Below are 72,089 nucleotides of genomic sequence, written 5' to 3'. Positions count from 1 at the left end.
GCGTTTCTTTAGTAGAAAACTGACTTGTTTAACTGGAATAGGACTTTTTAGAACGTTCAGTAAGAAATTTAGGAAAGATTAAGATGGAACTCGTGAATGTGCATAAATGGTAGCTTAGGTATCTGGGACTTATCTCGAGAATCTTGGCTGCTCATGTTATTTTAGTTTTTAGTTATGATTCTGATTAGAACAACACACAGGTGCTTTCATAGAGTCAAAGCAAACTGTATCTCTTTGAGCTAATGTGGAAGTTGGTATTACGTTAATATATTGTCTGCTTGAATACTTTTCTTTTTCCTTTATTACCGTTGTTTGATTGTGTTTCTTTGCAAGGCTGCCAAATGAATGAATTCCCATGGAACACTTTTATACAACCTAGCAGTATAATTTTTTTTAGGGAACTTTAGAAGGCACTAGCTCGCGTACCAGGTCAATATGAAAGTGCAGCTAAACATTAAAATAATAAAGTTGAAATGAGTAAATTTGGTGTGTCTGACCTGACTAAACATATGTGACTAAAAAGCCGCCTAAATTGTAACCATGTCCAAGGTGTCTCATTCCTTTATACAACTGTGAAACTTGAGAATGACTTTATGAGATAAATTTGTTAACAATTAATACTAGACTCAATTTGTTCCACAATTATATCTTAAATCTCGTTCTAGTATAATTTGTCATTATTTTAGCGTTGTTGTGGACTGAAAAATGATCTCTTGTGGAACTCATTACACTTCTTTTTTTTTAATGATTCTCATTTTAATCCTTGCTAAATGTGGAATTTGAATCGTTCTCTATTCAGTACTTTTCTACCAAGAGAATATGCATAAGTATATTTTCTTGCTACTGTTTTGACATATTGGGCTTTATCGTTGTAATGTAATATTTTTTATATTATGTTGTCCTTTAAGACATGGCCCTAAGGTATAGTCATGTACAATGTTCACCTTTAAGTGCTCAAACTTTAAGTACAGTTGGTAGTGTGCATCTTGTTCTGTTTTGATACATTAGCTGTTATTGTTGATCATTTCGTTGACTTACGTACAGCCAAGAATTTACGTGGGAAGAGGAATGCATGAAAGTCAGATTCAACTTATCAAGTGAGTCTTAAGATGCACACTTGTAGTCGCATATTTTCGATCTGGCATGAGTTGGATTTATATCATGTTATTTTGGTTCAAATTTACCTGCTGTTTCTTTGAAGGTATACCATTTTCTGGTTGCTACTTCTATCTTCAAAGTTAGCCTTCAGTTACTACATCCAGGTGCGTTTTTGCTAAACGTTTTTAATTTCTTTAAAGTCTTTAGAACAATTTAATGGTCACTAAGAAGTTAGTGTCTTGTTAAAAGTGAACTTTAATTAGGTTTCTTGTTTCATTCATCTATGCCTTTCAGATTAAAAATTTGGTGAAGTCAACAAAAGATATTTTAAATATTCGCCATGTTCAATATGCTTGGCATGAAATTTTTCCTAATGGTATAGTATTTAATTTCTCACAAATTCATGAATACACCTTCGAGTTTTTATTAATGCCTTTCTTATTGGTAAATCATAATCCTTTCTGGTCAATGCAGCTATCCCCAATTTTGGTGCAATTGTCGCTCTTTGGGCTCCAGTTATTTTGGTAATTTTAACTTTATTACTAAGATTTAAAATTCAATACTTTATTTTGATTCAGTTTGCGGCGAATGACTACTCCTTTTTTGTTAGATAGATGTTCTCATAAGCGTGTTCTATGTAGGTTTATTTCATGGATACTCAGATTTGGTATGCCATATTCTCAACTTTGTATGGTGGGTTTGTTGGAGCTTTTGATCGTCTCGGTGAGGTAATAGGTTCCAGCATAAATAAATAATACAATTATTGTTTGAAAGAAATTAAAAGGAATGTCGATTTACACATTGTTGGAGTACTAAAATACCAAGGAATGGATACCATAATATGGGAGACATACATCCTCATCACTTTACACTGTTTGCTATTTCTAAAGGAAATTAGTGTGCCGTCGCACTTTAGTCAGAAAGATCTTATCTTAATAGCTCGATATATGCATTTTCAGTTCTGATTTTTTTTTTTAACCTGCTTTTCATTTTCCTTATCATAGATAAGAACTCTCGGCATGCTAAGATCGCGTTTCCAATCTTTACCTGGAGCTTTCAACGCAAATTTGGTACCCTCAGACATGAGTCGAGAAAGGGGTTTCTCTTTGTCAAAGAAATTTGCTGAGGTTGTATTTCTTGTTTACAAAACTAATTATTCAGCAAACAATATGGTGAATAATGTCCATATCTTTGTTTATGTGGTCAACCTACTTGTTTAGGTTCCAGCAAGCAGGAAAACTGAAGCAGCAAAATTTGCTCAGTTGTGGAATGAAGTCATTGGCAGTTTCAGGGAAGAGGACCTCATAAATGATAGGAAAGAATCCTAACCATGTCAGAGACTCAAAAGTTTCTATGTGTACATATTCAACTCTTTGGTTTTAGTATCAACTTAGACTGATCTGGGTTTTGCTATCGGTTCAGGGAGATGGATATGTTGCTAGTTCCTTATACATCTTACCCCAGCTTAAAAGTAATACAGTGGCCTCCCTTCTTGCTTGCTGGCAAGGTTGTTTCTCTCGCCTGTTGTTTTTTATTTGAAGTCGTCCAGCTGCATGTATTTACTGCTGGTACTTAATTTTGTTGCAGATTCCGATAGCATTGGAATTCGCAGTTAAATTCCAATCCAGAGACTCTGATCTTTGGAAGCGTATATGTGCTGATGAATATATGAAATGTTCTGTGATTGAAGGATACGAGCTTCTTAAGCGTATCCTGGATCTCCTGGTTGTTGGGGCGCATGAAAAAAGGTAACTTTTGTTTCCCTTACCCTTTTGAGACTTCCGGGTGTCTTCTTTATGAATTGTTACCTTAATTAATTACTAGTATAAAAACGAGATCAACCGAGATCTACATTGTTCACTTTGTACTGTTGTCGGCTAGTTTGAGGTAATTCACTGCGGTCAGATGTTTCTGGTTAGCTTATTCTACATGTAACCCTTCTTATTACGGTCCTCTTATTCCTGGATGAGGCGTGGTTGGAGATGCTTTATGGGTCAATATATAAAGAGGAAGTTTCCTTGTCATCTTGATGAAAATCATTCCTCTAAGAACATCTCCATATGAATCCGTCAAGCTGGAGTAGTGGAAGTGTATGCATTGTTTTAGTGGTCGTTAAGGAAAAGTAGCATGTTATCCCACCAATGGATGTAGTTCTTTGATATGGGTGTATGCTCCCGAGTGTGAAGACCATCAAAGCATGTGCATAGGGCTCATATGAATAAGAAATTTCTTTCATTTTCTGTTATTTTCAGTTTCATCCTGAAATTGTACTCTTCAGACATCCAGGTTTATTAGTTGACATTATTTGTTTATCTTGTAGCAGGACTATAGATGGATGTAACTTGTGTTTAGTTTTAGAGTTTTAGATATCTTAGTGTATTTTTGTGGAAGGTGCGACGGAACAGGGATTTAGAAACCAAGAGTAGTAGAACAACTTCAGTATCAGTATACTTGAGGACTAATGATATAAAGATTTCTCTTAAGAGTATAGCAACCATTTATTTGATTATGCGCGTTTATTCAGTGTTTCAGTGTTAAAATCTCTCACACCATTTCTATTAAACAGGATTATAGGTACTATCATAAATGACATTGAAAGTAACATAGAGAAGAATACATTACTTGCAAATTTCAGAATGAATCATTTACCCGCTCTCTGCGAGAAATTTGCTAAGCTTGTGGAGATTTTGGTGAGTCATCTTAGAACGTTTAATTTGGTATATCTTTCCTATTTTGTTTTCCACTTCTGTGAGTTTATACATCTGCATGCTTTCTTTTGTTTGTTTCAGCACGAGGGTGACCAATCAAAACGAGATGTTGTGGTATTATTACTACAGGACATGTTAGAAGTAGTTACCCGTGATATGATGGTTACTGAGATTCTGTAGGTGACTTGTGTTTCTTTCCTTCAGTTGGTTTATAATTACAGATGGTATGCTTTACCAAGCTAACTTTAGGTTGCTTTCTCCGAATTATTTTGCAGTGAATTGGCTGAACTTGGTTACACTAACAGAGTTCAGCTTTTCGCTGTGATTGACCCGATACCCGCTATTGTGTTCCCTCTAGTAGCAACGGCACAATGGCGAGAGCAGGTACAGATGATCTATCTCACTCTCTCTTTTCTACCATCAGTGTCATCTTAATAAAATGACATAGCTCTGATCACTTTGTTTCAGATAAAGCGTCTCGTACTCCTTTTGACAGTGAAGGAATCTGCACTTAATGTTCCAACTAACCTTGAAGCACGTAGAAGGATTGCGTTCTTTACAAATTCTTTGTTTATGGAGATGCCACGAGCTCCCCGAGTTCGTAAAATGCTCTCATTCAGGTTTGAATTGTATTGCTATTGACACAATTAGCTTCAGCCATATTTCTGTACTCACTTTTCCTAGGTTTGAATCGTATTTCTATCGACACAATTAGCTTCGGTCATATTTCTTTAGTCACTTTTCCTTTTCACATCAGAAGATGTGGTATAGCACATCATATTATAGGCTTCATAGAAGGGGCATATCAACTGTTGGTTTTCTTAATTACAATCATCATTTTGAGGGGTTGCGAGTTCTCTAATAATATTCTCATGCTTATTCCTATTTTGAATTTATGGTGTCAGTGTCATGACTCCTTATTATAGCGAGGAGACGGTGTACTCTAAAAGTGACCTTGAGTTGGAGAATGAAGATGGTGTATCCATTATCTTTTACTTGCAAAAAATCTTCCCAGGTATGAAGTGTTATCAGATAACAAGAAAGAATTGACAGTGTGACTTACCTTAACTACTCTTCACAGTTATAGTGTTTGTGATTGGTATCACTAACGTTATCTTGGCTGTTACTTGATTCTTCAGATGAATGGAACAACTTCATGGAAAGGCTCAAATGTAAAAAATCGAGCGAAGTGTGGGAAAATGAAGAGAACATCTTGCATCTTCGACACTGGGCATCTCTGAGAGGACAAACACTGTTCAGAACTGGTAGCTAAACACACTTGATTTTTCTTCTTCTTTTGAATCCTTATAATACCTACCTTCTGAATCTTTTCTTATGAACTATGTTGGTGTTTCAGTTAGAGGCATGATGTACTACCGGCGGGCTTTGAAGCTTCAAGCCTTCCTTGACATGGCTGATGAAAGTGGTAAGCGAACAACCACATCTTCTACAGATTTATATGTTTGACAAAGTTTGAAGTGCCTAATAAGTTGATGTATTTGAACTTCAGAAATTTTGGAAGGCTACAAGGCAGTCTCCATTCCATCAGAGGAAGAGAAAATGAGCCAGAGGTCCCTCTTTGCTCGACTAGAGGCTATTGCTGACATGAAGTTTACGTATGTTGCTACTTGTCAGAATTATGGGAGTCAGAAGCGAAATGGAGATCGCCGTGCCACAGACATTCTGAATCTGATGGTTAAGTATGTTCCGCCGTCAATAAGTCAAACTTCCTCTCTCTTTGTTGTTGCCAACTCCTGTTGAAACTTGAAAGGGCTCTCTTTTTCTTCAGAAGCTAATATTTGGTGCTTTCTCATACAGTAACCCATCTCTCCGCATAGCATATATTGATGAAGTTGAAGTAAGCGAAGGTGGCATTCTACAGAAGGTCTATTATTCCGTGTTAATCAAAGCTGTTGATAACCGTGACCAGGTAATTATCCTTTAATGTCATATTCTCTTCCACTGGCTTGGGAGACTGAACAAAGAAACAAATGTATCCATGATGTCTAGCATCGTCATTTCACCTTTTTTAAGCTACAAATTTCTTAAAGTGATTCCCGTTTACTTGAACAATGAATCAAGTTCAGATGCCTAGTCAGCAAAAGTGAACTCCACCTTAGAGTCTTCAACCAGTGATGAAGAGGTCGTTTTATCCAATGGTGAATAAGTTGTAGTTTTTGGTATCATATATCATGCCATTTTTTAAATATTTTATGGGAATACAAGTTATAGTGTTTGGTACACCATATATTGTGCATGATATCTCATTACATTCATGGTCTCGCGGAATAAGTACCACACTAGTTACATATAATTACAGAGGAGATCTTAACTCATTGTGTGAGACTAATTCGTGGTTTTAAATTTTTTCTGAATTTCCAATCTCTAAAATAGAAATGATTGGTCCGGCTTTTTGTTCAGATCAATCTTGACCCAATTTTGATGGTGAAGGTTCTAGGTTTCTTTTGTTTTGGAATTTACTGATATAAATGGTTATGTAGTACCTTCTCAGATTGTCTTGTCATTATCTAGTTTGTGCATAACATTTTTGGTAGAGATGACATTACAAAACATGGCTTTTCATATCTCCTGTTCTAAATGATTACTCCCAGTGCACCTCTTATCAGTTTCTCATGGTTTTTTTTTTTTTCAAAAAGGAAATTTACCGCATAAGATTGCCGGGGCCAGCAAAGATAGGGGAAGGAAAGCCTGAAAACCAGAATCATGCTATTATTTTTACCAGAGGAGAAGCTCTTCAAACCATTGATATGAACCAGGTAATTCCTGTTGCAAGTAACTTAATGTAGCCGTGCTTTAATGTGTTTTCCGTAGCTACTTTATGTATTAGATCTGTATTCTAGGACAATTATTTAGAAGAGGCTTTTAAAATGCGCAATCTCTTGGAGGAATTCAATGAGGACCATGGAGTGCGTCCGCCTACAATTCTAGGTGTTCGTGAGCACATCTTCACTGGCAGGTTGATTGAGTTGATTAGCTCTTAATATAATGCCATGAAGTTGCTTAAGTCCTTTGATTTGAGTTATCTATAATCGTCTTTATTTGACATGGAATGCAGTGTTTCTTCATTGGCGTGGTTTATGTCCAACCAGGAAACAAGTTTCGTCACTATTGGTCAAAGAGTTCTAGCCAGACCATTAAAGTGAGTTTCATCTGTAATTATTCTTATGAAGCACTATTAGTCTCTCCTGCCACTTTCCATTAAAGTACATTCTTCTTCTTCTTTATTTTTTGACTGAAGGGAATTTTTACTAGATTGATTGCCATCAACCTGAGTTGTGCACTTAAGGAAATCTTTTTCTTCTCTCTCATTGTGCCAAGTATATGTATGCTAATGATGGATTTTGATTTAGCTGTTATCATATTTGTGCTTCCTATTTTGGTGTAATATCCCATGTGATTACAGGCTGGTTGTTTGAACTTTTGTCCTGTCGACATAAAAGCAGGTTCCGCAGTAGGTATTTGCACGAATTACTAATACTTGTGTGTACTTGCGCAGTTGAACTTGGTAGTATAGACTTTATAGCATAGTAATGTAGGATAATATCATCCCTGTACCTTGAAACAATGGCGATCTAAAAATACAAATTAAGGCTGAAAATCTAAAGCATATAATAAAAGAGAGAGTGGACGCAGTATAAACATGATGTCTTTCTGAATTTCTGTGCCTGAGACCTTTATCCTGTTCTGACATCAACACATACACAATATAGGTAATATCTATTCCACAGTTCTCTCTTCTGGTACTGGTATTTTACTCAGTCGTTTTGTTCCCTTGGTCATGCTCAATCTGTAAATGATCTCTTAGTGTGGGTAGCTGATTGGGTGACGAGTAATATTCATCTATTGCTTTGTTAGGACATTTGTAGATCTTTTTCGTTTCTTTCTTTGTGTTCCCTGTTTTAAATATCCTTATTCTGCGGTTGTGACAGGGTTAGGTTCCACTATGGGCATCCCGACGTTTTTGATAGAATTTTTCATATTACTCGAGGGGGAATCAGCAAGGCTTCTCGGGGTATCAATTTGAGTGAAGACATCTTTGCCGGTAATACATTCTGTCCTTTTCATCAGCAAGGCCTCTCTGTAATACTTCTTCTGTTCCAGATGCACTCAAACTATTTTTTTTTTAAAGGTGGCTGTACTCGCCTTTAACTCTGTCCCATTTTCCTTATCAGGATTCAACTCAACTTTAAGACGTGGAAATGTTACCCATCATGAGTACATTCAGGTTGGGAAAGGACGAGATGTTGGGTTTAATCAAATTTCACTCTTCGAAGCGAAAGTTGCATGTGGTAATGGAGAGCAGATTCTTAGCCGGGATATCTATCGGTTGGGACACAGATTTGACGTGTTCCGTATGATGTCCTGTTATTACACAACAGTTGGGTTTTACGTCAGCTCAATGGTAAAAGTATTTTCAGCCTGATTACAGTTAACACAATTCAGTAGTACTTTAAAGCTAAGTTAAACTAATTCTGGAATGGATGAATGACCAAGTTGGTCTTTACAACTGCATCTTTTGATGCCTTGAGCATAAGGAAACTATATAAGCACACAACATAGGGGCGAGGTGTTTTTATGCTTCTTTAAAAAAACTTCACCTTTTAATTGAAATTAGTCAGGGAGTTCTCCACTATAATTTTCTGGTGTAAACACGGAGGCAGAACAAACGAATTCCGTTTCTTAAACCCAAAGTTGTTCTTTGATTGTGTCAAAGCTTCACCAACCATGAGATGAAATTCTAGAAGTTCCCTAATAAACATAAGTTTTTTGTCATGAATGTAAAATGAGCTCATGACACATAGTTCTCTACTCGAGCCTAATTTTTACTGTTACACCATAGTGTACAATATAGGAGCATACTGGATAAGTCACACTAACCAGATCTGACTGTAGTAAATTTGTATCTGTGGACTTCTTGGTAAAATGCCCAATTAAGTTTTAAGCTTTGGCAACTAATATCTTTTGTGGTAATTCATGGTTTAGATGTAAGTAGCAAAAAAGAAGGAAAAAGATGCACAGAAGAAAAGATCAAAATATAAAGACCACTCTCTTTACTTGCAGATTTTTTCCGTCTCTTATGCCAGTATGTTTATCTATTTTGCAGATGGTGGTGATTGTAGTTTATGCTTTCTTGTATGGGAAACTATACTTGTCATTGAGTGGACTAGAGCAGTCGATAATGAACTTTGCTCAAGTCAGGCATGATTATCCTCTAGAGGCTGCCATGGCATCACAGTCCCTTATTCAGATAGGCCTGCTTATGGCGTTGCCCATGGTGATGGAGATTGGACTTGAGAGGGGTTTTAGAACTTCCATGAGTGACTTTATCATCATGCAGCTTCAGCTTGCAGCTGTGTTCTTTACATTTTCCCTTGGGACAAAGACCCATTATTTTGGACGTACTGTACTGCATGGTGGTGCGAAGTACAGGGCCACTGGAAGAGGTTTTGTCGTTCGGCATGAGAAATTTGCTGAGAATTATAGGATGTATTCGAGGAGTCATTTCGTGAAAGGGTTGGAGTTGGTATTGCTGCTGGTTGCATATGGTATATATGGTTCCGCCACTTCCGAGTCCCATGGCCACAGTTACATGTTTTACACGGCCTCGATCTGGTTCTTGGTCATATCTTGGTTGTTCGGACCGTTTCTTTTCAACCCTTCGGGATTTGAGTGGCAAAAGATTGTTGAGGACTGGGATGATTGGTCCAAGTGGATAAAGACTCCAGGAGGTCTTGGTGTTCCAGCAAGCAAGAGCTGGGAATCGTGGTGGGATGAGGAACAAGATCACCTCCATTTCACTGGGTTCTCAGGCAGGTTCTGGGAGGTCGTTCTTTCCCTTCGTTTCTTTCTATTTCAGTATGGGATTGTGTATCAGTTACATGTCTGCAACGGAAATAAAAGCATAATTGTGAGTATTATTTCTGACAACTCCTCTCTTGCGTATTTATTTGCAATGATGAGGACCATGAGATTCTGCTTTTAAAGTAGTAACTACCATGTTTGTATTCCTTTTTCAGGTATTTGGTCTCTCTTGGCTGGTTATCGTTGCTGTGATGATCATCTTGAAGGTGATGTCTGAAGTCTGTATTCTAAAATTGTTCTCAACAACATATTAATTTCTTCTATGAGTGCTGATTGTGTATGTACTTTTCTACTTTCCCGGGCTACGCAAATCAGATGGTGTCAGTGGGTAGGAGAAGGTTCAGCGCAGATTTTCAGCTGATGTTCAGACTGCTAAAGGCGTTGATGTTCGTTGGATTGCTAGTGACGGCTAGCATCCTCTTTATGTTTCTGAATCTTACAGTTGGTGACATCTTCGCGTGCCTTCTTGCTTTCACGCCAACAGGATGGGCCCTATTGCAGGTAATGGCTTTCCCTCCCTCTCCCCCCATCCCTAGTTACAGAATGCTATTAATAAAGACATATAGCTTGACCTCTTACCATATTCAAATCTTGATGCCAGCAAAGCATTATATTTCTGGCATAAAAATAAAATGAATTCGTTATTCTTAAATAGAAATGGAATTATTAGCTTTGCACAGTTGCATACTCTCTGAACACTATTAATAAAGACATGTAGCTTTGCACACTGGGCAAAGCAAGAAAGTCATACTGTGATTTAATAGATACACTTCGTTGGTGCTTATTTTGGAGAGAGGTTATTCACTTCTTACTGGAAAACTAAAGAAAGTAAAAAGAAAAGGCTAAGATACTAAGATACAGAGAAGGGAAGAAAAGAAAAGAACTGCATCAATTTTTCGTTTCTCTTACAAACCTAGTTGCAGTTTTTACCGTTCAACTATATGACAATGCAGAAATTAATTTTGTTAGCTATACGTCTTGCTGATGTTAATTTAATTTTGTTATCTTCACATAGCATTGGACAGTTATAAAAATATTTCTGTGTTGCATTAAGATCGTGTATATTTGCTCTATTCTGTTAGTCTTTGCCTGTTGAATTAAATAATTGTTTGTGTTCTTGGTGAGAGTGGCATCAGATATCACAAGCATGTAAGCCAGTGATGAAGGCACTAGATTTGTGGAGTGCCACAAGGTCTCTAGCCAGGGGATACGAATACGGGATGGGACTCATTATCTTTGCGCCTATGGCTGTTCTGGCTTGGTTCCCATTTGTGTCTGAATTCCAGACACGGCTGCTCTTCAACCATGCTTTCAGTAGAGGCCTTGAGATTTCACGGATTCTGGCTGGTGGAAAGAAGCATAACTGGTAAGTAAACGAATTGTGACTTCAAGTTACGGATATCAGTACTGGCAACATTTTATCATTTTATTACGTCCTCCATAATGTAAACATAGTTGCCACTTCTTACTAATCCTAAACTTTTCAAATCCCAAATATACAGTTTAAAACAACTCACGTCTTAGGTTCTGTAAATTTACCTTTTGTTGCTTGAACGAATGCAGAAGAGGCTACTACTCGTCCCAAGGAGTCTCATCTCATGTATGTCCAGTGAGGGATGAAGCTGTCTAGCTGGGAATGTGAAACAGATGAGCTCTACAGGTCTGTCATGTAATGATTGTACAAGAAGATGTTGGAGGTTGCACACAAAGTTAGAATTCTCCATTGTGTTAATTTTGTTGCTGCTGTTGTTGGTTTACTATCAAGGATGATTCTTGTTGATGATGACGTCAGTTTTTGGGATAATGACGTCAGTTTTAAAAATAAGGATTATTAAGCTATTAATAATGATGATGATGACGTCAATATTTTTGGACCTCTATTTTGGATAATTTTGTTGTGTATGCATGCTGTAAGTTCGGATGCACAGCCAATGTTTGGAAAACGGATTTGGACACAGATTATCGGTGCATAAATTCAGATTGAATTGGTTCGTAAATTATACCAGGCTTGAATCCAAGCAAAGGCATCTCGTTATTTTTGGAATGACCGTTACATCTGAATCACAGTTACTTTTGCATAGTGAATTCAAAAAAATTATAGAATGAGAGCACTATATGGCAATGGATCCAGCAAAACCAATTTATCCAAGTAAATTAAAGCATCATCAAGTTTCTTGATTTTGCCAGATTACTACGTTTGAAGAATGACTGGAGATTACCTTTCTTAGGATACTCATTTTTCTTTCTAGTGTCGGGTCTTTTTTCTTCCCTTTATTTTGCTATACATTTATCATAAACAAAGTAGCTTCAATAAAATGACCAACTAAGCCTTGCCCTTGGCTGTGCTCTGCTCGAGTCTTAGTTAGCTCAAAGTCTTACCTATAGGAATAGGACATGGGGTATCCACCTAGATGCATTAAAAAAATTCCTGTGAGTTGTTTTTGCCAGTTATGTACATTCATTTCTGTACATTCATTTCTGCCGATCGTTGAGTGTTCTCGAAGAATATCAAATGAGTATGGATCGTACTCAGTTTCAGTTTGAAAATGCAGACTGAGTATGGGATTATACTTGTTTTGAGTGTAGTTGCAGGAAAACCTACAATCACACCCCAATGTATCTAGACAATCACTCAAGTAATCATAATAAATTTTTTATTAACTTTCAAATATTATAATTGGATATAATGACCTTACAATGATTTTATTTGCTCTCCAAATAAACTTTCTCTCTTCTAGTTTCTTATCTAATACACATTAAAAGATCTCTGTCTACGTGATGACTTCTCTCCTTTATATAGGATTCCTCATAGTGGATGACAGCTAAGAGATCCACTATTTTCGGACTCATTGTGCGATACATTCGCTCATTTACACTCATTCATTATCGCACAACTTATATTTCGCATAGAACATCACATTTTACTCGTGACTTTGCTGACATCATCCAATACGTCACTTCAACTTTGCCATGTGCGATAGTCCTTGCTTACATCAGATAATTCTTACTTCGCATACTTATTGATATGTGCCTACATTTTGCCTCTTCTCATTTCGCTTACATTATGAAGTGAGCGATATGAGAAATTTCCATCCTATAATATCGCATATGTATACCTTTTCGTATTCTATCTTGCCGACATTGCTTCGAAATTCCAGTTTTTCCTTAATTACACGTGTATTTTTAACCACTTATTATCTGACACGTCCTTTTAACCGCCTGTTTTTATCCGTTCATTTCTCGCATTAATGAAACCTTGAAAAATGGGACTGATTTTTCCTTATATATCTTCCTTCGTCTTCTTTTTTATATCTTCTTTTTACTTCCTACTTTCTTATTTCATTTTCTCTGCTACTGCTTTCACTGATTAAAATTAAATTACTTATTTCATCAAGTAATTTACTTCTTTTATTCACCTTCATTCCCATTCTAAAAATGGCTCCTGCTGGTAAGAAGATGGAGACAGAATTCAACAAGTTGAAGAATGAATTTCATTCGAGAGGTTACTACTTTCTCTTCCCTCATCATCTGACTATTCATCCAAACTTAATCTTGATTTGATCAACTCCGATCAATGGAACAATCAAAAAATTATTGTTTCATTGGGACAACTTTCTATTCTTCCTATTCACTTGTTCAACCCAGAAATACCCCTATTCTACGAAATTCTTGCTGATTCTCGATTCGCACGGGGAATATTCCAACTAAGTGGTGATGCAATCTGAATAGCATATGAATATTCTCGTCGCACAGCTGGTTTAGAGACTTCTTACACTTATGAGGTGCGAAAAGAATCGCATCGTGATAAGGTCATCGATTCTACCGAATACACTCTTGATAACTTCTTCAACAATTACTATGTTGCAATTATGAAGAGTAATTTAACTAAATGGGTTGTTCTCTTAAGAACAAAAGGTGGTATTGCTGAAGATGATAAGATTATGCGAGATGTTGATTGGAATGACAAATCTAACAGTTCTGCTCGCAGATCTAATGATTCAAGCTGGCTTAATTTCCCTGTCATTCTAGAAGGTCCTTATATTTCTGGTAAAGCTGAGGATGGCTCTGATATTCCTCTTCCTGAAATATTTTCTTCTTACCAACCTTGGAAGTTTGTTCTTTCCGAAGCTGAGACAAAGAAAGTGGTATGGGGGCTTCGCATAAATGTTTTTAATCTCGCATAATTTCCTTCCAATTTCTTATAGTCATATAAATGTTCTCAATCTCGCATGATAATTCCACTTTTTGCAGCATGCTAAGAGGACCAAGACTTCACACAATGCATCAGCTTTGCAGAATAATAAAGTAAGAAACATTCTTTTTGATTTTAATAATATTGTTGCCTCTGTTTCTTATCTTGATTATTCGCGTAGGTGAAATCTTTGGGTGATAAGACTTCAATTAAAGGTAAGAATATTCCTAAAAGGCCTACGTCTAAGTCTTCATCAAAAAGGTCATCTTCAATGGATGAACTCTCTAGGAAGCGTAAAAGATATGATTCTTCTTCAAGTTCGGAGTCTAGTGAGGATGACATCCTTGCTTCTGATGATTCATCAGTTCCTTCTTCTTTCAAATAGTTGTCCAATCTTTTTGCTGAAGATTTTCTGAATGCTGTTGAAAATGAAGAATTAAATCGTGCTTTTGGAATGGTTTCTAAAATATACGATGCTCCTACTTTGGATGATTCATATCTTCGTGGAGCTGCCTCTGCGATGAATCCGAACCTCCAATTTACAATCAGCTCTTTGGTAACATTTGCAACTTTACCTTTTTGTCTTCTCTTTAGTGTTGCTTTATTCCTAATCGTAATACTTCCTTTCATTCTCGCAGGGAGCCCGTTTATCTTATGTAATCTCCTTAGACTACCAAATGAGACTTACTAAACTTGAGAAAGAAAATGCCAAGCTTAAAGCTGAGAATTCAACCAATTCTGATTTGATTCGCAGAGCCTGAGAAAGAAATGATGAACTCATTGGTATGTAGCCTTTATTTTCCTTGTTCTTCTATTTTTATGTGATAATTCACATTTCTTATTTTGTTATATTCGCAGACCTGTATAATCTTTCGGATGAGGCTGCCAATCTTCCTGATGGTGAAACCCTTTTAGAACACCTTAATTCTTCCTTAAATAACTATCCCAACCAAAGATTTGAAAATTTGAGTTTGGAAGAATTAAGATTGAAATATGCTGCTCTTAGAAAAAGCCATAGATCTTTATTGACTACATTTAATAATTTTAATCATCGTCTTCATGAGATCCAAAAACAAATTCAAGTTTTGGAAACAAAGAAGAATAAGCTTATTGATGAGAAAGATGAGATTGCTCTTAAGGGTGAAAAAGCACTAGAAAAATTCCAAGAATCCATTGTTGAGGTTCAAAAAGAACGTGATTTAGATTTGAGTGAAAAGAACATACTTGTCGAAGAAAGAAATTTAATTCGCTCTCATCTTCTCATAGAAAGCGAAGCTGAATTTAGTTGGGCTGCTAGGGTTCTGAATGATGCTAGAGAGGGTTTAGCTATTAACGTGAGCCTTCAAGCTGAACATTCCGCATTGGTTAAAGACATTGTTTCCAATTATGAAGGTCAAATATTGCTCTTTTAATACTTGTCTTTTCTTTGGGAATAACTTTTTTTTTATATATATATATCCTAACCTGCTTATTCATATTTCGCAGATAAGGAGAAGAATTATCTTCAGAAGATTGAAGAATTGGAAACTCTCTTAGCTTCTGAAGAAGAGAAGAATTATCCTCAGAAGATTGAAGAATTAGAAACTCGCTTAGCTTCTGAAGAAAAAGATTTATCTGCTCGCAATTCTAAGTATCAACAATTAAAGAAGAACTTCATCATCATGGTTTCAAACAATAACAATGATGCTAATCGTGCTAGCGAAGCTGTTGTTAAGAAAGTCTGCGTTGAGAACAACATCCCTCTTACAAAGTATAAGTTTCCAGAAATCCCTGATAATGAACATATTTCTGATATTTCAGACAGTGAGGGAGAAGATGAAGAATCTGAAGAAGAAATAAGTGGTTCTGAGGCTGAGTGAGATGAAGAAAATGAAAATTAATTATTTTCACTTGTTGTAAATTCTTTGCCTTCTGAATATTTTCATGTAACCTTAAAAGCATGCACTTTTTGAGCATTAATTTTCACTCCTTTAATATAAATTCCATTTGTTCGCATTCGCGCCCAAAATATCATTCTTTCGCATGTATATGAGTCTATCAAATGGGGAAAATAGCATTCCCTTTGCATTCCCGTTCTTGCCTCTGTTAATTGACACATCTTGATAGACTTAGCATGATTAATTCTATTTTCTGTAAATTCCTGCAAAACAAAATTAGTATAAAATTTTATATTTCTCACAAGGTCTTATTTTACCTTCCTATGTAAAGGTCTTATCTTGCCTCAATTCTGTGCGATGAGATCGCAGGCGGTCTTTACACTGTAGTGTATCGACCCATTGACCTCATCTTATCTTTTCTTGTATTATTTCCTCTTCAGGTTTGTCGCATAAATATGATAAGTCTTAATACTCCCTTGAGTAAAAATTCTCATGACATTTACGTCTTTTGACACAATTCAACTCCCTAATGGAGGGTGCCGTCCTTATCTCCCCCCTGATTGCCTCTTCAAGGAAGCTTACCTCTACCGGGTTAAGGTTATGGCTCTTCCCATCTGTTTAGTTCAGCAATCAGTTGATTTCACAGTCTCACATCCCAACACCGATGAGGTTTATGGTTGCGAGACCACACCCTAAGTGGGGTATCTTCGGACCGAGTGCATCATAGTCAGGACTTGTCAAGAATGGCAAGGTACGCTCCAGACGCCCCAGGCACTCTTGACTCGACCGTGTACCTCGACGCCCTGATCGAGTTTCTGCACTCCTTAGGAGAGACTTTCTCACCTTAGTCTCTCAATCTAAGATTACTATCTTAGACTGAAAATTTAAGGTACCTCTCCCGGATGGGTATTTTCGTTTGTTCTCACCCCAAATCTCCATGACTCAAGTTCCAAGGTCGGTGTTGCTTTCCTTTGAATCATGCTTTCTAGGTTTCTCCGATTATGACGTGCGATAGGTCTTACTATTTTGCCTCTTGCATGTATGCGAACTAGGTTGCACGCCACATCCGGATTCCTAGTCTATCTTGATAAAAATTATCATTTCTCGTGCTTTTTATTAAGGTCTTATTATAAAGATTCTAATTTTTCTCTTCTTGACACGGTACCACTTCATGAAATTAGAATTTGTCATTCCATTTTCAATTTTTTGAGTTTATACAATTCACACAGGAGTTTACTTAAAGTATAGCAAATGCGAAGTTTGCAAGGGTCATTAGTAGAGGGTTGAACAGAGTTGATGATTTCAGACAGAGTTTTGGAAGCAAAATTCACACTATCCAAAGCTTAGACATATCCATTCCTCATATTACTCACTTATCCCCTTCAGTTTTTATATCTCCTTAAGCTCGCAGATGCTTTTCAGAATATTATTTCGCATAACCCTTTCAACCTCCTTTGTGCGATGACCATCGCACACTTCTTTGCTGTCTTGAAAACACAACTTCTGCCTCTGTATTCTTTTTTGATTCTGTAGAAGTAATATTTCTAGTTCGCTTAGTATCATTACTCATATAAAACCCTGCTTCAGTATTTTGCTTATATGTTTGTCCAACATTATATACTGCGTCCACCATTAACCTCTCAGCTCTTTGATTTTCTGCAGCATGCTTTTTCCAATTTCTTCGCCTACTCTCTCTTTCTTCACACTTGTCTATGTCAATTTCTTGACAATTTCTACTTTCAATTGTATCTCCTCTTATAATACCAACACCATGGGGTAAAGGAAACTTTATGCAATGATGAAATGTTGAGGCCACACCCAAGATACTATGCAGCCATGGTCTTCCAATTAAAGCGTTATAGGGAGATTCAACATCCACAACACAGAATACAATTTCTGTTGGCATATTTTGAAGAAGAATCCTCATAGTCACCTCACCTTTTGGCTTGTTCACAGTTCCATTAGAGCCATAAATTTTATACGTTGACGGAATCAACTGATCGTCCCCTCCACCCATGGTTTTGTATGTAGGATAAAATAGAATGTCAACAGAACTTCCGGGATCTATTAATATTCTATTTATTCCCCAAGTGTTCGCTTCATCTTCTTCATCATCTTCTATTTTTGGTTTCGGATTAATTCCTAATCTCACTACTAATGGACATTCATGCGATTCCCCTCCTTCTGGTGTTTCTTCCGTACTAAATGAGATAGTCTATTTTTGCCAATCTTTCAATGGTGACACTTTCGCAAGATTGAGAATTTCTCTTCCATCAACATCTATCGCATACACCCTACTTAAGACATTGTCCTGAAAGTCTTCTATGTTTCTGAATGAATGTACAATTGAATTACAATATAGATTCTTCGCTTTCGCACCTACTTCAATTACAAATGCATTCTTTCCTTTCTCCTTTGCATATATATTTCCTCCCGATGGTGGTGGTGGTAAGTTCTTTGGTTGCTGTGCTAAGAAATGATCCAATTTTGCTTGTTCAATCATTCACAATATGATTTTCCCCACATTTCTGCAATTACTTGTTTTGTGACCATGAAAGCGATGATATACACAAAATTCTCTACTTCTCCTCTCTGGTGGTGGTTCATCCCCTATATTATGTGGTTCTGGGATTTCTTCCATTAAGATGACAACTTCCCATACTTTATCTATTGTAGTGTTCAACTTCAGCAGATTTATCTGTTCCCATACTATCCTTCCAGTTCCTTGTCTTTTATTATAATATGGTTGTTGGCCTTCTGAACTTTCTGGTGGATTATCCATTCTTTGAATCTTATTACTACCTCCATGATTTTGAAATTGTCTATCTCTATACTCTTTGTCAAATTCTGCTTGATCTGCACTACCCATGGCTATTAGCTTTTGTTCCATTTCGGTAATATTCCTTTATTGGTTTCCCTGCGATGTAATCGCAACAGAATTTTTCAATCTTGGGAGTAAGCTTGCATTTCCACCTTTCGCATCATGTACTGCAACTGGGTACGACTGCATATCTCTTTGTTTCTCCTCAAGTGTTATGTACTCTTCTTGAAATTCGCGCAGTTCTGACATTGTTATTGTATCTGTTATCCTAAAGATTTGTGTATATTATAAATCTGTAGCGAAAAGAGCATTGATAAATGCAAGAATAAGGTGTCGCTCATCCACTCGTCTTCCCATTTCACTACACATGGTTCTCCAGCGTGTTGTCAGATAACAAAAACTCTCATTTGTTCTTCTGCGAAGTCCAAATGCCGTCTCAACCCCTGGTCTTGACATATTATTGCTGATATATTGTCCTAAAAAGACGTTATGTAAATGGTGGAATGATCCAATGGATTCTATTGGTAATCCTTCAAACCATTTCAGAGCTTCCCCTGCCAGGCTCGCAGGGAAATATTTACACATTACTGCGTCATTGTTTTCCCACTGCAATAGAGATCGTGGGTAAGCTTTCACATGTTGTATTGCATAGGCGCTTCCATAAAATATGCTAGTGAATGCTGGTAAACTACACTTAGACGGTATTACTGCCCTTTGAATCTGCTTTGTAAAGGGAGTTCTCCCAGCTTCCTCCACTGCTTCCTCTAGTTGTCTCCTTCCACCATTTCTTTTTCGCAATCATCATTTCTCTTAATTCTGCCATTTATTTAAGAATTTCTTCATTGAAGCTTTGATCTATATCTTCGCGCATAGGTCTTTTTAATCTTTCTTGCCTTAGTCTATTCTCATGATTATTCTGATGTATTGCCTCTTGTATCTCATATTCTTCAGCTTCTTCTCTTCTTCTCCTACGGCTTTCAATGTTCGTTTTGATCTGTGCTCTACTATGTCTTTCCTCTTCACCTATGCGATCATGTCGCTGTCTTGTCATTTCTCTTTTTTGTGGTTCATCCTGTCCTTGTTCTATATTATCCATGCGATGATGTTTGCGCCGCCTTACTCGATTATCATGATTATTTCTTGCAATTCTATCTCTTCAATTTCTTCCCTTCTTCTTTGTCTGTCTCTTTCATTCCTCGCACGTGTAATTTCCCTTTCACGCTCATTCTCTTCTCTTAACATTTCTCTTCCATGTAATATCATTTGTGCTTGCCTCCAATCCTCTTCTTCTCTTTCAAAATCATTATATGTGCGAAGTAGAAGTTCACGCGGATGCTCATATCGATTAGTTCCCAAATCTTGAGCTACATCTCTTCTCCTTTGTTGGTCCTATGGATTATCATCTACTTGCATGTTTTCTTCAATAGCTTCCATACATTGTCTTCGCCTAGTATCTTCTTGATTAGATCGACTTTGCTTTGATGAACTCCTGCTTGATCTCGACCTGGATCGTGTAACACTTCTCGATCTCTGTTCTTGCAACATAAGATTCTCTTCTCTTAATTCATCATTCTGGCGTATCAAATTCGCACGCTCTTCACCTTCTCTTTGTCGTTCTGTAATCAATCTTTGTCTAAGCTCTGCAATTTTCATATTCTCATCATTCCCCTCAATACTTCCTGTATCTCCAGTTCTTTGTGTTTCCTCTTCAGTTGAACTTGTTTGTGAAGTATGAACACTCACTCTATCATAATAAATATCATTGTTACACTCTTTTTTACGCTGAGATCCAATTGGATTTTCGTTTCCTTGATTTTCTCCTATTCTGTCTTCTTGTTGGTCAAGATTTGTAATTCTTCTTCTTTCAGCAATTATATTGCTCCTTCTGGCTGCTGTTCCCTGTTCAATAGTAGATCCAAGTCTCGCCATCTTCAATTTCCAGATCTTACTTTTTCCAAGATTCTATGAATGTACTACCAGGATTTATCACCCAAAGCTGTTTCTGGCGCCAAATATGTAGTTGCAGGAAAACCTACAACCACACCCCAATGTATCTAGACAATCACTTAAGTAATCATAATGAATTATTAACTTTCAGAGATTATAATTGTATATAATGACCTTACAATGATTTTACAATGATTTTACAATGACTTTACTTGCTCTCCAAATAAACTTTCTCTCTCCTAGTTTCTTGTCTAATACACACTAAAAGATCTCTCTCTACGTGATGACTTCTCTCCTTTATATAGGATTCCTCATAGTGGATGACAGCTAACAGATCCACTATTTTCGGAATCATTGTGCGATACATTCGCTCATTTACACTCACTCATTATCGCACAACTTATATTTCGCATAGAACATCACACTTTACTCGTGACTTTGCTGACATCATCCAATACGTCACTTCAACTTTTCCATGTGCGATAGTCCTTGCTTACATCAGATAATTCTTACTTCGCATACTTATTGAAATGTGCGATATTCTACTCCTACATTGAGAAAGTTCCTCTTTAGTACCTGTGTAGTGCATGACATAACGGGATTCGACCAATGCCACTGGACATAAACCTAGAAACCAGCTTAGTAGGGATTGCATAGCGGTAAAGCTGTTCAGGAGCGTTCAAGTTGCAATACATTTGTTCGTTTGCCAAGTCTTTTGAACTTGTAGTTTACATGAACTCTGGAATTTGGGAGGTAGTTTTAGAAGGCTATTATTGGGGCGTCACATTCCATTAGAGGGGCGTCACCTAATAAGACAAAAACGGGTCACTCATAAGTAATATCAAAAACCCCTTATCTCAAATAATTTTGTAATGACCAAACAACTCTTATTTAGTTAATTTTAATTTAATTTAATTAGATAATAATTAGATTAATGAATTTTGTTATATACTTGATGAATTCTGGGACAAAGTTTTTGTGGGAAGAAAAACTAGAAAGAAGAAAAAAAAGAAAATTTTTGGAGATTTCTTTCAAACCCTAGATTTTGATTCACTCAACCAAAATGAATGAAACAAGTTACCAATTTAAGGTGGGTGAATCTTTGTATGATAGAGAAAACAAGTTTTCCATCCCTCATGTTGGAGACCAAGAGATGGTTGATTTGTTAGATGGTAGAGAGGGTTTAACACAAAGTGATGATGAATCTCAACCAATTGAAGAAATAAATCGACAAAGTGAAGAACCAATGGTTGAAAATCAACAAGTATGCCTCTAAACTGTCTCCCATGAGCTCAATTTCGCTCAAAATTAGCTAAAGTACGTAAAAAAGTTCATATTTTTCGACTCACTGCTCGTGTTACGGTTGGGTTGAAGCTTCGTTCCCAACCGTAATCCCAACTTACGGTTAGGTTTTGATGCAATCCAACCGTAACTGGTTTTCAATGAAGGACAAAAGAGGTTTTACGGTTGGGAAGATGTCATGCCAAACCCAACTGTAAATAATTTTTGCATGGGTATTTATTGCTATTTTTACGGTTGGGTTTTGCACAATTCCAAACCGTAATACTCTTACGGCTAGGTTCGATTTTTGTTTTCCCAACCGTAAATTTTCCCGTCAGTTAGATTTTGTTCCTACGGTTAGAAATCTAGATATTACGGCTGAGAATATAATTTACGGTTGTTTCCGTGGCTCTTAGAGCCCAACCGTAAGTGTACTTTTCCTTCTTCTTTTGGACTAATGTTATGATATTTTGGTTGATAGATCGTGCTTCCACCTAGCCCAATGTCTTACCAACCTGATGCAAATGAAATTCTAATTGAAGATTCTTCCCATCACTATTTGAATGACTTGGTAGGTGTTTTTTTTTTGTTTTGAAATTAATGGAAAGATATGTTGCTCATTCATTTTGACCATATCACTATGTTTTTTTAACTAACTTTGAGTTTTTGGACCATGTAGACATGGAAAACGAAGAAAGAAGCACAAGCATGGAAAAGAGAACGCGACAAGTTAATTATATGTGTTATAGTTTGTAATGGATCAGAAAATGACCGCCACTTTCAAATGGTTTGCGAGTGTAGTGGAGAAAGTAAAAGTCATGTGAAAAAGGGTACCGAATATAAACCAAAGATGAAGAAGAAGAATACCACTTTCACTAAGAAGACTAAATGCACGTTCAAGCTTCAATTCAAGCACAAAAACAAAAGTAAGGTGTGGTATTTGGAGAAAGTTGTATGCGGTCATCATAACCATCCCATACCGGATACTTTGCTATCCCATCCTTATGCGGCGCGACTTAATGATGAAGAAAAACTCATTGTAAGTTCTATGACCGAAAACCGAATGAAACCCATTGATATACTTGGTCATATAAAGCTCCTCAACCCATCGAATGTTTCTACTTTGCCAACCATCTACAACGCCAAAACAAAATTAAAAAATCAATAATGGGAAAATAGAAATCAAATGCAACAATTAAGGCATTTGGGGGAGAAGTATAATTACTCGGTTTTCTATAATGAAGATGAGGATGAACAAATAAAGAATCTCATATTGGCTCATCCCGAGTTTATACAATTGGCGCGGTGCTCCAATCAAGTACTTTTAATGGATTGCACGTACAAGACCAACAAGTATGAGATGTCGATGTTGAACATTGTTGGAAAAACTTCCACCAACTCTCCGTTTAGTGTCGCTTTTTGCTTCTTGGAAAATGAGCTTGAAGAGAGTTATGTGTGGGCACTGCAACAAGTGAAGTTATTCTACGTGGAAGGATATACTCCAAAGGTGATTGTCACCGACAAGGAACAAGCATTGTTGAATGCAATAGATAGGGTTTTCCCGGATGCTCATCACCTTCTTTGCACGTTCCACCTATGGAATAACATTGAGACTAAATTTAAGACCATCATTCGTCCAACAAAGAAAAATCAAATGAAGAGAATAAAGAAACTACCGGTTGATCAACAAAAGGAAGCCAAAGAGAAATTTAAGAAGGATGACGAGTTGGAGGAACTAAGATGGGCTAGTTTCCAAAAGGATTGGGAAGCCATGGAATATTCTCTCACCGTGGAAGATTATGAAGAACGATCTCGTATGTTATTGGCTAGTTTGAGAAGTTATCAAATTATGGTGAAATATTTGGTGGACAATTGGTTGGATCCGCACAAAGAGAAGTTCGTAGCCGCATTCACGAACCAATATAAACAATTCGGCAACCAAGCTACAAGTACGGTGGAATAGTCTCACAACCGGTTGAAGAAGAAGCTTCATAATGGTGATGGTGGATTTGTTACGGTATTCCAATCCATGCCCGCCTATTTCCTCCGTGATCTCGATAGAGTTAGGGAGGCTTTTGAAAAATGCCGATCTAGTAGACACACTAAATGGAAAGACAATCCTTGTCTTCATGGAATTACTCATAAAGTGTCGCATCGTGCAATTGATTTGATCATGAAAGAAGTGATACACTTTGAGTTAGGTAACTTTGACGGAAGAGAGTGTGTTTGTCCTAAAATGACAAGTTTGGGCCCCCATGTGGCATGTCATAGACAACAATGACAATGAAAAAGTTATTCCGATACAAGATGTTGATCCATTTTGGAAACAATTATCATTCCATGAAACAATAGTTGATCAAGATTTTGGAGGAACGTTTGCCGATACTGACATTGGAAAAGCGCTAGCCACGAAATATGATACATTAACACGAGGGCAAAGGAAAATATGGTTGAGTAACTTGAGTAACTTCGTATACCCACAAACTAGGAACAATATGAAGGAACCACCTAAGAGGAAGAGAAATGGGAGGCCTTCTACAAAACAAAAGAGGAGTGTAGTAAGGAAAACGACAAGAGAATTGTTGGAAGAATCAAAGAAAAGAGATCCTTCGGGTTATGAGTTGTTGCGAAAATCCTATGAAGCGGAGGATGAGATGGAGGAGGATCTTCAAGGTAGAAACAAACGAAGAAGAGTCCAAATGGAAAAAGGAGAACCAAGTCATCGAAATGTACAAGAAAAAGATCTTGAGCCTCCATCTCAAGAAAGTTCAACAAGCAAAGTTGATTTTAAAGGAAAAGGTCTGGTCTTTCATTCCAAACAACTAGCAAAAAGCGAAGTTGTTAAAGGAAAAGGTTCCAAAGCATGCGGAACAAAATATGGGGAAGTTAAAGGAAAAGGTTCCAAAGCATGCAGAACAAAAGGTGGGGAAGTTAAAGGAAAACGACTTGGCGGTAATTAGCAAGAAATATAGGAAAAATTTCAATGGTTGGAATATTTCTGTCAAGTGAAAGGAAGGGAATGGTTCGTATTCCAAACGCAACTTACAAACCACCCCCTAGAGATGAGGAGGGTCGATATTCCCGGAATTATTATATCATTTATGAAAATTACCTTCTTTTTTTTCCCGACTTTGTTTGTGACTATATTAAGGCCACGTTTTAGGTAGATGGAGATGGGAATTGTGGTTACCACGTCTTCGTGGATCAACTTGGACCCTTTGAAGACGCGAAAGATTGGGGTTATGAAGAAGTTGACTATGTAAGGAAAAAATGTTTAATTGAACTACGTGGGCACCGAGATTATTACATACCAATGATGAGATTTGAAAAAGACGAGTCCGAGACGGTGTTAAATAAAACGTTTGTGGCATGGGAAAAACGGTTACACGATAATAAATGTTTGACAAGTGAGTATTGGATGTCTATGCAAATAAATGGCCAACTATTCGCCAATGCATTCAATTGATTGTTCATTATATCTCGAATTCATTGAGTTTCACATTTGCACCAACAAGAGTACCGTTTGTCGAAGAATCGGATAAAACAAAAAGAGTGGTGATGGGTTACGTGCACGAAAACCATTTAGTCGGCTTCCAAACGAGTGAAGGTTTCCCATTACCTCCATTATTTGATTGTAACGAAATGTCCAATTCTTGGTGTAATAGATTCGAGGAAAGTTTTGAATTTTGGAAGGCACTACAAATGTCGAGGAGTAATGTCTCACTTGCGTTGATGAGCGATGATGAGGATGACTAAACGTTCGTGAAGGGTGGTGAAAATATTTTGAATGACTCACTAGGAATAAAAGATTTTGTTTAGAAGTGATAATGGGGTCATATGTATTTTGGTATTTTTGAATGAAGTATTTTGTCATGGTTACGGCTAGGTTAGAGAGAAAGGTAACCTGGACGTAAACCTGGAAATGGTTTCTGTCAGTCTACGGTTGGGTTCTTCCTAACCCAAACCTGGACGTAACCCTGCAAAAATCTCATAACTATTTGCTGTCAGTCTTACGGTTGGGTGTTTTCTAACCCAAACCTGGACGTAATTTTCCCTGAGTACCAAATTATGATTTTGCATTTCACTTTAAAACTAGCAACTCAAATCCAATTTTTAGACTTATTCATTCATTCTAGCTAATACTAAGCCAAATTTGTGCAAAAACTCAAACATAAAGATACATATCCATTAGATATTAAAACTTGTTCATAACAAACCATAGTCTTCTACACCAAAGGAAACTTGTTCATAACAAACCAAAGAAACAACCAAAGGAAACTAAATAGTCTTCTACAATGATGATATTGATAAAGTTTAAGGACAACGTCTACTCATTACGAGTACGACCACGACCTCTTTTGTTGCTTTTGTTACCACCTCGAGTATGAGGACCGTCACGACCACCATGACCACGACCCCTACCTCGACCCCGACCATGAGCATGCATATCCTCTTTATTGGTTTCAGAACTACTAGGTGATGGCTGACGTTGACTAGTACCCACATCTCTACTCCACTTCGTGCCCCTCTCTAAGTTCTCGTAATCCTTGTTTGGATCAGGCAAGTCTTTGATTTGTTGTTGTAAAACCTTTACTTGTGCACTTGTGAGGGCCTCACCTTTTTTTACGCATGGAGTCAATGTTTGTGCCAATTGAAGGCATTTCTTTTTCTATCGAAATGAAACAAACATATTAGTACAAACATATATAGCGTCATTAAACATATTAGTAGAAATGTAAAAAAGGACCATAAAAAATAACAACTTTACTTATCGTCTTGAAATATAGCGCCTTCCAATCCATATCAAATACACTTTTCTTCTCGGCTTCACGCATCTTCTTTTCTTGAGCTTTTTGGATATATACCGCCGCTTTCGGATCATTATTGATCACATGAGGATGACCAAAATTGTAATACCATTCCAAATAACCTTCTTCGGCTTCCTTTTTGCCTAGAGCAGGAATGAGCTCCTTCATACGGATTTGGTATTTTGCATTATTGCGGTCGTTCCAAACATCAATACTTGGTTGTGGGCTGTAGTTGAGCACGACATTGGCACTTTTTACGGAAGAAGCATTCGCACACAATTTGAACGATTCTTGAGTGACTTTTTCTTGCACATAACCATGTTGGCAGAGAACTCGACGTGGATTGGCCATTACGTACCCATGAGGATGAAACAAGGCCCGTTGTAGGATTCCAAACTTGAAAAAACACGATGATCAATCTTTTCTCCAAACATATCTTTCTTTAGATCTATGTAAGGATCAGATATCACATCATCAACAGTGAGAGCATCCATTTTCAACCTTAAATCAGTTATGTTCTTTTCTTTGTGCTTTATTTGGGTACCAGTGAATAAATTTTTTTTTTCGTGTAGGACCAGTTTCATCATCTGACCAAGTTGTAGAAGGTCTCATGCTCGGAAAGTGGTCATATACCCATGCCTAACAAATTATATATAAATAAACATAAAAAATATATACATAAAAAAAAGATATATATATAACGAAACATAAACTATATAAAAATTACATGAAAAGACCAACATTCCCAGCAAGTTCAGTGGATCCAACTCTCAATGCTTTACGAAAACTATCAAGTAAATAAGTGAGTGCGGTGGTGCCCCAAGCATACTTTTTAGTCTCCTGTAAATCTTTTAACCATTGTAGATAGTGAGAATTTACTCAATTCCCTGAGTTATCAGGAAATAATATGGTACCAAGGGAATGCAATAGGTACGCGGTGGATGTACGACAAGCTCTTGTTTCATCTATCACCTCCTTACGTTTTACTTCATCATCAAGTGTTCCTCCAAACATATCTTTCAGATTCTTCAACAATATATTTTTGACAGGTATAGCTGGACCTTCTCTTGCTTCAGTTGGTTTATCTCCACCATCCCACTTAAACTGTTTCTCTGTCTCATCTGGCTCCCATCCCAGTGTGTCTTTGACAAGAGCATAAAGATCTGTCCAACTCATGTTGTTGTTAAAACCTTCAGAAACAGCTTTTCCTTCAATGTTTAAGTTCAAGATTTTCTTCACATCATCCAGCGTTATTGTCATCTCGCCAAATGGGAGATGAAAAGTATCGGTTTCTAGCCATTATCGCTCTCTAAAGGCACTGGCAACAATAGAATCAAACTCATGCTGATGGTTTATAATTCCATTACCTAACCCTGTATCCATTACAAGATCACGGACCGCTTTACATTCTTCACCTAACGGCCAATGAGCAGCCTTTTGATGTTTCAATTTCTTTATCGTAATTTCATGATCCTACAAAGAACATATAAACAACAAACTTGTTAAATTTCTAAGTTATGCCAAATAATTAATATTTTGAAGTTGAACAAAATCATGCGAAATAAGAGAAAGTTTGAGATTCTTACCCTGCTTTCGCAAACCTTAGCAGCCCATGAATGTGGATAACCAAATAAAATCGCAGATTTATCGGGCGCCTCACCCCAAAGTGTACCATCCTTCTTCTTGGGAAACAAATTATTGCCTTTAGAAATATGCTTGCCTTTTGGTGAAGGTTTCTTCTTCGACTTCTTTCCTTCACTTGAGGTTTAGGTGTAGCTTCAGCTGAAGCAACAATAACTTGTTTCCCTTTGCCTTCAACAACAAATTCTTCTTCTTCTTCATCATCATCATCAAATTCTTGTTGATTCGGTGTATCCTAATCACAAGTGTACCTCCTGATATCACCGCCAGTTGAAATTTCTCCCCTTCAATTTCTAGATCTTGGAAAACATTATCTTCCTCTTGAGGTACTTCGGGACATCTTGAGCTACTTCCTTGAATCATATCCTTCTTCTTCTTAGCATCCTTGGGGAGACCTCTATAATCTATCCCACAATGAATTTCATGGCGAGGTGTAGGAGTATCTTTTGGAGTTAAATCATTTCCTCTCTTTTTAATAGCCTTTGCTCTATCAGGATTCCTGCAAGTTGCAAGAAATAGATCTTATAGAACTAGTTTGAAATTTTTTTAGAGGTTTCAGGATTATTTACGTCTGGAAAAACACTTCAAAAACCTAGACGTAGGAGCATACGTCTGGGAAAACACTTCACGAACCTAGACGTATACGCTTACGTCTGGAAAATTTACTTCACGAACCTAGACGTATAAGCTTACGTCTGGAAAAATTACTTCACAAACCTAGACGTAATCAAGTATGAAGCTTCTTCTAAACATACAAAAAGAATTACGTCTAGAAATTTACTTCACGAACCCAGACGTATAATCTTACGTCTGGAAAAATTACTTCACAAACCTAGACGTAATCCAGTATGAAGCTTCTTCTAAAGATACAGGAAGAATTACATCTAGATTAGCTTATAAGATAAACCTGGACGTAAATTAATTTTCTACGGGAATTAAGAGGAACCTGGACGTATTTTCAATTTATACGATTGGAATTAAGAGAAACCTGGATGTAAACCAACATGCAAACTAATTTTACGGTTTGAATTCATCCAAACTAGGACGTAAGTTCTTCATAAACTCAAATTACGGTTAACGAACCTAGACGTAACACTAGCAGAATAGAAACTGAAACCCTAATTTTACTCTGATTTCATTCAATCTAACCTATTTTAAGCACAAAAAAGAGTAAAAAAAGATGGGTTTGTTCGATTATTACCTAACATACACCATGGGTTGTTGTTGAGGAGTTTGAAATTGTGATTCTTCAGTTGCTTGAACCGGTTGTTGAGGATGAAGATTTGGGTCTGGTGGTTCATTGAGATGTTGATTCCCATCACTGAAATTAGTTTGCTTCTTCATCATCTTTATTAGAGATTTCAATCCAACGATGTTGAGTTTTCGAATCGCCGATTAATCAAAAACGATGTGAATTGAAGTTGAATTGAAGTTGAAGTTACTGTGAAGGAGAGGAAGAGAAGAAAGATGAGAAGGAAGAGAAGCAGTTTTTTGTGAATTAGAATAGAAAAAATTAGGTTTTTTTTGGAGTAAGAATAATAGAGAGAGAAAAGAGAGAAGAACTTTTCATTAACCAGAGAAAGGAACCCCATTACATAGGTTTAGTGTTCTATTTATACAAGTAGAAGGGAAAACCCTAGTGGTCTAATGGAACGCACATCCATGGGCCATAGGCCCTATAACACTCCCCCTTGTGCGGTTCAAAAGCGGAACTTAAAATTTGTTGCCTCATTAAAACCTTGACAAGGAAAACCCAATGAGACAAAACCTTGACGAAGGGAAAAAAGTACAACGTGTTGATAAAACTGGTCACTTCTCTTCAGAAAAACCTAAAATATAAAAACCCTGTGGGAAAAAGATAGTTTCAATCGGAGAGTCATAAACCTAGTGTTGTTGTTGTCTCATTAAAAACCTTGCCGAGTAACAAAACCCATTGGGACAAAATAAAAATCGGTGAGGGAAAAGAGTTCAACAGACACTCGCTCCCCCTGATATCGACATCATATCATTAGATACTCCCCCTAATGTCTCCATCTCCCTCTTATTACAATCAAGGAAGTTCAGACAACTTCCTTAGTCCAATACTCTTTATGCGCTTTTCAGATAAGGACTTAGGAAGTGACTTAGTAAATAAGTCTGCCACATTCTCATCAGACGGTACTTTGTTGACTTGAATGTTTAAGAGGCACTGTTGTTGCTGATTGTAAAAGAACTTTGGTGAAATATATTTAGTATTATCACCCTTGATATATTCTTGCTTCATCTGTTTGATACAAGATGCATTATCTTCATAATTGCATGTTGGATCTTCAGTGGTGGAATTCAAACCACTCGTCCCTCGAATATGTGTAATGATAGACCTTAACCATATACACTCACGAACCGCTTCATGTAGGGCAATGATCTCTGAGTGGTTCGTGGAGGTAGCTACAAGAGTTTGCTTGGTCGATCTCCAGGATATCGCTGCGTTCCCTATGGTGAATACATAACCAGTTTGGGATTGAGCTTTATGTGGGTCAGATAGGTACCCATCATCAGCAAAACCAACCAAAACATTATTTGAGGTTTCAGTGTAGGGGGTTGATTTAGCAATCCTCCTTTCGTCCTCATAGGGATAAAATAGACCCATGTCAATGGTTCCTTTAAGGTATCTGAATACATTCTTTATACCATTCCAATGACGCTGCGTTGGCGCTGAGCTATATCTAGCTAACAAGTTTACTGAGAATGATATTTCAGGTCGAGTACATTGTGCTAAGTACAATAACGCGCTATTGCACTTAGGTAGGGAATTTCATCTCCCAATACCTCTTCGCCATCTTCCTTTGGACGAAATGGATCCTTTTGTACATCTAAACTTCGACCAATCATGGGAGTGCTAGAAGGATGCACCTTGTCCATATTGAATTGCCTGAGTATCTTATGGACATATGCAGACCGGTGGATTAGTATTCCACAGGCTCGGTGTTCTAGCTCAAGTCCTAGAAAAAACCGAGTTTTCCCAAGATCTTTCATCTCAAATTCAGATTTCAAGTAGCTTGCAGTTTCTCTTATTTCATCAAGAGTACCTATTATGTTCATATAATCAACATAAACGGCTATAATTGAAAATCTGGAACTCGTTTTCTTTATAAATATGCAGGGGCATAACTCATTATTTGTATATCCCTTCCCAATCAAATAATCACTTAGACGGGTATACCACATCCGCCCGGATTGATTTAATCCATAAATTCAGCGTTTCAACTTAATTGAAAACGCACTTCGTGGTTTAGAGTTACTTGATTCGGGCAATGGAAGGCCATCAGGAACTTTCATGTATATATCTGAATCTAGATCCTCATAGAGATATGCTGTAACCACATCCATAAGCTGCATTTCAAGTCCTTCTGAAACTACCAAGCTAGCTAAGTAGCGGAACGTTATGACGTCCATTACGGGAGAGTATGTTTCCTCATAATCAATTCCAGGGCGTTGTGAGAAACCTTGCACCACAAGGCGAGCCTTATACCTCAAGAATTCATTCTTCTCGTTACGCTTTCTGACAAATACCCATTTATGTCGTTCGGGCTTTACGCCTAGTGGGGTTAGCACTACCGCACCAAATACCCGTCTCTTTGCCAGTGAGTTTAATTCTTCCTGGATTGCAACTTCCCATTTAGGCCAGTCTGCTCTTTTTTGACATTCTGCAATAGAGCGTGGTTCGATGTCATCGTGCTCAATGATCTCTTGAGCAACGGTGTATGCAAATGCATCATCAATCTGCGTGGAGGATCTTTCCATCAACACGTATCATAATCCATAGAGATTTCTTTGTTCTCTGGAATTATTTAAAACATCGGAGCGTCCTCAGGTATTGATTCATGGAAATAACTATAATCAGAGAGAATTTCATGAGAGGTATTATCTGTATTGATGATGAATGGATCGGATTGTGCGTTACTCACTCTTTTCTTCCTTGGGTGAGTATCCATCGAACCAAGTGGTCTTCCCCTCTTCCTTTGGGGGGCCACGACCTCAGCTACACTTCCACCAAGTGTAGGTTTGACACATCTATATAAGGTGCCTTTTCCCGTATTAGGGATTTCTAACCTTGCAGGCACTTTTTCAGCTGGTATGTGTGATCTCGTCACTTTGGCATTATCAGTGAATGCATCAGGCATTGAGTTTGCCACATTCTGAAGATCAATAATTCTTTGCACTTCACTTTCATATTGTGAGGTGCGGGGATCAAGATGAGACAAGGTGGGGACACACCACGACAATTCCTGTCGTTCCCTTAGGAAATCCTTTTCCATACCTCCCCCTAACGGGAAGGTTGTCTCATCAAAGTGACAATCCGCAAATCTAGAGGTAAAGAGGTCGCCTGCATATAGAGCTTCTGTGACTTTAATCATTGTGCCATTTGGAAAAAAAAATTGAGCATTACCTCGCCCAATTATCACTTGTGATGATCCAATCATCGTAGTCACATAGGATTTATAAGGAATTAAGTCAACAAATAATTGCCTATTTCTTAAAATAGTGTGTGTGGTGCCACTATCAGCTAGGCACTCAATCTCTTCTGAGGATGACATTCCTACAAGTAAATGGTACTTCAGATAATTCGGTCACATATAATGCAATAGATTATCACAGTAAAAAATAAATCCAAAGCATAATAAGTACCCATAAAAATTTAAAAAAAACTATTGATCTATCAATAAAATATAATAATTTAAGACTACTTGGCATAGTTTAGGTCATCAAAACAAATATTCAAATCAAAGTCTGCTAAACCACAAAGCAAGAAAATAAACAAGTTTTTAGGTTCAAAGGATAACTAAAAATTAAAAAAATAAAATAAAATAACAATCAATCAAAGTCAGGTGTTTCCATAAGGGCATGGTTCTTTTTGCCCTGGAAGTCTGAAATGGTCAAGTTGACATCTGGGGTATGATCATGTTCTTCCACACAGTGAGCTTCTTGATCTATAGATTCCAGATACTTTTTGTAGCTGGCTGCTACTTTGGCACTAGCTTTGCATTGCTGGTACCAATGTCCGGAGATTCCACACCTGTAACAAGGTGCATTGTCATTCTCGACCTTCTTAGACATGGAGTTCTTATGTGCCTTTTCAACAATCACTACACCAAATCAGACATTTTGTTACACAAATATGTGTGATTTCTTAATTAATGTCACACATATAAGTGTAATAAATATGGTGTTATTCTTTTGTTACACTTTAGTGGTCACACTAATACGTGTGACTTTAATTAATTTAAATCACACTAAAAAGTATGCCAAATCTCTTACATGTATTAGTGTAACAAATCTGGGATAGATTTACACAAAATTATGGATTTTAGCATTCCCTAATTCGGGATTCCCACACCTGCTCTTCCCAACCCAACCCCATTTTGGAACCAGTAAAGAATCATCTACTTCATAAATCTCCATTCACATGCAAGTAGAAAAGAAACCTTTGTATTTCAATAAAATTGTGCCCAGGTTACATTTAAAAAGTGTATCTGGTATAAACCAAAAATTGTGCACTTTAGACCATTACAACAATCATAGCAGTTTAAACCATTATTTCGTTACAATAACCTGACTATCGGTATCTTAATAATAAAGTAGTCCATCAATGACTATACTTATTAGGAAGATGACCATCTCGATCCTTGCCTTGTTTACTTTTACGGCTCCGCGAAGCAAATCAATTATACCTCCATATATGACTTGAGATGTGGTTTAGCAGAAGGCTCTACAAATGCAAGTACGGATGAAGGTCTTCCTGCACATAGCATACATGTATAAGGACGTAAAACATATACGAGTATAAACTGAGAACAAATCGGGATCAATACTACATCAGATGAGAATCAATTTTCATGCCAGAAAACCGACCTGAGCTAGCCTAAGTCACATTGCAGACTTTGCAGTCACTCTTTTCATACACTCGGATCCTCCTTTGCTATATGTGTGCCCATCATTTGAGATCTGTTATCGCTTTAATGCTGATAATGTTCTCAATTATTTATATTACAGTCACTACAAACAAAAAAATAAAAAACAGGATACGAGCAAAGCACCAAACAAGAGTAGGTTAATGTCTGCCTCCTACGAGTTATGAATTAACAAGTACAAAGGGTCCTTTAAAATTGAAAGCAAAGTTTTCATATCAATCACACGCGGTGCTTGTAAACAGTAACAATGACCGTGCAATTATCCTCGCAGCGTCGCTCCCGCACAACTTCTCTTACAAGACGGAGGCTCACCGCAGTAACAAATAAACCCTCCAGCAAATCTTAAGTATGCTTAGATGTCTCAACTTGAATCATACAAGTGTCACCTATAATAAATCCTTTATAAGCATCCAAATACATTCATATGCACGAAGGCTCAATTGTTTGATACCATCAAAGTAGTAGCAATGAATTATTCTAATGTTAAGATTACAAATACAACCTGAACTTGAAAATGAAACGATTAGGGAGAATTGATCCATACTCTCTTGTTATATGTCTGCCTGTCAGTGATACTGCATGGGTTCCTGAAGGGAGAAGAAAATAATTAGGCTGAGACAATTTAAATAATCCAACATATCCTTGTAGCATGTCCTCCTTTACATAAAATGTATGGAAGCCAAAAATGACTCTGACCTGTAAGATTGTGTGCAAATTTTATGAAAATTAAGCATCAATAATATGTATCTTTCATCTGAGATTAAGCATAAAAACAAACTCAAGTAAAAAGAAAACGATGAACTTGATGGTACCACCTTCACATGTAAATGATAATTTAAAACGGATAATCAGTACACACAGGTAAATTACTTGCTTCAAAGTGTAGAATCATCACCATTCAATTTGTAGCAGTCTTTGCATCCGAAAAATTTCAACAACGTTTTTTTTTGAACCACGGCCACTATATTCAAAATCAAGCATTTTGAACCCCGACATCCTATATATAAATCAAGCATTTCAGCTTTTGAATCAGCATCATATGTCAAATTTAAAGACTATTATGTAACTCCTTCAATAGATGAAGAACATGAAAAACATACCTCATAGGTAGCATCAAGCTCTTTGGAATCGGTAGTAGCTTGAGCAAGTCGAACAAAACAAGTTTTAGTTAGCCAATTAAAAGTAACACAAACTTATAACTGGGATTGATCATACTTACCAGACCCATCTATATCAAATATCTCAAAAGATTCCCTTATCTCTTGTTTCTTTTGTTAAGACTACCTCTAGGTTTATCTGTCCTCATAAACACCCATCTATAAGTGTTGACTGGTACCACAAGGCTGAAATAGTGCTCTGACAAAGACACAACAGTTCCAAAAATGGGGAAACTGAATCTTTTTACTTAGAAAAAGCAGCAGTAGAGCAACAAGTTTTCTATAGCTTAAAATTTTCCAGTTTGTGGTTGTAAGAAAGTCGTAGGCCAAAGTACAACACTTGACAAACCACTGAGACAACATAAATCAAAATACATTTATATTTGCTCAATTAAAAAATCAGTTGCAACTTTCGCCAAAGAATAAAAGTAAAAGAAAAAGAATCCTACAGTTAAGAGTTATAGCAAAAAAAAAACAATTCATAAGAAAATGAAACTCCAAAGTCCAAATAATCCTCAATAGTGGTAAGAACAAACAAAACAAATGGTAACTACCTACAAAGTCTTATGACATAATTAACATATAATCCCTTTTTGCTTACTTGGCTAACTTCTCAGAAACAAGAGCTGTAGGATCAAAATCTCGCAGCAATAATGCCTCAGCAAAATTATCAACAAAACAACACAACAGCGTCGCAGAACAATTCCAGAAATGACATAATAAATGACGTCAGCTAAAATCATGAGAAAAATGTGATGATTCTGTGAAAATAAGAGAGTTTGCGAGATTAACATTCGTAAGGTTGCAAGAATGTCGCAAGCCATATCCGAAAATAAAGGACAGATTAGCTGTCATCCACTATGTATTTCCCTATAAATAGTCCTTCAGTTGTAAAAGAAGGAGAGAGATCTTTTTCTGAGTGAAAAGCAAGTAAATAAGAGAGAGAAAATCTAGAGCAGTGGTTATTCTTGATTCCTTTATCTTTCCTTGTAAGATTGTTCAAAGATTCATCAATAAAATTAAGGTTGTTGATCTAAAATGAGTTGAATGTTAATGAATCTTGTGAGGGGTGTAGTGTAGGATTTCCTGCAACTACATAATGGAGCTAGAAACAGGGACGAATTGAAGATTACTCTAGAAAAAATTGAAGATTAATATTGAGATTTGTGAAGATTTGGAGTGATTGATTAAGAATTTTACATAATCTCTTGCAATTCATTAATATTGAAGAAATGGCTAGAAGAAAAAATACATCAGAACAACTAACTACTGTTAGAAGAAGCAAGAGAATTGCTGGAAGGAAAAGAAGTGAAATGGGAGAATCAACTAGAATGAGAAATAATGGATAAAATCGAATTCAACCACCAATTCAACAAACACTAATACAAGGAAGGAATACAGATTATGATATGGTGAGTATACACACTTGGCAATCAAATTCAACAGAAGAAGTAGAAGAAGAGCAGCAAAACAGAAACCATAGACAGGTAGAGAGAAATCAAGAAGCAGATGAAGGAATAATTCATGGAGATGAAGAAAATGGAGCGTTAGAAACATTGAGACGAAGAATACACGAAGAAAGAAGAGCTGAGGCAGAAGAACGTGCGAATTTAAAAAGACAAAATCACGAATTGAGGATGGAAAATATGAGACTACAGAGTAGAAGATCGAGAAGTATTTCAAAAATCATATTCAAGATCGACTAGAGGAGAAATGAGGCGAAATTCACCCACAATTAATGCTGGAAACAATATTCAAGAAGAAATATCAAATCCTAATGAAGAATATCGCGAAAATGGAGAAAGAACTGATGATCGTTACGTTCCACAAAATGAAACTTTTGATGATAGGAAAAATGGTAGAAATCAAGAGAACGGACAACGTCAGGGACGAAATGACCAAGATGGCGAAGGAAATCGAGAGGAAGGAAGGAGAATTTTACATGAAAGAGAAACTCAAAGAAATCAACAGACGATTGAAGAAGAAATTGAAAGACATTATGATGAATAAGCACGTTTAATTTGCGAACGTGAAAGATTGAGAGCGGAAATGGAAGAACAAGAGCTTCAGGAGAAAATTCGCCAGAACAATCACGACAATCGAGAAAGAAGGCGTACACAAAACCAGAATAACGGTAATATCAATGAAGAGTATGATAGAATACAGAGGATGGCTGAAAGACAGCGAATGGAATTAATAAGAAATGAACAAAATCATGAAGGGGAAAATGAGAGACATAATCATATGCGAATTCAAGATAGAGATGAAGAAGAGACTCGCAGAAGAAGACGAGATGGGGATAATGAAGAAGAAATGCAAAATTTCGCGAGAGAAGAAAGACATGAACGCAGAAGAAGGGAGTAGAAATTAAAAAGACCAATGAATCAAAATTCAGGTGTAAATAAACAAATCTTGAAAGAATTAGAAGAAATGAGAGGAATGCTAAATAATAAAGGAGAAGTAGGCAGAAGACAATTGGATGAAGCTATAGAAGAAGATGCGAAAACTCCATTTACAAGGGAAGTACAACTAGGAGGAATACCTCCGAAATGCAATTTGCCCGCATTAACCATCATTTTTGATGGAACAACTTGTGAAATTCAACACATTAAAGCATATGTAAGGTGTATGCTGCAATGGGAAAATCATGATGCCGTATTGTGCAAGTATTTCGCATCCAGCTTAACAGGGGAGGCGTTAAAATGGTTCGAAGGTCTACCAAAGAATACAATAACATCCTTTAATCATTTGCAGACTACATTTCTGGGGGCATATATAAGTAATAATTCTTCGCGACCTGGTATTGAAGACGTGTTTGGATTAAAAAAAAGGATTGGCGAAAGTTTGAAGCACCTAACTAAAAGATGGAGGACTATGTGTAGCGAAATGGCTGGTCGTGTATATGAGAGATATCTTATCTTATCATTCATCAATGCTATGTTTGCAACCAACCTATTGTATATCCAAATTTTCAGAATCAAGAATACGATTACAATGACTGAATTGCGAGAACTTCAAGAAGAATATATTGCTCTAGAGGAAAGGAAAAATGAAATGGAATCATACCAGTTGCGAATACCAGTTCACAAACAGCAAATGCAAGCTTATTACCCAATCTAATAAACACAGTGGCGAATACTTCGCAAGTACAACAAAAGAAGGTGACGGGTAACAATCAACAAAATCTGGTGGCTATGGGAAGCCGAGATCAAGAGGAGTATGAAGGAGAAAGATATTTCTACAATCGTGGTGGAAATAACAAGATTCAAATACTCGATCATCCACAAGAAACTTATGGAGGTCAAAGACAAAACTATAATAGAGGACAAGGAGGTCACAAGGTAGTATGAGAAGAAATCAAGATGCCACCTCTAAATGCAAGTGTGGAGAAAATATGGGAAGCTATAATTTTGATGGAGAATATACCAACACCATAGAACATGGGAACGGAACCACCTCCAAACCACAAAAGTCATGAGTTTTGTTCTTATCATCATTTTCATGGACATACTACAAATGATTGCAAAAATGTAAAAAGAATTATTCTGAGAATGATAGATCAAGGAAAACTAAACCACTTTTTGGTAGGGAACCCACAATCTCAACCATTGCCACCACTACCAGAACATCACAAAGTAAACACGATGAAAAAGAAGGAAACATTCTTCATAGAAGTTGGTGCAAAAGAAAAGAATCTATTCTGTCACTCTATTGTACATTCATACAAGACAATTGAAGATTTTCATGACAATGTTTTGAGTAGAGTGTTCGCAAGAGATAACGATGGAAGAGAAATTATGAATATTGCGAAAATCTCGCCACTAGAGGAATGACAGAAACAGATTATTTCTTTTACCGCAAAAGAAATCCCTGAAGGTGAAGAAGTACATGATAATCGATTAGTAGTAAAATTAAAAATTAATCCAAAACCGAAAGAAGATGAGGATGATGAAGCTGAAGATTCATAGGCAATTAATAGGATTCTGATCGATACCGGAATCTCTGTGAACATCTTATTTTGCCATACTTATAAAACTATGGGAGGAAGAGATGATGATCTTATACCATAAACATATAAGATATATGGTTTTAATGGTGCTGCCAACAAGCCTAAAGGGGAGGTTACTATGTGAATTCCATTGAAGGGAATATCTTCTGAAATCCTATTTTGTGTCGTTGATGTAGAATCACCCTACAATGAATTAATTGGTCGACCTTGGATACATGGGATTCTAGGTGTAGCTTCAACTTTCCACCAGTGCATCAAATTCCCTCACCCCAGTGGTGTAGGAATCATAAAGGGAGATTGGGTTGAAGGAAAGAGTTGTTACGAAATTGAGATAGAATCTTGCGAAGGGAAAGCAAACAAGAAGGAAAATTGGCGACACAAAACCATAGTGCAATTCAATAGCAAAATTTACAATTAAGCCCAATCTATCAAATTTAATTAACAAAGATAAACAAATTAAACAGAACAAAACCCAAAACTCACCGAAAAGTCGCTGTATCGGGTCTAATTATAAGCAAATATGCATAATTAATTCTTCAACCTTAACCTGTTTTAGACCCTCTCGATGCCAATTCGGTAATATTAAACGAATAATGCTATCTCTAAAGGGTTCTATGAATTAACATAACACGGCGCAGCAATGCAAATACTGTAAGTACTGAGTTTAAAATCAGCTGGGTTATGAATCAATCATTTGAATTTTAAAACAATATTTTTCCTGCAAAGATGATCAACAGTAACAAACATTATGAGTTAAGCTAATGCGCATGGGTTTGCATGTATCATAGAAGTCAAGTTCACCAAGTATAATGTCAGCAGCGCTTGGAGGTGGTGCGTCGTGCGCCATTAAAGACTAAAGTATATGTCATGGTACCTCCACAATCACCAGTTACACAATGGCCATCACAATTGGCCTTAAAGATGGCCTATGATCACTTCATCAGCTCCAACTATGACTTCCGTTTTTTTTTTTACGTGTTTGTGTATACCTTATACAAATCCAGAAAGGCACATAGAAAATAACTTAGTTATCGAATTAAGAAAGTCCAGAAAGTATATGTTTATATGTTATATTATGATGCGAATGAAATTCCATATTATTTGATCATCCCCATCAAATGATTTCTCGCTTAAACATTAACCCAGATCAGTGAATACTACCCAATATTCAGTTCTTTCTCCACTTCAAATTCTTCTTTTACTCTTGGTGAATGGTGAACGAACCCATAGCAGCGACTCAGTGGAACTAAGATGGTGACTGTTCGGGCTCTCTGTCGGACACGTTGTGTGTCTTTCAACGGGTGCCCTTGTATAAAACACCGGGGAACAATCAGGTATAAGAGGCGATATTGAAAACCCATAATAAAATCAAACCAACAACCCCAGTAATGAAATAACGTATAAACATAAAGAGAACAATAAGAAAAAAACAAAACGAAAACCTAACGATATAATTCTAGGTTTATATATATTACCTGATTCTGCTTTGCCTCATAAAATAAAATCCCTGAAAAAATCAACAAACTGTAATTTGGAATCCGAACAGAGATAAAAGAATGCGCAAAAGAAAAGAAGCAAAAATGCAAAATTCTAAGGTTGTGTTGGAGTAATACTGGGAGGAAGGAATTTAGTTGGAAACTGTTTTAAAGTTAGGAGACACCTTTATCAAAGGTAAGCGTAGCAATGTTATCAGCGTCCTATCAGCAAACCAAAGGAGCAGACAGACGTATACATCATAGTTGGAAGTCTTCTTACACAGTACTGCATAGACTTCTTATACAGTCGTGCATAGACTAAAGAAACTTGGGAATCCATAATTTTGGTATTTGTTTAAAATCAGAATCTGGTGAGGTATTAAGAAACGCTCCATGGGGTGGCCGAAATGTTAACCGAAGCTTACCAAAATCAGGAGAATTTTGATAATGTAAACCTAGGATTTATGTTTTAAATTTTGGCAGCCGCCTGAGATGAAATGTCTCACCAGTCAAGACTCGACGAAAGTATACTTCAACCGGTATTTTCTTACCGGCCTAGTTTTAGTTACTTCCAGATACTCCTCCGGCAGGAAGCCATCAGTATTAATAATCTTACAAATCGTAAGGATTCCCTATTGGTACAACAGGGTCTTGGCTGCATTAATTGTTTCGGCCTACCTTTTGTGAACAAATCTTATATTTCTCTCAATCCTAACATCCGACAGTATAACATGCCGTAGATGACTAGTTTATCGGAGAGAATATCAAATTCTATATAAGATATAAATTAGAAAGTGCAACCATGATTTTAAGTGGCGGATGCCGCGATAATTCTGTCATTGGGTGATATTATACCAAGTTCCAAACTCGTTAAGCATGGAGTATCTTCTTATAAATAAGAAAAAAACATTATAAGTATTGATTGAAATGCCGTAAGAATTCAAAAAATTACTACATGCATGTATTTGGGTATCTAGGGTTGTTGGCCCAGCCAATGATCCTGGTCGATGAAAGATATGTCAGTGTAATAATTCCACTGCTCCACCGAAAGATTCTTCTCCGACGTCACTGCATCACTACGTATGTCGGCTCCTGACCCAGTATTATTTGCTTCCGCGTACACAATTCCTGTTCTGTACATTACCACCAAAAACAAATCAAATCATATCAAAGAATATTTTTAAAACAAAAATACATTATATTTTTACATCCTAATTATCCAGTACTTACACGCTAAGGCCCATGTTATCCCATCTTTCACTCGTAATGTTGACTAGGCCATCACTAGAAAAGCTCATGTTTTTGAAAAGGACAGTCGAAAAACTTGTCAAAGCTCTTCCGAGCCAGGTCGGCGGATTTTGTACACCATTTATTTTTCCAAACTTGAAAACAAAGCCTGTCGTTTGTTCCTCATTTGCCCTCTCTTGTGCCGTTATAACACTTTTGACGATATTAACTGGATCGGGATATGGTTGTACCAATATTTCGCAATCCTTGATTTGTCAAATTAATCAAAAGAAAGAAGGAATATTATTAACGGAGACACACACCCAATATAGAGTAAGCCGCCGTACGTGTGATCGATATAAATCGGTAACAAAAATTTCTTGTAGCCAGCTACCTACCTCATAGATGGACCGTCCGTTGCCAAATATGAAATCCATAGCCCCTTCAATATGGCAGTTACGGAAATAATGGCGGCCAGATTGGTCGGCAAGCGTATCTTGAACACTAATGAAACTGCAGTCGTAGAATGAAGATTTATCTCCTATTATGGCTGCTGCTACAGCCTTAGCTATCGGCAATTCTTGTACCCCCAAATTATACGTGTTCTGTTTCATCACAAAGTTGTGCAATATTATGTCATTTGACTGATCAGATTGACCCCATGTCATAAACCCTAGTACACAATAAATACACTCTATATTATATCTGGTACAAATCAATCGAGCGTGCATACCTTAAAGGTTATATTTTTGGCCACAAAATTCTCAGCATTGGAAGTGAAACCAGCAGTATCGAAGGGATTCTCCGTAGTTCCCTGGTTCCATTCAATTGAAGTGTTATATCTATCATATCCTTGAAGCACAATGCAGGGCTTGTCACTTGTAATGTTCACCCTTTCCCTATTAACATAAGATACATGAGAACTATTAACTATAAGAAGCGCGAAAGTGTTTTTGTTTTGAGTACAGGAGAGGTTTAACTAAAATGATTAGTATTATACTCGTATTTTCCAGGATTAAGCTGGATAATGATCCATTGAGAATTCCCCGATGGGATTGAATTAACAGCCTCTTGAATCGTAACATAGTTTCCTTGGCCCGGCTGCCGATCAACAACGATGGTATTTACCGGTATGCCACAATCAGCTCTAGAGTCGACAACGAAGCAGCAACAAACGAGAATAAACGCCAAAACTGATGGAAGTAGTACTGTTTCTCGATCAAACGAAACCATCTTTTAGGACAAGAAATATAAGGAGATGAAGATAATAGTATAAGTAAGAGGGATCAAGAAGAAGTGAAGGACGAAATCAAGATCCAATGAATTACGTATCTATCTATATTATCAGAAGGTTCATGCATATATGGATCATATTTAATATACGAGATGTTGGGGGATCATTACTACAATAAATACGGAAATTTAAATGAATCATTTCTAAAAAATATTAACTAATTGATTAAATTGGAATTTACTAACTAACATCAATTTTTAAAACTAATTAAAATTGGAATTAACTAATTAAATTGCCATAAATAAGTAATTAATTGAATATCAAATCACAGATTAATACTCATTAGTATTAATTATATTAAGCACAAACGGCCGAGACAATAGATAATATTACAGAAGGTTCCTCGCTAGACTAAGTCATATGAGCTAGATTGAGCTGCTAGATTAGCCAAAAAGTATTGTCTATTTGTTAACACTAGTTCTCTCCTATCATTTGCTTGCATTCGAAATGGCCGCAGGATTGTCGCGTTGAATGGTTCAGCGCCACAAAAATCACCTTTTCGCGAAATGGTGAAACACAACTAGATTTATATTTTGATCTGACGGTTGAAACTGGTTGCGCTGAAGCTGACGATGTTTGGTTCTGCGACTAGCATGTTAGATTAGCACTGCCATAGGACTTGGGAGGTTGTGCTAGCTGATGTGGACTGCTAATCTAGCTGCTAGATTAGCACACCTTAGCAAGCCTTAGAGTCTTCGACAAACTCGTTTGTAACTGGAGTGCTCTATTACCCAACAATTCATGTCAACACGGTTACGACATCTTTCTTGGAGTGTCCGTGCAACATAGATCCCTTCTAATCTTGGAAGATGGTTGCGGCTGACTGTAGCATTTTTTTTTGTATTAGTAATTAAATCGGGACGTGTTTCTCAGTAAAAATGTAGAAAGAATATGATCAGAAATCAAAAGAATTTACTCAGTGATCCTAATCCGCTAACTTGGTTAAATAACCTTTGATGGTGAATTCTTGGATCTATAAGACAAGCAAAATATTAACATGGCCAAAAAAATCAATTAAATATAGTGAAAACTACAGTCACACCCATTTTTTAGAATTCTCCCACTATCAGACCCACCGACAAAAAACTTCACGGTCGCACCCAATTTTCCCCCAAAAATTACTCGCTCGCCCATATTTTCTAAAATTATACTTTCGTTCATATTTCGTCTTCGTTTCCTTTGGAGGAGCTTTACGAACTAGGTTTTGTGGATCGTATGGAAGATTCGAGGTGTGGTGGATGGCTGAGAAGATGCATATCGAGAGATTGATGGGGTTCTTGATGATTATTGAAGGTGTTATCAGGTTGACAGAGAAGAACAACGGTCGCTGCTGGTGATTTGAGAAACTGGGAAGGAATAGAGGATGGATCTGAGACGTATTCTTCAACACGATTGGGAAGAGGTTCAGCCATTAAGACAACAGCTTCAATTGTCGCTGCTTGAACTCCATCTCCATCCATGGATTTGATTTCGTTTCGTTTCCAATTTCTCCGTCAATTTGCTCGTCTCAGACCACTGTTCTTCGCATTCTCTAGTAAGTACCTATACCTAGCAACCTAGCTAGCTAGAGCCTGTTAATTCAGTACAACGTTCTTCTCTATCGATCAAGTCCGGTAAGGATGTCCGTTAGCAGCAAACATGCTGGTGGTGATGATATCACACGATGGACCAAAAGTGATCATCAGACGTTAGATGATAAACAAGAAACCAGTGACCCGGAAACTTCACCTTACTTGCACCATCCATCCCTGTCTTCCCAATCTTCTCCATCTCGATCTCCAATTTCATGTCCAGTTATATCATCCTCACCCCTCCCTGAGGATTATGATCAGAACGACAACCAGAACTACATTGAAAGGGTTCCTTTCCGAAGCTGTAGTTGTACCTATGACCACTCGGGAAGATGACTATGGCAGGAAGAGGGTGTTTCAAGTGATACGTATAGAAAACTGGGTTGTTGCTTTGATTTCAGGGGTAACCTGAGTTTGGATGGATTGGGGAGGTGATTCATGGTTTTGTGGTGAAAACTGGGTATTTGGATGCTGATTTATGTGTGGGGTGTGCTTTGATTGATATGTATGTGAAGAGCGAAGCAGATTTGGTTTCTGCGAGGGAGGGTGTTTGATGAAATGCCGGTGAGAAATGTTGTTGCTTGGACTCAAATGATTACCAGATATACACAATGTAGGTTTGGTCGAAAAGCATTTGGGTTGTTTGTTGATATGATATCGAGTGAATTTGAGCCTGATATGTTTACGCTTAGTAATGTTATTTCGGGTTTAGCTAAACTTGGGAGTGTTCAGTGGGGACAACAGTTGCATTCTAGAGCGATACGAGGTGGACTGGTTATGGATGTTTGTTTCGGATGTAGTCTTGTTGCATGATATGTACGCGAAATGTTCAAAGGATGGTTCAATGTATTTGTGTTTGTTGTTGTATTTGTTGCTGCATTGAAGTAGGTGAAAGTTGGTAGTGGTGGATTGAGAGGTGCGGATGGAGGATAATGGTTTGAGTGGGAGTTATTGAAACATAAAAGAAGATGCTGATGTGGTTATGACTGCATAACATGTCATGCAGTCGAGAAAATGTCTGCGTAACATGTTATGCAGTCGTGAAAATGGATGCATAACCTGTTATGCATCTACAATTTTTTTTGCATAGCTTGTTATGCAGTCCAGAAAACGGTTGCTTAACACGTTATACAGTAACTTTTTTGTTATTATTGAAACCAACAAAAAGAAAGACTGCATAACTTGTCATGCACCTACAATAATATCTGCATAACATGTTATGCAGTCGTGACAATGAATGCATAACCTGTTATGCGTCCGAAAATATGGCTACATAATGCATTATGCATCGAGAAAATAGATGCATAACCTGATATACATCCGTAAATATGGATGTATACTGCATTATGCATCAATTTTTTTTATGTACGCACTAAAATCAACCAAAATAATGGTTACATGACTTGTTATAGAAGCATAACTTTGTTATGCAGATGCATAATTTGTTATGCAGTGGAGAAAATGGTTGCATAATTCGTTATGCGTCTGCAGAATGTGTTGTACATCTTTTTTGGTGGCTGCATTATAGTTATGTATCAAGTTTTCGAAAATTTTGCCTAAAATGATGATCACCTCTGATTTTTTCATGAAAAACAAAAATTTGATATTGTTGTTTGTACTCGTTGCGTAGCTCTCTTAAACAGATTTCCAACGAAATAAATTTTGTAAAATTCCAAGGCGCGGATTTTTAGATATGTTATATCCAAGTTGCGTTGTCAATTATACCCCTGATGCATAACCTGTCATGCGGATGCATAATCCGTTATGCATGCATTTTTAATAATTTCATATAATTATGGGTGTCACGGTACCTAAAATTAATTGTGGGCCTGAAAATGAGAACATTTTTTTTTGGTCTCCCCCTAATTTTCTCACATATAATATCCTATTTGGGCATTCATCCCATATCCACCTTGTTGACAGCAAATTGCCTCGTGATTTAGAAAGTGCACCTCGTCCCAAAAATTAAGCATTGCCAACAATTTTGTTTTGTGATCTAAAAGTAACGTGTCTAAGAATTGACGACTCTACTCAAAAGTTGCTCGTGAGCCAAAACTTTCTGTTCTACCAAGTGTATCTAATTTGCACATAAAAATTTGTAATACGAATAATGAAAGTGTCACTCCTTGGAGGATGAGTGGCGTAATGAATTCAATTATACAGAATAGTAAGCAAGTTGAGCTAGACAAGACTCAGAAGCAAATTCTCCATAGCATTTATCAGTGAATAATCATCAGGTTTTCAAAAGGCGCTAGGTTAAAATGCATACGCCACTGAAACACTACTAATGTTGGGAACTTTCTTAACAAAAAAACTTTGAAACTTTGAATCAAACAATAAAGCTACAAGCCTCCAATGAATTTAATTCTTTGGCATAAATAGTATCTGCCACAACAACCATGCACAGCATTTTCAAAGTGATAGCATTTTAGTGTTGTTAGGTTTGCGCCTTTATTCAATGAATTCAACTTTTTCTTTGTCGCAGTTGTACTGTTCTTAATGCCTCTCCTTGTTATCGCATGGCTCTTCACACTTTATTCGTGATTTAGGTGATGTCATCTGGTGCATCATTTTTGGTATATTGTACGCGGTTATCTTCGCTCAGTCTTCACGGTCATTATTTCGCGTAACTGATACTTCACGGTCATTATTTCGCGTAACTGATAGGTGTGCGGTATTTTGGACCCACAGTAATACAAATAATGAAAGTGTCACTCCTTGGAGGATGGGTGGCGTAATGAATTCAATTATACAAAATATTAAGCAAGTTGAGCTAGACAAGACTCATAAGCAAATTCTCCATAGCATTTATCAGTGAATAATCATCAGGTTTTCAGAAGGCGCTAGGTTAAAATGCATACGCCACTGAAACACTACTAATGTTGGGAACTTTCTTAACAAAAAGCTTTGAAATGTTGAAACAAACAATAAAGAAATTACAAGCCTGTAATCAATTTGATTCTTTGGCATAAATAGTATCTGCCACAACAACCGTGCACAGCATTTTCAAAGTGATATTTGTTGATTTGTGCCCTTTTAGTGTTGTTAGGTTTGCGTCTTTATTCAATGAACTCGACTTTTTCTTTGTTGCAGTTGTTCCGTTATTAATGCCTCTCCTTGTTATCAACAACTTGAATCCAGATTTAGGTTTATGAAAATTTGTCAATTTCTTCGAAACTTCCTTAGTGATCTCTGCACTGTCAGCTAGAACCCACCAGTGCATCTCCCTTTTTTCCTTATAAATTATGACTTCAAGTCGTAGGTATTACCATTTGTTTTGAAAAGCATTTACATAGGTTCTTCTTTCTCTGTCTCCAATGGAGTTCACTAGTTACATAACAAAATTTAGTTCAGTTCTTCTCTTAATCTTTCTTTCATTCTCTTCTTTTCAAACAACTAAAGCATGTCATGAAACTGATAGAGCAGCTCTGCTTTATTTCAAGAAGAATATCATTGATGATGGTCCATTGAACCGATTAGGAACATGGACCAAAGATACTGATTGTTGTACTCAATGGGATGGTGTCGCTTGTGATGATTCCAATGGACGAGTCATAAACCTAACTCTTCCTGGCCGGTTTTTATTAGCTCCCAAAGAGATTTGCCATTTACATCCATGGTGGGAACAATTTCTCCATCTTTGGGTATGTAGGATCAAAATATCGCATAGGACAAATTAAATGTGCGACATTCATATAAGGCCATGCGAGTTCTATCAATATAAGAAGTGCGAGAACGTAATATGTGATCCCGAAAATAAAGGAAATATGAATATATAAAGAGAAAAGTAGGAGAGAGAGTAATATGACAAGAGAGGATACACTTTTAGGAAAGAGACTCATTTTAGAAAAGAGGCTCACTTTAGGAAAGAGACACACTTTATATAAGGACACATTCTGTAGAGAGAGAAGATAAAATTATTATTAGTATTATCTTCTTTTTCTTCCACCATAAAAACTAGAGCTCCAAATACTCATTAATGGAGTCTCAAATGTAATTCATATGTAATTTCTTCAATCATAGTGAAACCTAACCCCATGGATGTAGATCATGTTGATCGAACCAGGTAACTCTTGTCTCCAATTTATAATTTTAGCACTTTAATATTTATTTTGATTGTGAAATAGATTTAGATCTAGGAATAGTTAATGGGGTGTGTTGTAGGATTTTCTACAACTACATTTTTGGCGCTAGAAACACTACCTATCCCTTGTTGATGTGAAGAAGAATTAAAGAAATCAACTACGGTTAGTGATTAATTCAATTGGATCTATAAGCTTCGAGAGCAAATAGGGAAGTTTAGACAACAATTTCATCTCTTCGGACAATAAGTCTTCATCAACAAAATCAACGGAATCTACCAATTTCAAGGACAACCAAACGCACCTTCATCAACAAATTTCTCAAATATAAAAGACAAATCTCTTCCCTATTCATCTCACCCAATGTAGTTAATATCGGATATCGGTTCATCTCGGTCGGGACCGATACACTGGTACGATTTTGTATCGGGGATATTATCGTTGAAATATCGGTATAATATCGGTTCTAGATTTAGAGACTATAATTTTATATTAAACATTTTCTCCACACATTTTCGGATAAGATATAATAGATAACATCAATTTTATCAAAAAAAACAAAAGAGTAACTTTAGTAACTTGCTTCGAGAGCTACATGCACCTCTACTACCACCTGGAAGACTTTCTTCGCCAAAATTACCCTTAAACTTTATAGAAAACGACCAATACCGTCTCATATCGGGAAATGTAGAAAAATTTCGTATCGACCGATACGGCCGATATTTGACCGAATCGGCCGATATTATTGGGCGAATATCGTATCCCCGATATCCTTCTTATCGTATCGTTCTGGGCCGATATCCGAAATATCCCCGATATATCGGCCGATACGGCCGATATTGACTACATTGATCTCACCCAATATAGTTAATATCGGATATTGGTTTATCTCGTCCGGGACCGATACACTGGTACGACTTTATATCGGGGATATTATCGTTGAAATATCGGTTCTAAATTTTAAGACTATAATTTTATAGCAAGCATTTTCTGTTAAGATATAATAGATACCATTAATTTTATCAAAAACACAAAAGAGTAACTTCAATAACTTTAGCGTTCACTACCTAAAATGATTATTAAACAAGTTCAAACTAGAAACAGGAGAGTAACTTCAACAACTTTAAAGTTTACTACCTAAAATGGTAATTAAACAAGGATATTACAATTTTAATCAAAATCATACGAGTCATTATAGATATCGGCCGATATTATCCGGAAAATACCCTTAATCTTTACCTAAAACGACTAATTTACCAATACCGTATTATCGTAAAAAATTCGTATCGGCTCATATCAGCCGATATTATCGGGAAGATATCGTATCGCTGATATACTGCTTCTCGTATCGCTCCAGAGCGATATCCGATATTTCGCCGATATATCGGCCGATATGGCTGATATTGACTACATAGATCTTACCTTGTGTTCAATTATTTAGGTCTGGAAGTTTTTCAAGCAAAGATTTTGAGAAAAGCTTCATAAAACGAAAACTTTGTTCTTCACAAATCAGATGAAATCTTAGATCTAGAAAGAGGTTTACACGAATATTACGAAAACAAAAGTTCTGGATGGTTAATCTCATACCGTGTGCGAAAAGAATATTTTAGGCGAAAATGTATGAGCAAAGTAAAAGTGCAATAGTCAAAACCAGATCGTCAGCATAAGCTTAAGCGAAGATAGAGGAAGCTGCACAGATTTGCAGAGTGAAGAAATGGACGACAAAAGAACTTCAACGTGGAAGAATACATCATGCGAAGAAAACGCACATGAACAACCAAAGGTGAAGATTTAGAAACAACCAGGCGAAGAAGAAAATCAGGGAGGATTTGTGCAGCTTAAAACCACCAGCAACATGCGATGAAGGGCGGACATGAACGAGGTGATATCAACATAGGCTAATCAGCGCTGGACGAGCAGATAAACCCGTGAAAATTCCATTTGAGCGAAGAAGGATTTTATTCTAAGAGAAACCAACAATAACCAAAGAGCTAACAAAGACGTAAAGGTGAAAGAAAGGCGCTAATATCCTAAAAGACAGGCATATAGGTGAATGGAGGAGTAGCACATGAGGAGATAAAACACCAGTTCCATGCGAAGTAATGTCTGCGAAATTAATTCCATCAGCAACTCATGAAAAGAATACGTTGGAAGATCAATTATCAAAGAGGGAGATCAAGGAGACTTCGTGCAGCTCAAGACAATTAGCATCACGCGAAAGAATACCCAGATGGAGCTCATAATATTGATACCTTCAATCAACCAACTAAGAAGTAAAGAAAAATAGCACAACACAAAAAGGACGTATAGGCAGCAAAAGATGAAGTATCATTTATCAAAAGGGGAACGAAATTCTGTGCGAAGATAATAACAGGTAACACGATGGGATGAGAGATTGAAAAGACAACAACTTAGGCGAAGATATATTTAGCACCATTCAAATAGACATGAAGTAAAGCCTCGACCAAAAGATAGGAGGAAAAGAAAGACTTGCTCCGTGCGAAGACAAGTAACAACGAAGGAACTATGCGAATTTGGAGAAGATGACAGTCAACAAAGCAAAACAAAGCTGCATCTATCACTTGTTCAAGTGAACTATGCGAATTTGCACTTACAGATAGCACGGAAACCAAGCCAAAAGAAAACACGTCATAATCACGTGGAGGTGGACTAAAAAGATTTCTGCACACGGAGGAGAATAGTCATGCGAAGATGAACGATCAGTGGAGCTTTGCGAAGAACAATCATTCTCATCATAAGAAAGATGGAATTATCCAAGAAGGTATAAAAATTAGGTCAGAGCAATAGATCATTGTTGCAAGCAAGGAAGAAGACTTAGGGAATTCACGAAGAAACAAGTAACATAGAAGTAACAGAAAGAACAACAAAGGATGAAATAAATTCATCACACAAAAAAATAATAATTTTGCTCATAAATTCATCACCGGCAAAACGAAGACAAGTTCCCTCAAATAACAACCATCTTAAGCAAGGGCGTTAAAAATTCATGGAAAAAACAGAATGGAGTCAAATACCTATCAATCTGCAGTTAAAAGATGAGATTCAGAGATAATCAGATTTTACAAGCTAAGCAACGGGAGCAGAAGAAGAAAAGACAGAGATTATACTAAGAGCGATAATATGAAAATAACTTGTTCGAATCTCGCAGAACTTACACAAATAGAAGCCAGCGCAGATGGTAAATGGAGCAGAAGAGGAATTTGATGTCACCAGATCGATCTTCACCGCAATAATATTCTTTTTAGACACATTTCTATGAAGCCAGCGAGAAGATAATAATAGGAAGACGGCAGTATGGCTTTCTTTCGCAGATAGAGACTGGTATAGATGGTTACAAGCGAAGGGAACGAGGATGACATTGCATGTTCGATCCTTCCATCATTCATATTTATTTATTTTGCTTGATTTCTTCAACTTCCCAGAGCGAATATAAAGTAACAAAAAAATATTCTGCCTTTATTTAGCATAAAGGAGCTTGCACAGTTGGTACCAAGATCGAGTCTCACCATACACACATTTTTTCCCAAAGACTGTATGCGAAGATAAAGACAACGCTACAAGAGCAGTTTCAACAAGAAGAAACGGAGCCAAGGCTATAACTATTTTAGTCAAAAGCGATATCTACGTACTAAGAGGAACTTGAATCAAGAGCGATCCAACAAGAAAGAAAATCAAAGAAAAATAGGCAATAATAAGACCTTAATAAAAGGCACCAGAAATGATAAAATAAGACCTTATAAGAAAAGACAACATAAATGATATTTATTATCATATTGGTTAGGAATACGAATGTGGAGTGCACCCTAGTTCGCTTATATGCAAGAGGCAATATAGTAAGACCTATCGCGCGTCATAGTCGGAAAGACCTAGAAGGCATGACTCAAGGGAAGGATACACCGACCCCGGAACTTGAGTTGTGGAGATAATTTGGGGTGAGAATAAAACGATGATGCCCATCCGGGAGAGATACCTTAAACTTTCAGTCTAAGATAATAATCTTAGATTGAGAAACTAAGGTGAGAAAGGCTCTCCTAAGGAGTGCAGAAACTCGATCAGGGCGCCGAGGTACACGGTTGAGTCAAGAGTGCCCGGGGCGTCTGGAGCGTACCTTGCCACTCTTGACAAGTCCTGACTATGATGCACTCGGTCCGAAGATACCCCACCTAGGGTGCAGTCTTGCTACCATAAACCTTATCGGTAGTGTATGCGAGGCTGCAAAAACAACTGGTTATTGAAAGGCCGGATGGAAAGAGCCATAACCTTAACCCGATAGAGATAATCTTCCTTGAAGGGGCAACCAGAGGGGAAGATAAGGACGACACCCTCCATTAAGGAGCTGAATTGTGTCAAAAGACGACAATGTTATGGGGCTTCTACTCAGGGGAGTACTTAGGCCTGTTGCATTATCGCATCAGTATCCTGAAGAGGCAATAATACAAGAGATGATAAGGCAAGATCAATGGGTCATTGCATGAAAGTGTAAAGACGTCCTGCGATTTTGCCGCACAGAGGCAAAAGTAAGACCTTTACTTAGGAAGGCCAATAAGACCTCCAGAGAAAAGAAAAATATGTTTATTTAACTAAATATTTGTTTTACAGGATATCCGAAAAAGGAGTAGCAAAAATAACTTTGCAACAAGAGCAAAGAAATCTTTAAGCAAAATAAGACCTCATAATATAAATAATAATAATAATAATAATAATAGAACACAAGTTAATATTGTTTTGCAAGAATTGATAAAGAGCGGATAGGCCGCGAAGAAGATCGCATAGTAAATGAGATTGAGGCAAAGCCAAAGAAATAAAGAAAAAGAAGATCGCATAAGTGTTTTCGCTCAATTATTTCGTATAAGCAATTTGAAGTCATTATGCTCAAAGAAGAAAGACGTGAAGATCAATTCGCTCGTCCAAAACTTTCTCAAGGATTCTTCCCTCATAGATAAAAAACAGAAGCAACGATGGATTATCAAGAAAATTTTTTTTGTTCTTTATCTTTTCGGTCAGAATCATTTCCAAAGAAAACGCTCATTCATGAATAACAAGAATCCTCACTAACAATGGAGTAAGAAAAATAGAAGACATGAAAAGGTTTTGCATGATTGATTCGCAATACTTCTTATATTTCGAGGATTAGTACTTCTTATACTTTTTCAAGGATACTTCATACTTCTTATACTTCTTCAAAGATACTTCGTACTTCGCATACTTCAAGGAATGATACTTCATATATACTTCTCAAAGCTTCGGAACTTCGCAAAAGAATAGAGGCAAGTACGTACTTTTCAAGTCCAGTAATCTTTCGCTCGTTCCTTCAACAACAAAGATCAAAGACTACTCCAACATCACGCATCTCGCACCAACGACTACTACAAAGTGGATTTTTCCTTGAAGATCACTCTTCAAGCGATATTCAAGAAAAAAGAGGCAAAATGTAGGATCAAAATATAGCATAGGAAAAATCAAGTGTGCGACATTCATATAAGGCTATGCGAGTTCTATCAATGTAAGTAGTGCGAGAACGTAATATGAGCGTGCGATGGTGTCGCACGGTGATCCCGAAAATAAAGGAAATATGAGTTGTCATCCACTATGTAAATACCTATATAAAGAGAAAAGCAGGAGAGAGAGTTACACTTTTAGGAAAGAGACTCACTTTAGGAAAGAGGCTAACTTTAGGAAAAAGACACACTTTATATAAGGACACATTCTGTAAAGAGATAAGGTAAATTATTATTAGTAGTATTATCTTCTTCTTCTTCCACCATAAACACTAGAGCTCCAAATACTCATTAATGGAGTCCCAATTGTAATCCATATGTAATTTCTTCAATCATAGTGAAACCTAACCCCGTGGATGTTGATCGAACCACGTAAATTTTGTGTCCAATTTATAGTTTTAGCACTTTAATCTTTATTTTGATTGTGAAATAGATTTAGATCTAGGAATATTTAACGGGGTGTGTTGTAGGATTTTCTAAAACTACGGGGTAATCTCAAGTTTCTTCAAAAGCTTGATCTTAGTCACCTCGAGCGACTACATGGATCAATTCCTTCACAATTCGGTAAATTATCAAACCTTACTTTTCTTGATCTCCAAGGGAACAAACTTGAGGGTCCGATTCCCGTGTCATTTCAACATCTACACAAGCTCAATTATCTATACCTTCAAAATAATCTTCTGTCAGGCAGGATTGCAAGCTCCATTTTTGAACATACGACTACTGTTTTAGAAATCGATTTCAGTGAGAATCATTTATCCGGTGAAATTCCATCCTCAGTTGGTAATTTAGTTTCATTAGATAGGCTTGATTTCCATCAGAACAATTTCTCGGGTTGTATACCAAGTGCCATTGGTTCTCTTAAGAATTTGTTATGGTTAGATTTGTCAAGAAACCAGATATCTGGTAGAATTCCTCAATCCATTGGAGAACTATCCGAATTGCAGGAAATATACCTCCATCAAAATAGGCTTGGCGGAAGCATTCCAAGTTCGTTTCCGAAGCTAACTTCTCTTATAATCTGTCTTATACAAGACAATAAACTCACTGGCAGTATACCGTCATCAATTGGCAAGGTTCGAAATCTCAGTTAGTTATATCTTACAAACAACTAGTCAAGATACACCCAACACTTACACACCTAGATTTGTCATATAACCCACTGGGTCTAGGAAATTTACCAACTTGGTTACCAAAAATGAGCAATTTTTTTAGCATGAATTTAGCTGGTACTGGGTTAACTGGGGAACTTCCGGAATGGTTATCTTCAGTGAATTGGGTGTCTCTTGATTTATCGAGTAACAGGTTAACCGGAGAATTGCCGACATGGATAGGAAACCTCTCAATCTTGTCTTCTCTCAATCTATCTAACAATCATTTCCATTCAGATATACCTATTGAGTTCAACAAACTTTCAAATTTAGTGGGGCTTGATCTTCATTCGAACAACTTCACGGGTGGATTACGTTCCATTTTCGATAAAAGAACGCCAGCTGGCATCAAACTTCCTGATGGTCAGTACCGTAATATCGATCTTTCTTATAATATGTTTGCTGGTCCTATTGATGAAGATATTCGGAATCTCGACGCCATGCATTCAATTCAGGCATTAGTACTATCTCACAATAAACTTACTGGCAATATACCATCAGAGATCATTAACTCGAAGTCGCTTTGCGTATTTGATGTGTCACATAACATGTTGACAGGGGAAATTCCTCCCCATAACACAACATTTCCTGCCACATCTTTTGAAGGAAATTCTGGCCTATGCGGCTCCCCACTTCCTCCTTGTAAAGCCTAATAAGCTCTTTGCAGAAAGCATCCTCGTTAAGTGAAGCCTCTGTAATCTTGTGTTATGTGCCTCTTTTCATCAATGAATTTTATTTTTACCAATAAAATAGATGCGCAACTAGTGTTAGTCTTTGACTGATTTACATACTTTGCATGCATGAAGTGCACTGCATTTACTGAGCAGTTTTGAGTCTTGTGACTTCAATTCAAGATTACATACAAAAGCTAGTACAGTAACCCTCTTCATAAGAATGGCCTTGCAACCATGTAAAATTAGTCTTGTGTGACTGGTCGATATACACCACAAGCGTTACAGCTTTACCTGAGAAAAGAAGCCTACATCTTTGTTGGACATATTATCCCAATTGTCCCCCTGAATCATTCAACTAGCTAGAGTAACGGGCGCGCAGTTGCCCCCTCCCCTGCTAACCAAAGTGAAAAACTAAGTTTCTTGGTTTTTCTTTGTTGCAATTCGACCGATTATCAAATAGGTAAAATGTATATCTTGCAACTTAGCTTGCGTTCTGGGGTTAATGGAAATTTTGCCGAACTTGGAATTTGTATCTTGCATCTTAGCTTGGTTCTGGGTTTAAGGGAAATTTTGCCAAACTTGGAGAGAATATGATTACTTTGCAAAGATATTATGAGCAACACCCGGAACATTCTAGTCTAGATTAATGAAAAGTTATGGGGAGCCCAAACTGTCTCAAGAGTCACCTAACGGAAGTATACACGAAACCTATTCGGTGAATTCACATCCACATCGCGTTACGTAACAAATTTTGGATTACTCATAAAATTTTGGATCAAAATGGTAGATTCTGAGTAACTGTGTATATATTGGATCACTTGTTAAATGTGGATCACAGTATGTGCAGTGAATTTGATCTGATTATTTGACAAAGATAGTATGTGCATGCAACAACTGCAATATTAATTCCCACCAACGTAATGTAGGAGTTAAATATCGCACACGATAATAATTACGCGAAGAGAAGAGTACAACCTGAGCGAAGAGCATCCCATATAGCAAAGTTGAGATGACGCACCAGATGATGTCAGCAAAGTCACGAGTAAAGTGTGAAGAATTATGCGAAGAAGTATGCTATGCGAAGATGAGCGATTGTATATGAGCGAATATGTGGCATAGTGATCCCGAAAATAATGGGATTCTTAGTTGTCATCCACTATGTAAAGTCCTATATAAAGGAGAGAGAGTCATTGTTTTTGGGGGATTCCGAGGACAAGTCTTGGTTTAGGAATAGAGAGAGAGAAAGTGAATTTAGGTTTACAAGTAGAATTGTTGTAATACTTGTATCCATCTTGTTAATCGACTTAAGTCTTGATAATCAATAAAGAATTCAGGATGATTACTTAGTATTGATTATAGTTATAGTGGGATGTGGTTGTAGGAAAACCTGCAACTACATTTTTGGCACTAGAAATCAGTTATGGATGCTAATTCCTGATACTATATCATAGATTTTAAGGAAAAAAGTGTGATCTAAAAACTTAGAAATGGTAAGGATCGAGTCTGTTGTTGACCAAGGAATGACAACTAGAAGAAGTCACAGATTTGCTGAACGAAGACGAATTACAAATCTTGAGCAACAAGAAGAAAGAATGGAAGAAAATCAAAGAACAGAAATTCCAATTGGATCTCAGCGAGAACAAGGGCAAAATAACGAGATAGATTATGATAGAGTGAGTGTCCATGCTGCGAAGACGAATTCTACTAACAAAGGACAGAGAATTGGGAACGAAGAACCAATTACAGCGAGTGAAGGAAATATGACAATTGCAGAGCTAAGGCAAAAATTAATAATTGAAAGAAAGAGAGAATAAGAGGAGCGTGCGAATTTAATCCGTCAAAATGATAGTTTACGAGAAGAGAATCTCAGATTAGAAGAACAGAGGTCAAGAAGTGCTACACGCTCAAGGTCAAGATCCAGTAGGATTTCTTCCAAACAGAGCCAATCTAATCGAAGAAATGATAGGCGAAGGCAACATATGGAAGTCGTTGAAGAAAACTCGCAAGAAGATGAAAATTTGGAAGATCAAAGGGAAAGGAGACGTGTAATTTAATTAGCAACTAATCGATATGAACACCCACGCAAACTTCTTAGTCGTGCAAATACTAATTGTGAAAGGGAAGAAGAGGATCCAAAGCAAGGACAAATGCTATTACATGGTAGAGAAATGTTGAGAGACGAATATGAGCGTGAACGAGATATTGAACGTGCGAGAGGTAGACAGAGAAGAAGGGAAGAATTAGAAGAAAGAGAATTACAAAGCGGATTGCGTCATATTGATAATCGAGAAAGGGGACGCAAGCGTCATCTCATAGATGATATAGATCAAGGTCGAGTTACACCACAAGAAAGAAAAATATTAAGACATCGATATGATCGCACATGCAATGAAGAAAGACATGATAGAGTACAAATTGAAGCCAATAATGAAAGGCGTAGGCGAACAAGAGATGAAACTGAACAACAGGAGATACAAGAGGCAATACGCCAAAAAAATCATGAGAATAGATTGAGACAAGTAAGACTAAAACGACCCATGCAAGAGGATTTGGATCAATCATTCAGCAAGGAAAATCTCAAGGAGATGGCAGAATTAAGAGAAATGATGACTGCAAAAAGAAATGATGGAAGAAGACAACTAAAGGAAGCAGTGGAGGAAGCTGGAAAAACTCCATTTACAAAAGAAATTCAAAGAGCACCGATACCATCTAAGTGCAGTTTACCAGCATTTACAAGTATATTTAATGGAAGTGCATGTGCGATCCAACATGTGAAGGCTTATTCTAGATGTTTATTACAGTGGGAAAATTATGATGCAGTAATGTGCAAATATTTTGCTGCAAGTTTAGCAGTTGAAGCTTTGAAGTGGTTTGAAGGATTACCTGTAGAATCCATTGGTTCTTTTCATCATTTACAAAATGTCTTTTTGGGGAAATACATAAGTAATAATCTATCAAGACCAGGGATTGAGACTGCATTCGGACTTCGCAGAAGAACAAATGAAAGTTTGCGTCATCTAACGACTCGTTGGAGAACAATGTGTAGTGAAATGGGAAGACGGGTGGATGAGAGACATCTTATTCTTGCGTTCATCAATTCTCTCTTTGCAACAGACTTATTATATACCCAAATTTTCAGAGTCAAGGATACAATCACAATGTCGGAGCTACGCGAATTTCAAGAAGAATATATAGCCCTCGAAGAAAAGCAAAGACATGAAATCTTACCCAGTTGTGATATCTGATTCGAAGGGTGGAAATACAAGTTTACTTCCGAGACTCACAAATGCTGTTGCGAGTGCATCGCAGGGTAATCAAGGAAGGAGTAATGCAGAAATGGAACAAAAGTTAGTGGCTATGAGAAGTGAAGATAAAGAAGAGTTTGATTACAGAGACAAGCAACTTCAAAAATATATAGGTGTTGATGCTAATCAACCAGGAAGCTCTACAGGACAGCAAACACATTATAACAAGAAAGTTGGAATATTAGTGTGGGAATAAGTAAATCTGCCAAAGCTGAATACTACAGTGGATAAAGTATGGGAAGCTGCTCTCCTAATGGATGATGTTCCAGAACCACGTAATGCAGGCGAAGAGCCACCACCAGGGAGGAGGAGTAAAGAATTTGGTGTCTATCATAGATTCCACGGTTACACAACAAGTAATTGCAGAAATGTGAGGAAAATTATATTGCAAATGATCGAGCAAGGGAAGTTGGACCATTTCTTATTGAATCAGCCAAGAAATCCACCACCACCACCACCTCAAGGAAATAAATATGTAAAGGAGGACAGGAGCACATTTGTTATTGACGTGGGAGCGAAGGCGAATAATCTATATTGTAACTCGATCATACATTCGTTCAAAAACATAGAAGATTTTCATGATAATATCTTAAGTCGAGTATATGCAAGAGATGCTGAAGGAAGGGAAATTTTCAACCTGGAAAAAATACCATCTTTGAAGAACTGGCAAAAGAAAAAAATCTCGTTTAGCACAGATGAAATACCAGAAGCAAAAACATCACATGAGTGCCCATTGGTGGTGAGATTGGGAATTAATCCAAAAACGTTAGACGAAGATGAGGAAGAAAATGAGAAAAACACCTGGGGGGTAAATAGAATTCTTATAGACACTGGAAGTTCTGTGGATGTTCTATTTTATCACACATATAAAACAATGGGTGGAAGAGATGATGAGTTGATCCCTTCAACGTACAAAATCTATGGTTTTAATGGCTCTGCGAACAAACCAAATGGGGAGGTGACTATGCAAATTCTTCTACAAAGCTTACCAACAGATATCACATTCTGTGTAGTGGATGTTGAATCACCATACAATGCTCTCATTGGAAGGCTGCATAGTATACTAGCTGTCGCATCAACATTTCATCAGTGCATCAAGTTTCCTTTACCTCAGGGTGTTGGAATTATAAGAGGGGACACAGTTGAAAGTAAAAATTGTCAAGAAATTGATATTGATAGATGCGAAGCAAGAGAATCCAAGCGAAGAAATTGGCAAAAGAATGCAGCAGATAGCAAAAGAGCAGAGAGATTAATGGTTGATGTCTGATGTGGTGTATAAAGTTGAGTATGTGAAGTGTTGAAGTTTATTAAATGAATCATAAGGAGGAAAGGAAACAAAATTCGATGGAAAGTTCATAATGGGAGAAAATTAGTGGAGATGAAGATGAATAAAAGATAAAGAAGAAATCAATAACAGCAGCAGCAAAAATGGACAATAAAAGATGGAGATGAATAGCAACAAGAGGGAGAAAATAAGTGGAGACAAAATATTAAAGGGAGGAAAAAACAAGGATTTTCGCACAATGCCAATAAAATGATTATAAACATATGCGAGTTTACGAATATTCAAAAGTGAAGAAAAAAAATGTGTAGAATTAATGTATGATTTTCTTTGAGCAAGATGATTCAATAAAAACACTTATGTAATAAAGTTGATTGAAATGAGAAACACTGGTTTCATATGGTAAATCTATAATAAGAAAACACACAGAGAAATCTTTATAAAAAGACCTTTATAAAAGGCTACAGAAAATGATATTCATTATCAGATTGGCTAGGAAACCGAACATGGCGTGCACCCTAGTTGGCTCATATGCAAGAGGCAATATAGTAAGACCCATCGCATGTCATAATTGGAAAGACCTAGAAGGCATGACTCAAGGGAAGGCTACACCGACCCCAGAACTTGAATTGTGGAGATATTTTTGGGGTGAGAATAAAACGATGATGCCCATCCGGGAGAGATACCTTAAACTTTCAGTATAAGATAACAATCTTATATTAAGAAACTAAGGTGAAAAAGGCTCTCCTAAGGAGTGCAGAAACTCGATCAGAGCGCCGAGGTACACGGTTGAGTCAAGAGTGCTCGGGGCGTCTGGAGCGTACCTTGCCACTGTTGACAAGTTTTGACTATGATGCACTCGGTCTGATAATACCCCACCTAGGGTGCAATATTGCTGCCATAAACCCTATAGGTAGTGTATGCGAGATTGCGAAATCAACTGGTTGTTGAAAAGCCGGATGGGAAGAGCCATAATCTTAACCAGATAGAGGTAAGATTCCTTGAAGGGGCAATCAGAGGGGAAGATAAGGACGACACCCTCCATTAGGGAGCTGAATTGTGTCAAAAGATGTAAATATCATAAGGCTTTTACTCATGGGAGTATTATGACTTGTGATATTTATGCGACAAACCTGAAGAGGAAATAATACAAGCGAAAAAGATAAGACGAGATCAATGGGTCGATGTACTAAAATACAAAGACCGCATGCGATCTCCTCGCACAAAAATGAGGAAAGATAAAACCTTTATATAGGAAGGCAAAAATAAGACCTCCTAGATAATACAAGAAAATAAATTAATTATAATGCTCGCACCAAGAAAATTTCTTGGTGCCAAAATTAATTTTTGGTTTATCAAAATTTGCCAAATAACAAGAGGCAAGAATGGGAATGCAAAGGAAGTGTTATTTTCCCCATTTTGATAAGTCTCACATGCATATGAAGAAGTCATACATATGAAGCAAAAGAAAGAGGAATCATATTAAAAAGATGAAAACTGAATTTACAAGAATTTACAAGTATATTACAACAAGAAGAAAAAATCAACTTTTATCTTCTTCATTTCGCCCAGACTCAGAATCACTAATTTCTTCTTCAGAATCTTCTTCTCCATCAGTAACTTGGATATCAGGAATGGGTACATTTTCAGGAATCGTTGGAAAGTTGTATTTCGACAAAGGAATACCATTCTCTAGACAAACTCTTTTAACAGCAGCCTCATGAGAACGATTAGCATCGTTACTGTTGTTCTTGACTAAGTTAAACCAATTGTGCTTCAGTTGCTGATACTTTGAGTTACAAGCAGATGATTCTTCTTCCTTAGCAGACAAGCGAGTTTCTAGCTCTGTAACTCTCTTTTGATATTCCTTCTCTTTCTCTGCGAAGCATTAACAAAAGAGTTAAGAAAACAAACAATTATTCTTAGAAATATGAATGAAGATCAAAGAAGAACAAATGACCTTCATAATTGGAAATTATGTCTGCGACCAGTGTAGAATTCCCAGTTTGAAGGCTAACATTTACACCTAAATTATTTCCAGCATCGTTCAGAACTCTAGCAGCCCACTTAAATTCGGCTTCGCTTTATATAAGGAGTTGAGATCGAATTAAATTTCTTTCCTCAATAAGAATGTCTCTCTCATGGCAAGCTGAGTCACGTTCTATCTTAACCCCAATAAGGGATTCTTGAAATTGTTCTAGTGCTTTCGCACCCTTAAGAGTGATTTCATCTTTCTTAATAATAAGTTTATTCTTCTTCGCGTCCAATATTTGAATTGCTTCTCTCTCCTCGTAAAAATGTCGTTTGAAGTTATTAGCAGCGGATAATGCATTTTTATGACGTTCTCTAAGGTTAGTATATTTTAATCTTAGTTCTTCCAAGCTAAGGTTTTCAAATCCTCGAGTAGGATAATTATTTAAAGAAGAATTGAGGTGCTCTAAAAGAATTTCAGCATCAGGAAGATTAGCCGCTTCATCTGAAAGGTCATACAGGTCTGCGAAGATAACTAAGTAAGAAGTGCAGACGATCTCATAAAAGAAAAGGAGTGAGGAAGTATAAGTTGCGTACCAATGAGTTCCTTATTTCTTTCTCGATCTTGAAGAACCAATTGACAATTAGTTAAATTCTCATTTTTAAGTTTGGTATTCTCGGTAGTAAGATTCACATTTGCATCTGAAAAAAATAGACTTCTCATGTTTCAGTGTAGTATTCTCGTCTTGCAACTTGCGAAGTTTTCTCTCATTGTCTAAAGAAGTTGCATAAGCTATGTGGTCACTCTGTTGAGATAAAAACATCATAAGCAAAAGAAGAAATAGTAAAGAAAGGATCAAAGGCAAATGATTGCAGAAGTATTAGCAAGCCACTCATTGCAAATTGAAAATCTGGGTTTATCGCAGAGGCAGCTCCGCGAAGAGATCGATCCCCCAAGTCAAGAACAATACAGATCTTTGAGACCATCATGAAGGCACGTTCCGTTTCTTCATCTTCGAGAGTAGCAAAAGCATCCCCATAAAAAAGATCAGAAAACTTCTTATGGTACGAATCAATCAATACCTCTTCTTCAGAAGCCAAAGTATTTCCTTCCGAAGATTCTGAGCCTGAAGAGGAATCATATCTCGCACGCTTCCTAGAGACATCCTCTTTTGATGAGGATTTCTTGGATAAAGTTTTTGACGCGAGCTTTTTAGGAGGTCTTTTGCTTTTGCCTAAAAGTTGGTCGTTCAAAGGATTCACCTACGCGAATAATCAAGATAAGAAACAGAGGAAACAATATTGTTAAAATAGAAGGTGTGTTTCTTACTTCTTTATTCTGCGAAGATGATACCTTGAGTGAGGTACTGACCTTTTCGGCATCCTGCGAAAGAGAAGTAATCATATATAAGAAGGTTACAAAAAATTTACAAATTGGATTAAGAAGATCACATACCACTACTTTCTTTTTCTCATTTTCGAGTAATTTCAAATCCCAAGGTTGGTAGAGAGGGAAATCTTCGGGCAGAGGATTATTAGAACCATCCGCAGCTCTACCAGATACAAAGGACCCTTCTAAGATGATAGGACAATTAAGCCAACTAGAATCCACCATCTCGCATAATTTTTCATCTTCAGCGATGACATCTACTCTCCTTATGCGAACAACCCATTTAGTCACGTTACTTTTCATGATAGCAATGTAATAATTCCTAAAGAAATTATCAAGAGTATATTCAGCACGATCAATAATTTTGTCACGATGATCCTGTTTTCGCACTTCATTAGGATAATAATTTCCAAGACCAGCTGCGCGACGAGCATACTCTAAGGGTATCCTGATAGCATCACCACTCGTGCGAATCTCTCATCAGCAAGAATTCTATAGAAAAGAGGAATCTCAGGGTTATATAAAGGAATTGGCAGAAATTGAAGTTGACCTAACGAAACGATGATCTTTCGGTTATTCCACTGCTCAGAATTGATGAGATCAAGATTAAGTTTGGATGCGAAATTACATGAAGGAGGAAGGGAGAGTTCATAACCCCTCTGATTGAAGTCAGTTTTCACTCTGTTAAATTCGATCTCCATCTTTTTACCAGCAGGAGCCATTAAAGAATGGGAATGAAGAGTATAAATTTGCAGAGAAGATGAAGAAGGATGAAAGGAATAAAAGGAATAAGGTAGAAGATAATATATAGGAAAGAGAGACCCGATTTTCGAGACTTATTCTCATTAATGCGAAGAAACGAAGGGATAAAAACATACGGTTAAAAAGGACGTGTCGAAAGATGAGTGGTTAAAAGGACATGCGTACATAAAGATAGCTTGAAATCCGGATAATTGTCGACAAAATAAAATGGAAAAAGAGAAGCATGTGCGATTTGTAAATGAAGAATTTCTCATATCGCTCACTCCGAAGAATAAGCAACATGAGAAGAGGCAATGTAGGAGTTAAATATCGCACACGGTAATAATTACGCGAAGAGAAGAGTGCAAATTGAGCGAAGAGCATCGCACATAGCAAAGTTGAGATGAAGCACCAGATGATGTCAACAAAATCACGAGTAAAGTGTGAAGAATTATGCGAAGAAGTATGATATGCGAAGATGAGCGATTGTATATGAGCGAATATGTCGCATAGTGATCCCGAAAATAATGGGATTCTTAGCTGTCATCCACTATGTAAAGTCCTATATAAAGTAGAGAGAGTCATTGTTTCTGGGGGATTCGGAGGACAAGTCTTGGTTTAGGAATAGAGAGAGAGAGAGATAGAAAGTGAATTTAGGTTTACAAGTAGAATTTTTGTAATACTTGTATCCATCTTGCAAATCTACTTAAGTCTTGATAATCAATAAAGAATTCAGGATGATTACTTAGTATTGATTATAGTTATAGTGGGATGTGGTTGTAGGAAAACCTGCGACTACAAGTAAAGTACTTCTGGATGACTTAAAATTTATGTTTCCATTAGTGTACATGTTAAATAGCTATTCATTTAGTATAGCATTTGAACTTTACAAGGATGTATTAAAGCTGTAGGATTAGAATCTCGCAGCACTAATGTCTCAGCCAAATTATTAACAACACAACACGACAGTGTCGCAGAACAACTTCAGAAATGACATAATAAACGACATCAGCCAAATCATGAGAAAAGTGTGACGGTCCTGCGAAAATAAGGTAGTTTGCGAGATTGATATTTATAAGGTTGCGATAATGTCGCAAGCCATTTCCGAAAATAAAGGATGGATTAGCTGTCGTCCACTATGAAAAACTCTATATAAAGAGCCGATCACCTGTGAGGAAGAGGGATATCTTTTTTGGGTGAGAAGCAAGTAAATAGGATAGAGAAAATCTAGAGCAGTGATTATTCTTGATTCCTTTATCTTTTCTTGTAACAGTTTTAAGAGAATTAATCAATAAAATTGTGATGGTTAGCCTTAAAATGTGTTGATCATTAATGAATTCTTATGAGGGGTGTGTTGTAGGATTTCCTGCAACTACATAATGGCGCTAGAAACAGGGAGGGGTTGAAGATTGAAGATTGTTCTAGAAAAAGTTGAAGATTAATATTGTGATTTATTAGAATTGAAAGTAATTGGTAAAAAAAAAATACATAATCTCTTATAATTTGTTAGTATTGAAAGAATGGCTATAAGGAGAAATGTATCGGAACAACCGACAACTGCTAGAAGAAGAAGTAAAAGACTTGCTGGAAGGGAGAGAAGTGAAATGGGATAATCTACTAGAAGAAGAAAAAATGGAGAAAATCAAGTTCAACCACCAGTTCAGCAAACACCGGTACAAAATGGAACAACAGATTATGATAGAGTGATTGTACACACTTGGCGATCAAATTCAGCATAAGAAGTAGAAGAAGAGCAGCAAACCAAGAACCCTAGACAGGTAGAGAGAAATCAAGAAGCAGATGAAGGAATAATTCATGGAGATGAGGAAATTGGAGCGTTAGAGGCGTTGAGACGAAGAATACATGAAGAAAGAAGAGCTGAGACAGAAGAACGTGCAAATCTAACAAGGTAAAATCACGAATTGAGGATGGAAAATATGAGACTACAGAGTAGAAGATCGAGAAGTACTACAAGATCATATTCAAGATCGACTAGAAGAGAGATGAGGCGAAACTCACCCACAGTTAATGTTGTAAATAATATTCGAGAAGAAATATCAAATCCTAATGAAGAACATCGGGAAGATAGAGAAAGGACTAATGATCGTTACGTTCCACAAAATGAAACTTTTGATGATAGGAAAAATAATAGAAATCAAGAGAATGGACAACGTCAGGGACGAAATAATCAAGATGGCGAAGGGAATCGAGAGGAAGGAAGGAGAATTTTACATGAGAGAGAAGCTCAAATAAATCAACAAACGATTGAAGAAGAAATTGAAAGACACTATGCTGAACAAGCACGTTTAACTCGCGAACGTGAAAGATTGAGAGCGGAAATGGAAGAACAAGAGTTGCATGAGGCGATTCGCCAGAATAATCAAGGCAATCGAGAAAGAAGGCGTACACAAAACCGGAATAACGATAATCTCAATGAAGAGTATGATAGAGTATAGAGGAGGGTTGAAAGACAACGAATGGAATTGATAAGGAATGAACAAAATCATGGAGGGGAAAATGAGAGACATCATTATATGCGAATTCAAGATAGAGATGAGGAAGAGAATCGCATGAGAAGACGAGATGAGGATGATGAAGAAGAAATGCAAAATTTCGCGAGAGAAGAAATACATGAACGCAGAAGAAGGGAGGCGAAACTAAAAATACCAATGAATCAAAATTCAGGCGTAAATGAACAAATATTAAAAGAATTGGAAGAAATGAGAGGAATGCTAAATAATAGAGGAGAAGTAGGCAGAAGACAATTAGATGAAGCTATAGAAGAAGCTGCGAAAACTCCATTTACAAGAGAAGTACAACTAGGAGGAATACCTTCGAAATGCAATTTGCCCGCATTAACCAGCATTTTTGATGGAACAACTTGTGCAATTCAACACGTTAAAGTCTACGTGAGGTGCATGTTGCAATGGGAAAATCATGATGCCGTATTGTGCAAGTATTTTGCGTCCAGTCTATCTGGAGAGGCGTTAAAATGGTTCGAAGGTCTACCAAAAAATACAATAACATCTTTCAATCACTTGCAGACCACATTCTTGGGGGCATATATAAGTAACAATTCTTCGAGACCTGGTATTGAAGATGTGTTTGGGTTAAATCAAATGATTGGTGAAAGTTTGAAGCACCTAACTAAAAGATGGAGAACTATATGTAGTGAAATGGCTGGCCGCGTGGATGAGAGATATCTTATCTTATCATTTATCAATGCTATGTTCGCATCCAATCTATTGTATATCCAAATTTTCAGAGTCAAGAATACAATCACAATAACTGAACTACAAGAACTTCAGGAAGAGTATATTACTCTAGAGGAAAGGAAAAATGAAATGGAATCATATCCAGTTGCGAACACCAATTCACAAGCAGCGAATGCAAGCTTATTACCTAAACTAATAAACACAGTGGCGAGCACTTCACAAGTACAACAAGAAAAGGTGACGGGCAACAATCATCAGAAACTGGTGGCTATGGGAAGCCCAGATCAAGAAGGGTATGAAAGAGAAAGAAATTTCTACAATCGTGGTGGAAATAATAAGATTCAAATACTGGATCAATCGCAATAAACCTATGGAGGTCAAAGACAAAATTATAACAAGGAGGTCACAAGGTAGTTTGGGAAGAAATCAAGATGCCACCTCTGAATGCAAGTGTGGAGAAAATATGGGAAGCTATAATTTTGATGGAGAATATACCAACACCATGGAACATGGGAACGGAACCACTTTCTGTTCTTATCATCATTTTCATGGACATACTACAAATAATTGCAGAAATATAAAGAGAATTATTCTGAGAATGATAGATCAAGGAAAACTAAACCACTTTCTGGTAGGGAACCCACAATCTCAACCATTACTACCACCACCACCAGAGCATCACAGAGTAAACACGGTGAAAGAGAAGGAAACGTTCTTTGTAGAAGTTGGTGAAAAAGCAAAGAATCTATTCTGTCACTCTATCCTACATTCATACAAGACAATTGAAGATTTTCATGACAACGTTTTGAGTAGAGTGTTCGCAAGAGACAGTGATGAAAGAGAAATTATGAACATTGCGAAAAGCTCGCCACTAGAAGAGTGGCAGAAGCAGACTATTTCTTTTACCGCAGAAGAAGTCCCCGAAGGTGGAGAGATACATGACAATCCATTGGTGGTAAAATTAGAAATTAATCCAAAACTGAAAGAAGATGAAGATGATGAAGCTGAAGACTCATGGGCAATTAATAGGATTCTAATCGATACCGGAAGCTCTGTGAACATTTTATTCTATCATACTTATAAAACCATGGGAGGGAGAGATGGTGATCTTATACCATCAACATATAAGATACATGGTTTTATGGTACTGCCAACAAGCCTAAAGGGGAGGTTACTATGCGAATTCCATTGAAGGGAATATCTTCTGAAATCATGTTCTGTGTTGTTGACGTAGAGTCACCCTACAATGCATTAATTGGTCGACCTTGGCTACATGGGATTCTAGGTGTAGCTTCAAATTTCCACCAGTGCATCAAACTCCCTCACCCCAGCGGTGTAGGAATCATAAAAGGAGATTGGATTGAAGGAAATAAATGTTACGAAACTGAGGTAGAATCCTGCGAACGAAGAGCAAACAAGAAGGAAAGTTGGCGACGCAAAATCAAAGAAACACAAATAAGTGAGAGATTGATGGTGGATGCAATCGAACGAAAAGAAGAAGAAATGCTGCGAAACTAATGCTAGCTCAGAATAAGAAATGGTGAACATACCACTACCAAGGAAGCAGTAGCAGAAAATAGGATGTGTATGAATGGTTGATTTGTTGCGATTTTTTTTTCAAAAAATACATTGTACTGAATGATAAAAACGAGATTGAGAAGTTCCAATACGATGTGATGATGTGCGAGAATCTCGCAGAGATAATGAATTCTACAAAAGACAATCACAAAACAATGATAAAAGAGAAAGGGGCGAACCTTTATGGCGTACACCCTAGTTCGCGAATACAATTTCGCAAGAGGCAAATGTAAGACGTAAAGTACGTCATATAAGGGGGTACCTGTTGCATGGCTCAGGGAAAGGTTACACCGCCCCCGGAACCTGAGTCATGGAGATTTGGGGTCAATAAATCCCATCCGGGAGAGGCACCTTGGATTCTCAACTTAAGAAGATGACTTAGGTTGGGCGACTAAGGTAATAAGGACTCTCCCAAGGAGTGCAGAATCTGATCAAGGCGCCGAGGTACACAGTTGAGTCAAGAGTGCCAGGTGCGTCTGGAGCGTACCTTGCCATTCTTGACAAGTCTTGGATTATACTGCACTCGGCCCGAAGAAAACCCCACTAAGGGTGCAGTCTCGTAACCATAAGCCTTATAGGTAAAAGGGATAAGAGGCTGCGAAAACAACTGGTTGTTGTTAAGACTGGATGGGAGGAGCCAAACTTGTATGGTAGAGGTACGCCTCCTTGAAAGGGCAACCAGGGGGGAGATAAGGGCGGCACCCTCCATTAGGGAGCTGATAAGTGTCTTAAGACGCAAATGTCATGAGGCTTTTTACTCGCAAGGGTATTAAGGCTTGTCATATTTGTGCGACAATCCTGAAGAAGCAATAATATAAAAGAGAAAGATAAGACGAGATCAATGGGTTTTCGCATGAAAGTGCGAAGACGTCATGCGATTTCGTCGCAAGACGGCAATGTCATGAGGCTTTATTTTCGCAAGAAAATTTAGGCCTGCCATATTGTAGCAACTATCCTGGAGAGGCAATAATACAAAGAAAAAAGTTAAGGCAAGATCAATGGGTTTTTGCATGAAAGTGCAAGGACGTCCTGCGATTTTGTCGCAATGACAAGAGGTGGCATAATAAGACCTTCAACTAGGAAGGCAAAATAAGACCACACAGTAACTTGATAAAAACTCTTGAAAAACCAAAGATTAATAAAAGAAAACAGTTAATGACCTTCTCTCTCAGAAATCATATCTCTAATCAAGGCTGTATGCTCAACTTGGAGGCTAACATTTACACCTAAATCTTTTCTGGCGTTATCCAAGATTGTCGCGGCCCAAGCGAACTCATCATCACTATTTATAAGGAGACGAGAACGGACTTGACTTTCTCTTTCGCAGAGCTCGGTATTCTTGCGGTTAGCTTCATCTCGTTCAAGTTGAACCCCAAGAAGTGTCTCTTGGAATTTCGCCAAAGCCTTAACACCTTGATCAGAGATACGATCTTTATCATCTATAAGTTCGCTAATCTTGGTTCTTAATTTGTTGATCTTCTCTTTAGAATTGAGATAAAAACGCTTAAATTGGTTGGCTAAACCTAAACTAGATCTATGATCAATCTCTAAGAGGCGAAATTTGGATTTAAGTTCATTCAAACACAAAGATGAAATTTTATCATTAGAGAAACTATTCAAAGATTTATTAAGATGTTCAAGAAGAGTGGCTTCATCAGAAAGACCATAAATGTCTGCAAAAAGGATTAATCAAATAAGATAATACAATAGGATGAATGAATGAAAGGAAAGGAGAAAAATTGCATACCATAGAGATGATCATTAGCTTTTTGAAGAGTAGAAATTTTGTTCCTTTGCGAAGAAGTGTCGGTTTCCAGTTGTTTGTTCTTCTCGCGAAGACCTTTAACTTCATCTTCCAATTGTTCGTTCTTCTCACGAAGACCCTTAGCTTCAGTTTCCAGTTCTTCATTCTTCGTACGAAATTGAAGATTCTTCTTTTCAAGAATTTCACGTCTCCTCTCCAAATCTGAGGCAACAGCGAAAGAAGATTTTACAGCCTGCGAGAAAATGTAAAAAGTATTAAAATAGAAATAGATTTTGAGTTACAATAATGAAGAAGTAAAAAGACGAAAGCATACCAGACTATTAAGAGAATGCAGGAAGTTCGGAGTCACCGATCTAGAAACTTCGCGAAGAAAACTATCACCATCCAATAAAGGAACATCGCAAATCGTGGCGAGAGATTTGCAGGTATTAGCGAGTTGACTATCTCCCATTCCTTTCCAAGAATCAGAAAAGATG

General features: G+C 37.1%; 4 protein-coding genes and 1 pseudogene across 4 annotated transcripts; 4 read left to right on the top strand and 1 right to left on the bottom strand.

The window, feature by feature from the left end:
• LOC113320389 overlaps positions 1-11,722 on the top strand; it is an 18,738-nt pseudogene extending 7,016 nt beyond the window's left edge.
• Positions 11,723-41,668: 29,946 nt separating this feature from the next.
• Positions 41,669-43,365, bottom strand: LOC113320755 (probable pectinesterase 15). The gene is made up of 5 exons (XM_026568647.1): positions 43,076-43,365; positions 42,809-42,974; positions 42,474-42,680; positions 42,079-42,341; positions 41,669-41,981 (listed from the first exon to the last, which is right to left on the bottom strand). The coding sequence occupies exons 1-5, from the start codon at positions 43,306-43,308 to the stop codon at positions 41,822-41,824; spliced, it is 1,029 nt and encodes a 342-aa protein (XP_026424432.1). The 5' UTR covers positions 43,309-43,365; the 3' UTR covers positions 41,669-41,821.
• Positions 43,366-44,988: 1,623 nt separating this feature from the next.
• LOC113325313 (LRR receptor-like serine/threonine-protein kinase GSO1) lies at positions 44,989-56,345 on the top strand. The gene is made up of 5 exons (XM_026573511.1): positions 44,989-45,228; positions 45,286-45,371; positions 45,456-45,723; positions 55,012-55,630; positions 55,714-56,345. Exons 1-5 carry the CDS (start codon positions 44,989-44,991, stop codon positions 56,343-56,345), a joined length of 1,845 nt encoding a protein of 614 aa, XP_026429296.1.
• Positions 56,346-57,853: 1,508 nt separating this feature from the next.
• On the top strand, positions 57,854-59,867 carry LOC113325312 (pre-mRNA-splicing factor 38B-like). Its single transcript, XM_026573510.1, has 3 exons — positions 57,854-58,146; positions 58,462-58,885; positions 59,619-59,867. Exons 1-3 carry the CDS (start codon positions 57,854-57,856, stop codon positions 59,865-59,867), a joined length of 966 nt encoding a protein of 321 aa, XP_026429295.1.
• Positions 59,868-59,924: 57 nt separating this feature from the next.
• LOC113325311 lies at positions 59,925-60,938 on the top strand. Its single transcript, XM_026573509.1, has one exon. It carries the CDS (start codon positions 59,925-59,927, stop codon positions 60,936-60,938), a length of 1,014 nt encoding a protein of 337 aa, XP_026429294.1.
• Positions 60,939-72,089: the final 11,151 nt, after the last annotated feature.

This window comes from Papaver somniferum, chromosome 11 (assembly GCF_003573695.1).
Source record: "Papaver somniferum cultivar HN1 chromosome 11, ASM357369v1, whole genome shotgun sequence".
NCBI lineage: Eukaryota > Viridiplantae > Streptophyta > Magnoliopsida > Ranunculales > Papaveraceae > Papaver > Papaver somniferum.
Note: the sequence above shows the minus strand (reverse complement) of the source record. Positions and strands in the feature narration are given on the sequence as shown.

What these genes read in the sequence shown, in the direction of transcription:
- LOC113320755 (XM_026568647.1), bottom strand. Translation starts at nt 43,308, where the DNA reads ATGGTTTCGTTTGATCGAGAAACAGTACTACTTCCATCAGTTTTGGCG. An exon ending in CTTAATCCTGGAAAATACGA is followed by an intron (nt 42,975 to 43,075) that starts GTATAATACTAA and finishes TTATGTTAATAG; the next exon opens with GGAAAGGGTGAACATTACAA. An exon ending in ACGGACGGTCCATCTATGAG is followed by an intron (nt 42,342 to 42,473) that starts GTAGGTAGCTGG and finishes TGACAAATCAAG; the next exon opens with GATTGCGAAATATTGGTACA.
- LOC113325313 (XM_026573511.1), top strand. Translation starts at nt 44,989, where the DNA reads ATGTCCGTTAGCAGCAAACATGCTGGTGGTGATGATATCACACGATGG. An exon ending in ACCAGAACTACATTGAAAGG is followed by an intron (nt 45,229 to 45,285) that starts GTTCCTTTCCGA and finishes TGACTATGGCAG; the next exon opens with GAAGAGGGTGTTTCAAGTGA. An exon ending in AGTTTGGATGGATTGGGGAG is followed by an intron (nt 45,372 to 45,455) that starts GTGATTCATGGT and finishes ATGTATGTGAAG; the next exon opens with AGCGAAGCAGATTTGGTTTC.
- LOC113325312 (XM_026573510.1), top strand. Translation starts at nt 57,854, where the DNA reads ATGGTAAGGATCGAGTCTGTTGTTGACCAAGGAATGACAACTAGAAGA. An exon ending in ATGACAATTGCAGAGCTAAG is followed by an intron (nt 58,147 to 58,461) that starts GCAAAAATTAAT and finishes CAAACTTCTTAG; the next exon opens with TCGTGCAAATACTAATTGTG. An exon ending in ATGAGAATAGATTGAGACAA is followed by an intron (nt 58,886 to 59,618) that starts GTAAGACTAAAA and finishes TCTGATTCGAAG; the next exon opens with GGTGGAAATACAAGTTTACT.
- LOC113325311 (XM_026573509.1), top strand. Translation starts at nt 59,925, where the DNA reads ATGGATGATGTTCCAGAACCACGTAATGCAGGCGAAGAGCCACCACCA.